The sequence below is a fragment of the Dipodomys merriami genome, unplaced genomic scaffold, assembly GCF_024711535.1.
Source record: "Dipodomys merriami isolate MVZ:Mamm:240054 unplaced genomic scaffold, mDipMer1.0.p SCAF_5, whole genome shotgun sequence".
NCBI lineage: Eukaryota > Metazoa > Chordata > Mammalia > Rodentia > Heteromyidae > Dipodomys > Dipodomys merriami.
The window spans coordinates 70,198,967-70,269,872 of record NW_027206068.1 but is presented as its reverse complement, the minus strand read 5'-3'; the positions used below and the strand labels follow the sequence as shown (position 1 = coordinate 70,269,872).

The 70,906-nt window shown below is 40.8% G+C and overlaps 4 protein-coding genes and 1 gene segment (V, D, J or C); 4 read left to right on the top strand and 1 right to left on the bottom strand.

Moving 5' to 3' along the window:
- Window positions 1–8,278: 8,278 nt before the first annotated feature.
- Window positions 8,279–13,764, bottom strand: LOC138810214 (T cell receptor beta variable 10-3-like). The segment is given in 3 exon segments: window positions 8,279–8,616; window positions 10,739–10,824; window positions 13,686–13,764. A coding segment is annotated over 1 exon segment (333 nt).
- Window positions 13,765–37,107: 23,343 nt separating this feature from the next.
- On the top strand, window positions 37,108–41,852 carry LOC138810155 (cationic trypsin-3). Its single transcript, XM_069997332.1, has 5 exons — window positions 37,108–37,168; window positions 39,332–39,494; window positions 40,196–40,449; window positions 41,013–41,149; window positions 41,605–41,852. Exons 1-5 carry the CDS (start codon window positions 37,129–37,131, stop codon window positions 41,752–41,754), a joined length of 744 nt encoding a protein of 247 aa, XP_069853433.1. The 5' UTR covers window positions 37,108–37,128; the 3' UTR covers window positions 41,755–41,852.
- A 4,821-nt stretch (window positions 41,853–46,673) lies between these two features.
- On the top strand, window positions 46,674–50,811 carry LOC138810157 (cationic trypsin-3-like). Its single transcript, XM_069997335.1, has 5 exons — window positions 46,674–46,713; window positions 48,253–48,412; window positions 49,211–49,464; window positions 50,055–50,191; window positions 50,662–50,811. The coding sequence occupies exons 1-5, from the start codon at window positions 46,674–46,676 to the stop codon at window positions 50,809–50,811; spliced, it is 741 nt and encodes a 246-aa protein (XP_069853436.1).
- A 1,298-nt stretch (window positions 50,812–52,109) lies between these two features.
- On the top strand, window positions 52,110–59,606 carry LOC138810156 (probable inactive serine protease 58). Of its 2 annotated transcripts, none has more exons than XM_069997334.1 (5): window positions 52,110–52,198; window positions 55,911–56,064; window positions 57,094–57,344; window positions 58,738–58,883; window positions 59,357–59,606. In XM_069997334.1, the coding sequence occupies exons 2-5, from the start codon at window positions 55,976–55,978 to the stop codon at window positions 59,504–59,506; spliced, it is 636 nt and encodes a 211-aa protein (XP_069853435.1). In that variant the 5' UTR covers window positions 52,110–52,198; window positions 55,911–55,975; the 3' UTR covers window positions 59,507–59,606. The 2 variants fall into 2 exon arrangements, with proteins under 2 accessions (XP_069853435.1, XP_069853434.1); XM_069997333.1 differs by lacking the exon at window positions 52,110–52,198 and adding an exon at window positions 54,586–54,895.
- Window positions 59,607–62,349: 2,743 nt separating this feature from the next.
- Window positions 62,350–68,752, top strand: Prss58 (serine protease 58). Its single transcript, XM_069997331.1, has 6 exons — window positions 62,350–62,439; window positions 62,661–62,738; window positions 64,520–64,658; window positions 64,905–65,161; window positions 68,315–68,454; window positions 68,540–68,752. The coding sequence occupies exons 2-6, from the start codon at window positions 62,699–62,701 to the stop codon at window positions 68,687–68,689; spliced, it is 726 nt and encodes a 241-aa protein (XP_069853432.1). The 5' UTR covers window positions 62,350–62,439; window positions 62,661–62,698; the 3' UTR covers window positions 68,690–68,752.
- The last annotated feature ends 2,154 nt before the right edge of the window (window positions 68,753–70,906 follow it).

The window sequence follows — 70,906 nt, the reverse complement described above, 5'->3', positions numbered from 1 at the left end:
TCAAATGTATTTTATTGTTTGAGTTTAGAATGTCAAGTATGTATCAAGAATTGCAAATGAATGTAGAATTTAAACTGAAATTTTGAATCACAATGACAGTAAGAAGCTGGGGTACCCAGGGGACAATGCCTGCATTTCCCACAGCAGGAGGTAGCTACAGTGAGTTTAAGGCTCCAAAGTCTCCAGACTTAGGAACTAAAGAGGGAAAATGATCTCAGAACCATGGGACTTCTCAGATATTAATGAGATGTAGAGATGACAATGAAATAAAATCAACATGTTTATATGGGATGTTAATATTAGTATTTATTGCTGGAAGATGTGATTGATTACAAAAAAAGCTGGGTGGGAAAGTTAAAGTTCTGGGGGGGGGGGGGAACCATAAGGATATGTATAAAGAAATCTCTTCTGCAGGAGCAATTGTTAAGTGATGGAAACCGACTAGAATAAAAGCAGTCTCTACAGAAAAAAATAACACATTACAAGCTCTACCCTGATCATCTGACATGACCTTCCCTCCCGAACAGTGCTGTATTTCATGTGGAATGATTTTGATATCTCCTAATGAGTTCTTCACGCTTTCTAAGACCTGCCACTATTCTAAACCCATGCTGCCACCTGCTGGACCAAAATGCAGATTTGATCATAGTATCCTATTTAATTTCAAACCAACAGCCAACAGCATCCTAGAGGTTTGGGTCCAATGCCCTTTCCAATATTTTCCATCATCAGACACCTGTCCACTCATGCAGAAGGTTCCAGCTTGCATTTGGCATTTGGAGAGAATTGATCGTCTTGAAAGGATGGGCTCTTCAGTGGAAACACTCCATGACTTCTTCCGCACCTTCCTTTCTACTCGGTCTATTACCATGCTTCCCTACGTAGATACTTTCTTCCCCTGTTAAAACAAGGAACTCCCTGTGTGGTGACAGACCTGTAATCTCAGTACCATGGAAGCTCAGGCAACAAGGAAGGCCATCGATGTGCAGAGAGCTTGGGTTACAATAGTGAGAATTAAACAATCGAATTTCCTTCAGACCTCAGATGATATGTCGCAAGATGTGTGGTAGAGAAAAATGAAATGGCATCTCATCTTAGTTGGGTGAGATCTTCAGGGTCCTTCATGGATTATAAATCCCTGAGTCCCTGGGTGACTTGATTAGGAAGTACAACTCTAGTTGAGAAGTCGAATTCTGTAACTCTTACTGTGTACATTAATGAAGAATTTCTCCATTTGGTGAACAGGAAGGCAGGGCCATAGATGGAACATTCATTCTGGTCCCAAGGGCTGGGGAATGGAGGCACAGGCACGAGTGAACACAAGGCCACCACCGCTTCCTGGCTAGCTGGGAGGTTTGTGTACAGGAAGGCAGTGAATCTGCAAGGCTGTGTCTTGGCTGCTGGCACAGAGATACATGGCAGAATCTTCTAGTTCTGGGAACTTGACATGAAGGTTTAAATGAGCTTTGTCTGGAGCTTCTGGTGAGAAGCGACCTGGGACTGTTTCATTGAGATTGAGTTCCTTGTTATAGTAGATAAACATGAGCTTCAACAGTTGCTTGGAGTCTTGCTTATACCAGTACATAGCATTGTGGCCCAGATTCTGTTTACAGTTTAGTGACTTTTTGTTTCCCACCTGTGTAACAAGATATTTTGGATCCTGGGAAACAGCTGTGTCCAAGGAGCCTGTGATAGAGAGAAGAAGGATTCAGGCAAATTGCAGGAGGAAGACACTGCTGTAGGCATAGTCCAAGAACGAAGTGCCATGTCACCTGTGCCCGGACTCACCTGCTCTCAGAAGACAGAGGGCCACACAGCAGAGGAGCCTGCAGCCCATGGTACTGTCAGGCAGGCTAGGCAAGGCGGTAGCTCAGGATCTTCTTCAGCAGAGAGACCAGGATGCAAGTTTCCCTGCTGCTGATAGGTGCTTTTCCTGTGATGTCATGGCCTTCAATGTCCCTCCTATTGACATCTCTGATAACTCTAGCAGCTGCCTCTCTGTCCCCTTTCCCTTCCCTAGGAGCTCTATCTTTCCCTGTTTGCTCTCCTTTCCCTGCTTCTGTCTCCGGGTAAGATGAGATTTCCCCACTGAAGCCCTTGTCTTTCCCGCCACACCAGTGCACAAGTAGTCCTCTCCAATCTTGGTTCCTGTAAAGGCTTTATGTATACTCAGTAGCCACCAGACTACTAGGTTATAGACAAGAGATGGGCCTGATCCAATGGCTGTCATTCACAGTACATGAATGTGAAGACTGGGCGGGGCTGTGAGCTCTTGAGAGGCCTGGCATGCAGCCCTGCTCCCTGCAATGTGGTCTGTCCCCGGGGCTTCATGGGACTTGTGTGTGAGGAGGCAGGGACTGAGAAGTCTTCCTCTGCTGGGGACAAAGTGAATGTGGAGGCCAGCAAAACCATGTGGATGCTCAGGAAAGTCTAAGTGGGATTATTTATGCCTCTGTTCATGAGACATAGTTCCTCTGATTTGGTGCATGGTTTGCATCCCGGTGCCTGGCCAAGAATTGATCAACCTTGGCATTGTTTGCATACAGCATGGGGGTAATTCTTTGTTGTGGGGACGTCCTGTACATTGAAGGACCCTCAGCAGAGCCCTTGGCCTCGCCCACCTCATGCTCCTACTGTGACAACCAAGCAACTTTTCCAACAAGGCCTAATCTCCCCAGTGGAGAACCACTTCCCCTTATTTTTACCAAGGAACCTGATCCTTTACCACCTCCCTGCCTCTAGTCCCAGTCTTTGGGGACTGATGTATTGTGTGCAATGGTCACATCTCTGTGTCTTCTGTTATTCCTGACCTCCAGGAGTAACACCAGGGAACTAGGATTGTTAGAAGGTACCTGATACACACACACATACACACACACACACACACATTTCACACACTTTAATACTATCACTACCCATTGTTGAGTACTTTGGTGATGTTATTATTATTCTTGTTGCTGCTGCTGTTGTTTGAAATAAGATCTTTTAAAAAAAAATTTTTTTTTTTTTGGGTCCGGTAGTGGGGCCTGAACTCTGGGCTTGGGCGCTGTCCCTCAGCTCTTCAGCTCAAGGCTAGCGCTCTACCACTTGAGCCACAGTGCCACTTCCAGCTTTTTTCTTTTTGCTTATGTGGTGCTGAGGAACCGAACCCAGGGCCTCAGGCATGCAAGGCAAGCACTCAACCACTGAGCCATCTTCCCAGCCCTTTTTAAAAAATTTAAAGTAGTTGTACAAAGGGATTCTGATTCCACAAGTCTGATTATGCATATATGGCATCTTGATCAATGTCACCCAGTACATCACAGAGAGAGTCTTGCTATGCAGCCCAGAGGAACCTGGAATCCATGATCTTCCTGGCTCAGCTTGGAATAAAGGCACACCCCCCCCCCCGACACTTCGCAGACACACTACAGGCTTCCGGCTAAACCCCTCTAAACCTACCCAGCCAGGTAGGTTCTATTACATTTTATTCAGCATACAATGAGTATTAGAGTTATAGCTGTGAAGAATGGAAAAATGGCTACCACCCTTACTGGAACTTAGAGCATATTTTATTTGTTGCAGTCACTGAATGGCAAGTTAGTTCAAAGACTAAGGGAGACAATAATGTTGCTGTCATGATGCATATACTCTTCTAGGAATAAAATATAAATGCTTGTTCTTGAGATGAGATGCTAGATTAATACTTTATATGGCATCCCATACACTGTAATCCAATTTTCAGTGCATTGTCCAGTTCTTACATTCTAGAGTATTCAGCAATGTCCCTAGCACCTACCTAATTGTCCCACCCAGCTTCCATGTGAAGCCTTGCAAAGGGGGAGAGAGAAGTACAATGGCCAGAAGGCACATAATGGTAAGTATAAAGAAATAACTCATAAAGAATGAACCATTCTTGAAGAATAGGTCTCAGACAAGTAAGATACTTGTTATGCATGTTTTAACATTATCAGTTCAACAGTCCTTGGAGAAGATGCTGAAATAAAACTTTATTATTAAGAAGCTTGCCTAAAATTAGGTGATATTGGTTTAGGGTACTGTCTTATATATTTTATAAAAGAATCAGGAGGCAATAATTTTTATTATCCATCAAGAATAGTCAAAGGAGTACAGGCACCAGTGGTTTATACCTGTAATCCTAGCTACTCAGGAGGCTGAAATCTGAGCATCACAGTTCAAAGCCAGCCCAGGCAGGAAAAGTCCATGAGACTCTTATGTCTAACCACCAGAAAACCAGAAGTGGCACTGTGGCTCAAAGTGGAAGAGCACTAGCCTTGAGTTGAAAGAGCTCAGGGACAGTGCCCAGGCCCTGAGTTCAAGCCCATGACCAACCCCCCCAAAATAGTCAAAGGAATAATAAGAAACAACTTGGTGAATTTTTACATTTGCTTTTCTGAAAGAGCTAGCTGAATTAAAGAAAGGGTAAGTGAAGAAAAAGTACTCAGTGCAAATGCTAGAATCCCTGACAACTTAATCAAGAAAGGAAATGAGCAAAGAAAAATGAAATCATTTCTGAAATAATTTTAGCTTACTGTTGAGAATTATAGCCCAGTGGAAAGGAATAAGGCAGAAGGCTAAAAAGACCTAAAATACAGGGGAAGGAGAACAAATGACATCCAAACACATATTTTAGATATTGGTCCTAATTTTCACTTTCCCTCAAGCTCCATCTTTCCTTTGGGTCCCAAAGTCTTCATGGGAAAAGTGTGTGTGTGTGTGTGTGTGTGTGTGTGTGTGTGTGTGTGTGTGTGTGTGTGTGTGTGTGTGTATGTTTTACAAGTGAACTCTTTGAAACAAAAGCTGCATTACAGCCCTGGCTTCCTGGGAATCTCACTGGAACACTGATCTATCTGGGGGGCGCTCTCTTCTAGATACTCCCTGAGAACTCGGGAGGGGGGTGGACACTGAACAGGGTATGCTGGGAAAGCAGCACAGAGGGTGAGTTGTTTAGACCAGTCACTTCACTGGGACCAAGGCCCAGAAGAATTTGATCATTAGATTCTGTCTCTCTATTCACTGGTGCTTCAGGTCAGTGGCTCAGGTCTTCAAAGGGACCAGAACTATGGCAACCATTTCACCATGTTCCTATTACTGATGATGTTGACTTGGATGAAAAATCAGTTTTTCTTCCTGACAAAAATATGGGTCAGCATACACATCATCCCATGCAATTCTATGCCTGCATAGGGACCCAAAGCTACCTGGTTTCCAAGCAGAAACGCCAATCAAAAACAGTCAGGAGTCATTTTGAGGATGTTTGGCTTTTCCAGATGTTAATGATCAGTTGATATGCTTTCCTGCTTAGCTGTGCAATTCTATCTAGTCTCTTAAAATATTTACATTTACTATCCCCCGCAGTCTATAGATCATAAATATTGAGTCAATAGTCATTTGAAAGTAACACTCATAAACTTTATTTATGTTTTTACTCATCAATTTAAAATGTATACTCTTATATGAAGCATTCTTTTTGGCTTTTGAAATAATGTAGTTCATCTTGTTTTCTTTTTAATTGGGAAGAAAATGTAGATGTTTTGTGGGGTGATGGTGAGGGAGATCAAGAAGATGGAATTCTCACTCCTGTTACATTGGGGCTTAAACTGTGAGCTCTGCCAGGCACCGGTGGCTCATGCTTGTAATCCTAGCAACTCAGGACTGAGATCTGAGGATCACAGTTCAAAGCCAGGCTGGGCAGGAAAGTCCGTGAGAATCTTATCTCCAATTAACCACCAGAAACCAGAAGTGGTGCTGTGGCTCAAGTGGTAGAGCGGTAGCCTTGAGCTGAAGAGCTGAGGCCTGGAGTTCAAGACCCACGACTGACCAAAAAAAAAAAAAATGTGTGAGCTCCTACATTTTCGGATTGGTGAACCTTTAGATAGATTGTGTTAATGGCTCTTCACACTGAAAGTTTAACACTTAACAATGAGTTGGCTATGTTTACAAGAGTTCCTTGTCACCTTCCTCAGTGAACTGAAAAAGCAACCTTTGCAGACAGGTGAAGTGTTCCTGTTAAATGTTTAGTCCACGGTAGAAGATGTATGGTGGCATGGACCGGTGTTATGAAATCTTCTAGTTTCTGCTGACTAGCAGCTACATTCCACACAAAAGGCATGTCACTTCTTTCTTAGAGGCAAAGGAAAGTTTAGATGACCTTTGAAGGTATAATAGGAGTCTTGCATCCTGGGTGTCTGTCCACAGCAGCTGCCTTCATCCCTAGGCGTTTCAGCATCATCCACTCATCTGAGCACTATAGCTTCCATGGGTTCTGTAGATAGACGTAGAAGCTTGGGAGAAAGAGAGAGAGAGACAGAGACAGCGACAGAGACAGAGAGAGAGACTGTTGCTATTTTGTTATCATTGGTATTTCTGCCATGTAATCAAACCAATTTCTGAAAACAGCTTAATGTGCTGATACTCTGGAGTGAGGAAATGGGGTTCAGGGGCCTTTATCCTGCTTAGTAGGATTCTCTCAACTATTACTATTCCTGCAAGCCCCTCCCCCCTCCAAACTCATTGCTGGGTCGCAGCAGGGTTGGGAGGGACTGGGCTGAACTGAGACGGAGGCCCAGCTCAGCAACCATAAACAGGGCCTCCACCTGGCCCTCAAGCATGCCTTTTTAATCCAGGCATGCAGACAGTGCGGCAGTGAAGGCTGTTTTCTGGACAACCACCTGCACAACAGTGCAGAGTGAGGTCTGATTTAGTCCCTGACAAGAAAGATGGCCTTGGCTCACAGACCACACTTCTTCCTGTCTTGTAAACCAGCCTGAGCTCTCCCTTAACCCTCTAGTAACCAGCAACTTCTCTCAGGGCTTCCTCAGAGTGCCTCAATCTCCGTAATGTCACAGCTCCCCCTGGTGGCCACAGTAATATGAAGATAACACGACTCGTATTTTTGAATGCAGAGAGCAGTCAGGAAATGAAACCCCAATGTGGGCTTTTGCTCTGCTTCACACTGAAGGCATTTGGGAGACAGGAAGAGCAGGCAAGGGCTCTCTCTGACCTCAAACCACCTGTTAATGTCCTCCCAAAGGAACTCAGTTGTCCTGAAATCCCTCCCTAAGAGTCATAATTTTGCTTATGTGTAGCAGTGTGATTGAACCCAGGGCCTTGTGTGCTCTAGGCAAGCACTCTCCCATTGAGCTACCTCTCTGGCCTTGTGGGCTCATAGTTGCATGTACTATTTAGAGGTGGGGAAATTGAAGAAGAGGAGGCTAGATGGAGGAAGTAGATCACTGAGGGCATGACCTTGGAGAGCCCCTGAGCTTACCCAAACAGCCCCCCTTTGCAGATACCACTTGTTGGGCAGCCTGCTGTGCCATGTGCTCTGCCTTCATGCTCTGCCTGGACCTCCAACAGCAAGTAAGGCTGGAATACTACTGGAGCCAGGGGGCTCATGGGCACCAATGTCTCTGCCATTCTGATTTTCCATCGCCTCTTTGCATTCTGCAGGCCGAGTCCCAGTGTGTGGCATAACATTTCATTGTTTGATATGCTTTCATATAAGCCATTTAATATGAATAGAATGGTAAATATTGTTCTTGATGGGTTGTGTTCTTTTATGCCTCTACTATAAAAAAAAAAACTTCCTCAAGTGAATGCTAAAAATATTCTCCTGAATTAATTCAAGCACGTTTTAAGTTTTGCCTTTCCCATTTGAGAATAAGTAGAGGTGAAATACAATTTTTTGTGGAATGAAAGGAAAGCAGAGACAGAAATAAGAGGGATAGACATATGACAGAAACAAGAGGGATAGACACAAGTGAGCGCTTGTGTACACAAGATTTCCAGGTAGAAACCAGCATGACACAGGCGAGGAACAAACTAGATGTGGGTTAAGTGTGGCCGGACCAGAGGCCTATGATGATACGGAATGTGGAATGTGGATAGAGAGACAAACAAAGGGCGGAAGATGCAGGACTTCATGATGCTGGGTTCTTATAGTATAGATCAGATCAGTGAAGGAGTTTATAAGGTGGAGAACCGAGGGGGTCCGTGAAGACTGGAGCCCAGAGTTGAAAGGCAAAGGATGGCTCTGAGATCATCAAGGGAAACACCATGAGTCATAATTAAATCTGCACTATCATGTTTACTACTAGAAAGAGGGAGCTCATCCAGAAAAGGGCATTGGGATGACCTCTGTTCAGGCTGAGGCTAGCATGAGAAAGAGCTCTGCACTGATGGTGCCTTTGCCATGAAATGTGCAGGCTGAAAGGGGCTCCGTCTCTGTGACTGAGTCAGAACTTCAAAGGGGCGAGCAGATGCCCTCTGTCTCCCCTCACGCTTTCTGTGCAGAGAGGAGGCAGCCCTGCAGCACTGTGGAGAAACGGCTGGCACACCAGTACACAGCTGTGTGGGAGGGGGTGGCTGAGTCCACAGTGAGGGAGAAGTCCTCCGTGCGTGGTCTGGACACGCTGTACCCGTCGGGGATGTCTCCTTTTTCCGTGTTGCTCTCTCCATATGAGTAATGGAGCAGCCTCAGCCCATGTCCAGGGTCTTGTCGATACCAGTACATGTATTCGTGGTTATCAGTCTGGTGACAGCTCAAATTCACCTGTCTTCCTGTCTCTGTGAGCTTGTGTCTTGGACGTTGGGTGATGGCAGCCTCCATGTGTCCTGTAACAGAGAATGACCCAAGCCTGAAGAGGCCTCTCAAGGAGAAGCCTGGGATGCCCAGGGTTGGTGGTGGATGACCTGCCCACCTGGAGCCATCCCTCACCTGCCCACAGGAGACAGAAGGCCACGTGCAAGAGCTGGGTGCCCATCTCAGAGCCGGACACCCTCCTGTGTCTCCCAGCCTTCTTTGGAGGAAAAAGAAGGTGGCTTCTCAGTGACTCCCTGAGATCACCTTCCCCCACCAATGCTCCCACAGCTCACGTGAGGCCTCCACTCTGTAACCACACATCTTGACGTAATGTGGGAGAGACTGTAACTGGGGTCTGTAACTGGGGAAGGACAGAGCCCGGAAGTAGAACAGGAGTGCACAGCGCAGAAAGGGGGTGCTTGTTTGTGCCAATCAAGTGTCTCCTCTTGGGGTGAGTGCCTCTCTCCTTCCCTATCCATTCTAGAAGTGACAATTGTGGCGGTTCACTACCTGTTGGGCTGAAGCCCAACCTAAGATTATCAGTAACAATACTCTCACAATATTTAATCAAAGAAAGGAGAACTGGAAGGGTGATTATAACAGGTTTATCAGCAGCAGCAGCAGCAGGAGTAGTACTTTATCAGTGCTCTAACAATGCTTAATTTCTGTCCCAGTGCCTGAAAGAGATTGAGGACCTTACAATCTTTTTTCCCTCTTATTGTATGCCTTCTAACCTTTCCATTACATGAAGAATAATCCGGCAGAACATTGAAATTGTTTGGGAAAGACAGAAGATAGCTGTGACTAAGGGAGCATGTTTCTGTAACCCGCTATTCAAGATGAAGGGGGTAAGAGGTACAGGAAAGGTCTAGATCAAGCTAAGACAATACAGCTCAAAGGAGATTACTAGAAAAAGCTATGCATTGGAACTAATGAGCAGAGATGGCCCCATTTTTCTAGGTGCATTTGGGTAGACAAGTTTATGTGAACATGGAGAGGAGGGATGGTGAGTTAAAAACAGTAGAAAGATAATACTGATCCTCACAGAATGAGGAGTTAAATTGAGAGATAGAGGGAAATGGTTGGTGTCTTATATGTACCTCATTGAGTTTTTAAATTAAAAATCAGTTTAAACTATAGGAAAGCTCAAGTGTCACACATTGGATCAGGTGACATAATTTGTAATTTCTAAATGGGCAACACATAGAAAGGCTGGGCAGAGGGAGGCCTGATGAAGACTAGGTTCCTGAATGAACTGAGGTTAAATTGTGCAGGGTAAGCAACCACGGCTTCTGGTGTTTGTGGCTGGTCTCTGTCTCTGGAGGTGGAGGAACAAAGAACATGACACACTAGACGTCGCTGTCAGTCTCTGGTGACTGTGAGTTCACATGGCTTCTGTCTCAGAGTATCTGATTACTCGGAGTGGCCACTGCTTTTACATTCCAGAATGGGTCCTGAGTAATCTTCCATTTGAAAACCAAACCAAATGAACATATTCTAATTCCTTCATTTCAAAATTTGGTAAGTGGTAAGTTCCCTTGTGTTTTTTTTCTTTCATTTTTCAGGCTCCAGGAAGGCTCTTCTTTATGTCTAAAACCATGTACTAATGTCACATGCCATGATAACGTTATTCTGGAGTTCATCAGGGGGCCACAGCTTTGGCTGTGGGAAGAGATGTCCCTAGGGAAGATGTTCTTGCTTTAGCCTTTTAAGGCTTGATTCGTTGAAATAAGTAGTCTATTTTTGGTCCTTACTGCCAGCAGAGATTAAAATGTATTAGCCTCTAAGCATAGATATAAATCATTCAGGCAAAAATGAGAGCTTTCTTCTATCTTAGGGCAAACCTAGGTGATCTTTTATTAGATTATTTCTAGCCCGAAGGATTCATGATTCTTTAAGAACTAGTAGAAGGAGCTTTGCTGGCATCACTATGGTCTTTCCTAAGTAGTACGAAGAAAAGCAGATAGAAGTAAAGGATGCTGCTCAGTATCTTGTATTACAACATGATGTAAGACCAGAATCCAGGAAGAAAGGAGATGAAAAGAAGACCAGCCATGGCTGGGGATGGAAAGATAGGAAGCTCACCCTGCAGACAGACATGGGATCCACTTAAACTGCCATGACAAAGATTGCTCACTTCTGCCCAAGACTCACCTGATCTTAGGAGATGATAGGATGGACGAAGTGGGAATCCAGATAAGTCCTTCGGGATAGATCGGCCATTAGAACCTGGAACTGCTCTGGGCACAGACAGTAAAGATGAGTCACAGAAACACGTGCACTCCCTGCGGTGATGTTTAGAGTCTAGGGATTAGGACAAATTTCTGCCAAATAATGACATAAATTCATGTAAAACAGTGATGGCACTAAATGCGGTGGATATTATAGGCCATGAGCACCTATCACATTGGGAGTTGTGGGTTAGAGGAATAGGATACGTAAAGTGCCAGGATAGAGAAAAGAGAATGGAATGGATGGGTTGGCTCAGAGAATCTGGCCTGAAAGAGGAAGAACATTGTAGTCCTTGAAAAACACGTTGCTCATGAGGGACAAAGTGAGATAGAGTTCCTATTGGTGAAGCCAAAATGAAGGTGCTGAGAGTCAGGGCAGAGCCAAGAAGTAGACACAGTGGAACAAAGTGGAGACCACAGTAAGCATGGGCTGGAGAAGATGGAATCATAAAGCACCAATGGAGAAAAGAATGTAGATTTGTGGTGCTAAAACCCCCCAACTTTGCTCTGAGGAGAGAGAAGTAATCACAGCCCTTCTGAGCTCAGAGCTGAGGCAGCTCAGGGTCAGAGCTACAGAGGGTCACAAAAGGGTAGGTTAACTTATTTACATTGCTTCCTGGTGCAGCCTCTCACCTGGCCAAGACCAAGCTGGGGAAGAACCCAGCACCGAGCCACACAAGACTCTGAGAGAAGTCCCATGGAACCATGTCTTCCTCTGGATGACTTGTGATCTCAGAAAGACAAGGTTATATGTGTTTTGTATTGGGCCCTGTGAATAGCAAGAAATGTGTATGGAGTGACTGCTGAAACAAGAAATCACAAGAAGTTTGGGAGCACCTGCCAGACATTCGGGCAGCATGTCTGGCTTGGAGAGTGAGTTGGAAAACCAGGGAGAATCTTTCCTCTTCTTCTGTGAGTGCTACCCTAGGCCAGCTTTAGTTCAATTCTAGTTCAGCCACAGCTAACAATCACAGGGCACTTCAATGTCTCCTTTCATACTGATCTTATTCTCTGAAGGTGGGGCCATTCTATCATTTAGGAAGTCCATGATAGAAGGAGCTAGATCTGTAGATCAGGAATTTCCAGTACTAAACCAAGACAAAGGCTTTGATTAGGGTTTTAGAGGACTCACTTCCCTTAAGAGCCTGGTGACCATGGCAGGGGCAGGGAAGAATGGGAGAATCATGAGGAAATCTTCAGTTGTTTACTGGGGAATGAAGACCCGGATGTAGTAGAGGGGGCTGGAGATGTTTGTCCCCACCCTCTCCCATCTCTCTCCCTTTTCCTATCTTCCACTGAACCTTCATCTACATGATCTTTTTGATGGACAGTTTCGTATAACAACCACTATAACTTGGCCTATGTCCATTTTTGTTTGTTTGTTTTGTTTTGTTTTTGCTTTAAGCTCAGGTTTTCAAACTCAGGGAAACCTTTTTTTAAGGCTCTTTGATCTTATATCTGTTTTCCTGCTTTAAGCTCAGGTTTTCAAATTCAAGGAACTTTTTATTTTTTAAAGGATTTTTGCTTGACATTGAACATGCCTCCTTCCTTCTCATTCTCAGTTTCTACTTTGCTTCTTACAGGAAATATACAAATTTCTCATTAGTCGTGTAAGGGAAAATTGAAAATTTACCAGAACAAATGAAGGTCTTTCTTAGGGGAAGATTTTGATTTATTTGAGATGCAAACAAGACTATAATATCAGCTGCATCAAGCTAGGGTTCACCAAAACGTACCTCAATTTAAAGATAAATTCATAGGCTATAGAATGAAAGGATCCACAAGGATTATAATTGAATATTAAGGAATTCGTGTGAAATTCTACGTTCCTCAAAGTTGTGGAGGAAGAGATTGTGTTGAGCATGAGGTCTGAGCTATCTTTTTCTTCCCAGCTGGACACAGGATAACAAGGCTGAGATTTCATGGTATTAGCCAGGATATAGAATGAGATAATGTAGTAGCCGTGCATATGGAAGATATACAGATTTTATAAACACAGAGAAGTCTATGTCCCAGTTTTCTTTCTTACAAACCATGAGGCCTTGGGAAGATAATTCATTGCCCTTGAACTTCTGTATTTATAAAGGGGAATAAAAATATCTTACTTATGTGATTGTGTCAAAACTTAAGATACAATGCATATGTAGATAATAATGCACATTAAGAGCTAAGGGTTTTATGTAACTGTTTAAGAAAGAGCTAAGAGTTCAGTGTTTTTGTAAAATTAAACAGGATTGCACAAGCTGTACGATGGTGATAGAGAAGAGCATTTGGTACACACACTTGAACTTGGCCTCCTTGGTTGGTTTGTTCACAATGCTCTGAGCCAGCAAAAGAAAAGAAGAAGCTAGGAAAGAGCTCAAAGCATCCATTGAAAGAGTAAAGCCTGAATAGATATCCACACTTCTCCCTGTCAGCCCCCAATGCAGGAAGTTTGTAAACAACATGGTGATTACAGCAAGGCTTTGCAAACTGCTGGCACAAACACACAGCCAAGTCTTCTCGTTCCAATGTTTAGCTCTGAGCTACAGTCAAGAGAGTGCTGAGCTGAGAATCTGTCAGGGAAGTTTCTTTCTTCTGCCTGCATATGTGAGTAAAACTCAAAGATTAGCTGGGGGCTCCAGCCAAGGGCCTATGGATAGAAGTACATCCCGAGATTCCCAGGAATTAGGGGCCATCTCAGCATCACTTTCTCTCTACTGTTTTTGTCAGAGTCTGGGATTTGGATGATTTCCATCTCGTAAGGGTCTGGAAGAAAGGCAGGAGGAGAATGAGCATGAGAGGGGATGGGTGGAGCCCCAGCAGAAAACAGAGGACTCTGAAGACCACAAGGTCAGAAAGGTGATGTCCTCCTTGTCTGAAGCACTCACCTGATCCCAGGACACAAAGCATCTCCCAAGGAAGGAGCCTGGAGCTTATGATGGCCCAGCTGTATTAGGCAGCCTTGAATCTCTGTGCTCAGTGTTTGTGCTCTAAAGGGTAAGTTCTTGTTCTGCCCTATTAAGGCCAATTGGAGGATTAAGTTGTGATGTCACTGTCCTCCTACCATCCTGTTGAAGGCTTCCTTCAATCTTCCCCTCCTCCTCTTCACTTACTCCTTTCTTGGCTCCATGTTGAAACTTCTGCCTAGTAGCTGAGAACATGGGGTTTGTGATGAAATAAATCTTCCTACTTGGGCTCGATCCAGATGTATTTATATCACGATGCCAACTTCAAACCAAAGTTTCTATCTCTCCTTTGCCATTCTCTTTGGCATTCTGAGACTTGTAACTTCATGCGATCAGACCGAAAGGGTACTGAAATTGCCTAAAACTTATCATGATTAAAAATGTCCCCCAAAGTAATCAGGGACTTTTTCATCTCCTACCACAGAGCTAGCGGGCTCATATTCATCACTCTCAGGGCAATCCTTCCTATCTGTGGCATTCTGCATAGTTCATGTTTACCTCTCCAGACCTAACACATCTGCAGATATGGAGCTCAATGAATTCTCTTAACTAGGTCCCCAGGATATCTCTGTGTGGAAGGAAATGTCAGTGAGTGAAACAGGGACAAGCAACTGTCCTAGTTTAGAAGACTTTACCTAGACTCTTTCTTGCTAGTTCTTAGCATCTACTTTCCCCAATTAAATGAACAGCGCATTGTGGACAGCTTTCTCCCAAAACCCCATGGCCAGTGGCCCAGGCATTCAATCCCTCTGCTCCTTATTTGAAGCAGATGTGAGTACCAGTTGCCACTCCTGCTAGTCCTGATGCTTCTTTCCTCTTGAGTTTCCCTGATGCTGCAATACCTTTGTGAAGCGGTTTTTCTTCTTTTCACCTCTTTCCTCAGTTCTTCTTGAACCCTGATGGACAGACATAGCAAGAGAAAAAGAAAATGAGCATCAGAGAATATATTCTGCCTGAAATTAACAAAAAGTTCCAGCATTCTGCTGTTAGAAATAGCAAGTATTCTAATAGTCTGCAGTTAGTGGTAACAAATTTTCTTTTTTTTTTTTTAGAGTTTTTTTTAAATTTTTTTTTATTTGTGAACATACTGTACAGAGGGGTTACAATTACATGGGCAGGATAATGCGTACATTTCTTACGAAGCATTGCAGACTCCTCCTTTTGTTTACCCTTCACGTCCCTTCCCAGCCTCCCCCCTCCCCCCCAATCCCAATCCTTCTGTTCCCCCGCATTCCCCCCCCCCCCGCACCGACGTTGTAAAGCTCGTTTTGGACATGACAACTTGTACTTCTCATTGTTGCAACAGGTCCACCTGTATCCTTAAACAACTGGTTTTTCCCCATCTCCTCCTCAAGTTATACTGACATCAAATATAGTGAAAGCAGGGGTTATACTGTGGGGGAGGGGCATACAAAGCAACAAAGAGATAATCTTATAAATGCATTAGAAACACATGCATGAAAGAAAAAAACATTAAAATACATATCTAAGGGTTCATTTTCCTGACATCACATTATCTGACCTTTTCCGCTTGACTCATGTATATACGAGATATTGCAAATAAGGGAAACCATGGGACCTATGTTTCTTTGGGCCTGGCTTACTTCACTTAATATAATTTTTTCCAAGTTTTTCCATTTCCTAACAAATGGGGCAATGTCATTCTTTCTGATGGAGGCATAGAATTCCATTGTGTATATATACCACATTTTCTTGATCCATTCATCTACTGAGGGGCATCTGGGTTGGTTCCATATCTTAGCTATGGTAAATAATGCTGCAATAAACATTGTTGTGCTGGTAGCTTTAGTGTGGTCTTGTTTGTAAACATTTGGGTAAATGCCCAAAAGTGCGATTGCTGGGTCATAGGGGAGTTCTATGTGAAGTCTTTTGAGGAACCTCCATACTGCTTTCCAAAGTGGTTGAACAAGTTTACATTCCCACCAACAATGAAGTAAAGTTCCTTTCTGTCCACATCCCCTCCAGCATCTGTTGTTGTTAGAGTTCTTGATTTTTGCCATTCTAACTGGGGTGAGGTGATATCTCAATGTTGTTTGATTTGCATTTCTTTTATGGCTAGGGATGTTGAACATTTCTTCATGTGTCTATTGGCCATCCTTCTTTCTTCTTCAGAGAAGTTTCTCTTTAAGTCTTTCGCCCACTTATTTATTGGGCAGTTGTTTCTTTGAGGATTTGTTGTTGGGGGGTTTAATTTTTTGAGTTCCAAGTATATTTTAGATATGAGACCCTTGTCCGTTGTATGGCTAGTGAAGATCTTCTCCCAATCCGTGGGCTTTCTATTGATCTTGCTAGCTATGTCATTTGCCCTGCAGAAGCTCTGCAACTTTATGCAATCCCATTTGTCCAACCTTTCTTTGATTTGTTGTGTTTCCGGGACTCTATTCAAAAAATTTCGGCCTGAGCCAAGGAGACCTAGGGTTTCTCCTATTCCATCCTGTAATGTTTTCAGAGTGTCTGCTTTGACTTCAAGGTCTTTGATCCATTTGGAGTTGATTCTGGTGCAAGGTGATATATAAGGATCTAGCTTTAGTTTTCTATATGTAGTTAACCAATTTTGCCAGCACCATTTACTGAAGAGGCTGTCTTTGTTCCATTCTATTGTTTTAGCTTCCTTATCGAAGATTAGCTGGCTATAGGTCTGTAGGTTCATTTCTGGGTTTTCAATTCTATTCCATTGGTCCTGAGGTCTGTTCTTATGCCAATACCAAGCTGTTTTGATTACTATGGCTTTATAGTAGAGTTTGAAATTTGGTATTGATATTCCTCCAGCAGTGTTCTTTCCATTGAGGAGCGTTTTTGCTATTCGGGGTCTTTTATTGTTCCATATGAATTTTTGGATTGCCTCTTCTATTTCCTTGAAGAATGAGGTTGGAATTTTGATAGGTATTGCGTTCAATTTGTAGATAGCCTTGGGAAGTATTGCCATTTTCACGATGTTAATCTTTCCAATCCAGGAGCAAGGGAGGCTTTGCCATTTTTTTAGTTCTGTGTTGATTTCCTTTTTCAAGATTTTAAAGTTTTCATCATAGAGGTCCTTCACTTCTTTAGTTAAGTTAATTCCTAGGTATTTTATTTTTTGTGGGGCTATTACAAATGGAGTTGCTTTCCTAATTTCAGCCACACTTTTCTCATTGTTGGCATACAGAAAAGCCATTGATTTTGGGGGGTTAATTTTATACCCTGCTACTTTGCCAAAATTTTGAATCAGCTTGAGTAATTTGGGAGTGGAGTCTATGGGATTCTTTAAGTACAAGATCATGTCATCTGCAAAGAGGGAGAGTTTTATTTTTTCTTTCCCTATTTGGATCCCCTTTATGTCTGCATCTTGTCTTATTGCTGTAGCTAGGCATTCTAATACTAGATTGAAGAGAAGTGGAGAGAGTGGGCATCCTTGTCTTGTTCCTGAGTTAAGAGGAAATGGCTTTAGTTTTTCACCATTGAGTATAATGCTGGCTGTAGATTTGTCATATACAGCCTTTATTGTATTGAGGAATGTTCCATGGATTCCTAATTTTTCCAAAACCTTCATCATGAAGGGGTGTTGGATCTTGTCGAATGCTTTTTCTGCATCTATTGAGATAACCATGTGGTTCTTATTCTTGCTCCTGTTGATGTGATGAATATTAATTGATTTGCGTATATTGAACCAGCTTTGCATCCCTGAAATGAATCCTGTTTGATCGTGGTGTATGATTTTTTGGATGAATTGTTGAAGTCGATTGGCCAAAATTTTGTTGAGAAGTTTTGCATCAATGTTCATCAAAGAAATGGGTCTATAGTTCTCTTTCTTTGATGAGTCCCTGCCTGGTTTTGTGATGAGAGTTATGATGGCTTCATAGAATGTGTTGGGTAGTGAACTTTCTCTTTCAATTTCATTGAAGAGTTGGAGGAGTATTGGTGTGAGCTCTGCTTTGAAGGTCTTGTAGAATTCTGCTGTAAAACCATCTGGTCCTGGACTTTTCTTAGCTGGGAGGTCTCTTATTGCTGTTTCTATTTCAGTGCTTGATATGGGCCTGTTAAGATAGTTTAACTCATCTTGGTTTAGTTTTGGCATCTCAATATTTGCTAGGAAGAGGTCCATTTCTGTCAAGTTCTCAAACTTATTAGCATAAAGTTTTGAGAAGTATTCCCTTATAATGTTCTGAATCTTGGTTGTTTCTGTGGTGATGTTTCCATTCTCATCTCTGAGTTTATTAATTTGGGTGTGTTCTCTTCTTTTTCTGATAAGATTTGCTAAGGGTCTGTCAATTTTGTTAAGTTTTTCGAAGAACCAACTCTTTGTTTTGTTGATTCTTTCTATAGTTTTTTTTGGATTCTAATTCATTTAATTCTGATTTAATTTTGATTATTTCTTCCCGTCTACTGGATTGGGGTTTATCTTGCTGCTCTTTTTCAAGGAGTTTTAGATGTGTCATTAAATTGCTAGTTTCAGATCTTTCCAATTTGTTGATGTAGGAGCTCAGAACTATAAACTTGCCTCTGAGTACTGCCTTTGCTGTGTCCCAGAGGAGCTGGTAATTTGTGTGTTCATTTTTGTTGAATAGCATGAACATTTGAATTTCCTTTCTAATCTCTTCCATGACCACTCTTGGTTCAGCAGTGTGTTGTTCAGCCTCCATGTGATACCGGACTTTCTTTGGTGGCTTTTGGTGTTGAGTTCTAATTTTATTCCCTTGTGGTCAGAGAGAATGCAAGGTATAACTTCAATGTTTCTGAGTTTAGACAAGTTTGCTTTGTGGCCTAAAATGTGGTCTATTTTAGAAAACGTTCCATGTGCTGCTGAGAAAAACGTGTATTCTGATGCTGCTGGGTGAAATGTTCGGTAGATGTCTGTTAAGTCTAGTTGATCTATGCAGTTGTTTAGATCTGCGGTTTCTCTGTTGAGTTTTTGCCGAGTTGATCTATCTAGTGGGGAGAGTGGTGTGTTAAAATCCCCAACAATTAATGTCTTTGGATCTATATTCGATTTGAGGGAAAGTAGTGTTTCTTTGATAAATTTGGGTGCTCCATTGTTTGGCCAATAGATATTTAGAATTGTAATATCCTCCTGAAGGAGAGATCCTTTAATTAGTATGTAGCGACCTTCTTTATCTCTTCTCACGAATTTTAATTTGAAGTCTATTTTATCTGATATTAGGATTGCAACTCCCGCCTGTTTATGGGGGCCGTTTGCTTGGTAGATTTTGTTCCAGCCTTTAACTTTGAAAATGTGTTTGTTTTTACGAGCAAGATGTGACTCCTGCAGGCAGCAGATAGAAGGGTCTTGTTTTTTAATCCAACTAGACAGTCTATGTCGCTTAATTGGAGAGTTCAGTCCGTTAACGTTAAGAGATAGGACTGAGAGGTATTTGGGAGTTCCTGCCATTTTATCCACCTTCTTGGGGACTGCAAAAACTGGGTTCTTCCTATGGTTCTTGGATTCTCAGTTTGGGTGCAGTTTCTTGGCCTTTGTTGCGGTCTTGTTGGTTTTCTATGTGTAGGACATCTTTAAGAATCTTTTGTAGGGCTGGTTTGGTGGAGATGTATTGTTTCAATTTTTCTTTGCTATGGAAGGTTTTTATTTGGCCTTCAGTTATGAAGGAGAGTTTAGCTGGGTACAGTATTCTTGGTTGATAGTTGTTTGTTTTTAGGGCATGGCATACATCATTCCAGGCTCTTCTTGCTTTGATTGTCTCTGCTGAGAAATCTGAGGTGATTCTAATTGGTTTCCCTTTATAGGTGATTACCCTTTTCTCCTTGACAGCTTTAAGGATCTTTTCCTTGGTCTGAGTTGATCCTGTGTGGATTATAATGTGACAGTGGGATGTCCTATTCTGGTCTGGTCTATTTGGGGTTCTAAAAGCTTTTTGTATCTGAATAGGCCTATCTTTTTGTATGTTTGGGAAGTTCTCTGCTAGGATCCTGTTAAACAAATTTCCTAGACCATTAACTTCTGTTTCTAGGTGCTCCTCTACACCCATTATCCTTAGATTAGGCCTTCTGATGGTGTCTTCCAGGTGTTGGATAGATCTATCATATTTCTTGGACTTGTCTTGGATGGTTGTATGTTCTTTCTCTATAATATCTAGGCTGTCTTCAATCCCTGAAATTCGATCTTCTGCATGGTCTAACCTGCTGTCAAGACTCTCTACTTTGTTTTTTATCTCTTTTCCTTCTAGTTGGTCAGCTTTGATGGCTTCAAGTTCTTTGTTGAAGCTCTGATTTAGGTCTTGTATGAATTTCTTTACTTCCTTAATTTGGTGTTCAGTGTTTGTTCTCAAATCACTTAGTTGATTGGTTATGGTTTCTTTGGACTCCCATTCCTTCTGTTGGGTTCCATTCAGCATTCCCTTTGTAGTCTCCCTAACCTCCTTCAGCTCTTTGTTAATGGATTCCATGAATGCCTTTAGTGATCTTTGTGTATTCTCTACCTGGTCTCTCAATTCCTGTATTACTCTTTGATTAGCTTCTTCCTGTTCATGGGATTCCTGTAGTTCTCTTTCCTCTTGTTCGTGGGATTCCTGCAGTTCTCTTTGAGTGTTCTCAGCCTGCTCACGCCATTCCTCCCTTTCTCTTTGAGTATTCTCAAGTTGTTCACGCAAATCCTGTATCAGTTTTTGAGTAGCTTCCACATGCTTATGATATTCCTGTATAAGCTTTTGGGATGCCTCCTCTCTCTCCCTTTCACGCTCATACAGAGTCCTTTGTAAGTTGTCAAACTTCTCATTTATCATGTTTGCCAGCAGTGTTTGTAGAGCTATTTGGGAACTCTCCTCTGGATTATTCATTATCTGTTCTGACCCCTGATTATCAATATTGGGACTTGAGATATCCGGATTTGCCATTTTTCTAGTGTTTTTTCAGCTTACTCTGCCCATTTGAGATCAAAATAGCACCAGTTTTGTGCTAGAATACTATCTTAAGGCAACCATCAATCAAAGTTTGCATTTGTACAGTCAATAGTCTACAGATACACTCCAGTTCAACAGATACATCTATTCAACATCAAACAACTATATGTTAATGGGCTTCAAACCACAGAGAAGAATTTGGAAAACCAGAAATTATTAGGGTTAGGGAGAGATGTGGGTAAAAAATAGGAATAGATTGGTGTGGGGAGGCACAGGGAGAGTTAACTATGTCCTAATCCCATTGCAGGAAATAGGTTGGGTAGGATGCATGTAGAGAGAGAGAGAAAAAGAAGAATGGGAAAGGGAAATGAAAAGAGACCAGAAAAAAATAGAAACGTAAAAATTAATATTATTATGGAGATTAAAAGACCATCTATTTAGAGAGGAATGTGAGTATATTAATAGAAGGGTAGGGACATAGAGGAGAAGTGAAAAACTTTAAAAAATGCTTAAAATATTATATAGGTATAGAGAGATAGTACTGCTATTAAGGAATTTAAGTCTCAGAGGTTTTGAATTGAGTAATAAATTTGTGGATTGAGTGTGTACACAATGGGGGATAGGGTCTACTAGTTAACTATGGGTTTATCTGAGGATGTGCAGGACAAGAGTCAAGTCACATACAGAAGATCAAAAGAGAAGAAAAGGTGAGAAGGATTAGAAAGGGAGAAAAAAGATCAGTAGTTCAGTAGAGCTAGACAAAAAAACAAAAAGATAGTTAAGAAAGAAAGAAAAAGAGAAAGAAGACAAGAAAAGAAAGGAAAATGCACATTCATGTGTTCCTAAAATAAAAATTATAAGAGGAAAAAAAAGTTACTGGAAAACAATTATTTTTTCAAAAAAGGCAAAAATTAAAGATTAATCAAATTTTTAGAAAAGAAAAAAATTTATATATATATAAGGTACCAAAAAAAAGAAAAGAAGAAAAAAAAAGAAAAGAAGAGGAAGAAAAAAAAAGTTCTTTGATTTTTTTTTGATTTTTTTTGGGAGGGTTGGGAAGAATCCTGTATCTCCCTTTTGTCTGTAACCAGCCTCTTGTTGGAGTCTCTGGTCAGCTTGAGGTCCTGTGGCTTGATTGGTTTCTTAAGTCAGTTTGTTCGAACAGGCAGAAAAATGCTCTGCTTTACCCAAGATTTTGAGATCCCCCTCCCAGATTAGTTTACTGGGAGGGTGATCTGCTTTGAGAATCACAAAAGAGGGGGATGCAGTGGTGAGGCTAGGTTCTGGGTAGGGTTGAGGCCTTTCAACAATCAGTAGCTTTTTCCTGGGGCGAACACAGAGCCCAGCCTGGAGCCGTTCTCAGGGTTTCTGTTTTTCAATTGATTGTGGAGGCTGCTAGAGGGAGGGGCAGCCTCTAGCTCTGGTTACCCAGTGAGGAAAGCCACTCCAATGGCTGGTGCCTGAGCTGGGTGACTTTTCCCTGGATGGAGCTGAGACTGGCAGGTCACTTCGCCGTTAAGTTCTTGTGACCTGCTAAATGACTCGTTTTATTCCAAGGCCTGGGTTGGAGCTGGCAGCTCCTCCAAGCTTTGTCGGTATCCAAGATGGAGATCACCGGTGCTGGTGGGGGAGGGTTGGCCTTCCCTCCTCTGCTCCCTGAGAAGGAGTGAGGACGTCGGGCTTCTACTCACGTCGAGTCTTGGATCCTGGGTCATCTCTGGTCTGCGAACTGCAGGATGAAGATGTCCGCTCCTTGTCGGTTCTTGCTGGTGTTGAGTAGAATCCGCTCGCCCGCTGCTTCTGGCTCCTTCATCCCGGACTGTCTGTGTGAGCGCTCAGTTATGGCCCGGGCTGCGGACTCCGCCGCGACCCTGCCGCCGCCACCGTGGCAGCTGCTGGCAGGCGCTCAGATGTGTCTTTTTGCCTTGGCTTCCCCTCTCTTGTCTAACTCTCTGTCCTGTGATGGCACACTTGGTGTGATTCTCTGGCTTAGGACTGTTCACTGGAACTCTAAAACTGCTTTCTATGCGAGAGCTTGTTCAGATTCCAGCTTCTCCTCCGCCATCTTCACGGAACTCCCCCAGTGGTAACAAATTTTCTGACAGTCTGCAATTAGCTTTGATAAGAGAGCCACAGAAACACTGAGAAATAATGTGAAAATAAATGTGACTCCAAAGAGGATATAGGAAAGAGCTATTAAATATCTCCACCTACTCTCAGCCAGGGACCTTGGCCACTTGTCTTTCCTCTGTATAAATTATGAATTAATATTATTTGCCTGCTAATATGTAAAATTCTATCCACTTCTTATTCCTACAGTTATATAGATCATAACTATTTAGTGTATAGTCATTTCAATGTAATAATTAAAATAAATGTATATTATGGTAACATGATCAAAGTTATCTTATTTTTGTTGCTGGAAAGAAGATGTTGATGTTGGGGGGAGGGTAATTAGTGGAAAAAATCCAGAAGAAGAATCCAGAATTCACATGCTTCACAATAAAATTACTCATTGTTAATATTTAATTTTGAGTTTAAAAGTATTTCCTACATGTTTTTGCTCTGCATAATTTTCCTTAGATTCTCAAAGTGGTTCACAATGCCCAAAGTTAAATTTAGATTCTAGTATAGAAAAATTAATTGGCTCTCTCCAGTAGGTTCTTTTATTCTGTTATAAGATAAACTGCAAAACTACCCTTTACAGAAAGGCTAATAGATTTCCAGTTTGGCTGGGTTTTTCCCCTTCAGGCATAGGATACAATCTATTCATTCTCACAGCTGAGTTTCTGAAGGCCCCTCTGCTGCCCAGCTACCAGAGACTACATCCAATAGACAACATCCAATAGACTACATCCAATAGACTACATCCAATAGACAACATCCAATGGACTGCATCCAATAGACTACATCCAATAGACTAGACTACATCCAATAGACTACATCCAATAGACTACATCCAATAGACTACATCCAATAGACTACATCCAATAGACTAGACTACATCCAATAGACTACATCCAATAGACTACATCCAATAGACTAGACTACATCCAATAGACTACATCCAATAGACTACATCAAATGGACTGCATCCAATAGACTACATCCAATGGAATTTTGCTGCATTCCTGGCCTGCTAAGAAAGAAGAAAGTTTAAAATGCTTTTCTAAAGGTGCAATGGGAGCACTGAGTAGAACAAAATGGAGAGTCAAGTTTCAACGCTGGATGCTGATGTGGCAACTGCTGTGTGCTCTTCTGTCACATCATCCAGACACTGTTCCTTCCATGGAACTGTAGTAGGGAGGTCCCTACTCAGGCAGACAAGCCCAACTAGTTGTCCAGAGTAACAGACCCCACCACAACAAAGTTGTTAACAAAGAAGCAACTTTATTGAGAAAGTTCCTACACTGACCAGTCAGGGCCGCAGCACAGGCTCGGGAGCTGACACTGCAACCCAGAGTGCCCCCATGCTTTGGTTTTTCAAGGCAAAATCCATGAATTCGAGCCTAGTCATGTGCAGGTGACCAATGGGATTGTAACACAAAGGATTGTACAGTCATACCAGACCACACACAGGTGGCCAATGAGATTACCATTTATCTGTAATGGCTGTTTAAACCAGCCTATCACCTTGGTTTAAAATGGCACACAAATTTAGTGGGTAAGGCAGGGTCTACCTTTTGGTGGGCAAAAGATGGAGTTTACCCCAAGCATGTGCAAAAGGCAGGGTTTACCATAAGCACGTGGTATCACCAGTTGGAGCCAGATTATACCTATCTGTTTTATGGGTCCATCTTTAACTCAACAATCAAGGGTGAGTTAGGTTGTTAAGGAGAGGGGGACCAGATGCATTTTTTTCATTCCAGGAACTAGGCCCATTAAGTCTAACATCCCTAAAAACAAAGGCAAAGTTCAAAATGGAATCATACCAGCTGGGGCCCCATATCATGGTCCACTTCAGAACTTCGCAGATAGATACAGAAATTGGAGACAGAGACCAGAAGGCTGTCTATTGTGAAGGTCTTGTTTTTGTGGCTGCTGCTATTTTGAGTGAACCATTTTCTCAAACCCAGAAAGGGAATTGCCTACATTGCTGAACAAACCAGATCCAAGAACCTAGGGAAACACACAAGCAGATGAATAAGAATAAAACCTTTCTAGTTTAATTCACTGATATTCTAGATAGAGGAATTTGAGATCTGTATCTCCTTTGGCTTGACCAGCAATTTCTTTCTTTTTAAAAACAATTTTTGTTAGTCCTAGGCCTTAAACTCAGGGTCTGGGCACTGTCCTTGAACTTTTCTGCTCAAGGCTAGTGCTCTACTTCTTTGACGCACAGCACCATGTCCAGTTGTCTGGTGGTTAATTGGAGATAAGAATCTTCTAGAGTTTCCTGCCTGGCAGGCTTTGAATTACAATCCTCAGATCTCAGCTTTCTGAGTATCTAGAATTACAGGTGTGAGCCATGGACCCCTGGCCTGTGCGGTAATTTCTCTAAGCAATTACTTTCTCTGCAAGGTCTGCAAGAACATTAGGCTTGGGGGCTCAACTATGGCAGAAATGGAAAGGACTGGGTTAAACCAAGATGGAGGCCTAGCTCAGCAACCTCTCTTGTTTCTCTCATAAACAGGTCCTTCTACCTGCCCCTGCCTGTAGGCTCCCAACTTCCCCAGCTCCAGCTCTCCTTTCTAAACCTAACTCTCCCTCTGTGCAAGCTCACGAGCAGCCAGTGTGTCAGTGCAGGCTGTTTTCTGACACAACACACCTGCGCATGTGCACAGAGTGAGGTCTGTATTTAGTCCCTGACATGACAGCCTGCTCCTTTCCTATGTTGCAAACCAACCCAAACTCTCTCTAAACCCACTTACATCCAGAGAATTCTCTGGAGCTTCCCTAGGTTCTAGAATCTCAGTAGTGTCCCTGGTCCTCCTTGTGGCCAAAGGATCCTAGTGCTCACTCAAGTCCTCCAGTAGACAAAGGCAGGAGGGCAGAGGAGCTATCAGCACAGGGGCAGCCATGGGAGCGTTGTAATTAGCCCCTGCCCTCCAACTTAGGTTCATTCTTCAGTAAGCACCTCTTTAGGGAACTTGGTGCCAACAACCTAGACATGGCAAGATGGAACCTCCAAGGTCAGGTTTAAGGTCATCAGGAAGAAAAGGCCCCTGGGAAGTGCTGTTAGAATAATGATGCCGTTGTCTCTGAGGCATTGAAGCCCCATTCACAGGTAAAGAGCTGGAGGCGCTGGTCTGATAGGGCTCCCAGTCACTAGTTCAGATGAAGCTGGTGAGGTAACGCTATAGGTGCCAGAAGCATTCTGAGGAGATTTCAAAATATGGAAATGATTAGTCCGCATAAGATGGAGACCAAAATATAACATATGGATTGAATAGCTCAGTTTCTGTCTCCTCTCTGTCTCTTTCTTTCATGGGAGTCTTATCAGATTCACATTTTCCACAGTGAATGACACATTTAAGGTTCTTTAAACCTCATTTCTTCTCAATTAGAGATGGAATATGTCATATCTTTTGGAGACATTCGAAAATACTTAGGGTGTTTTATTCCCTAAAATGGTTGGACAGATTTCAAATTGTATGCACCATGCACAGGAGATGATCATTCAAAATAGAAATGGTCCAAGGGCCACCTGAGCCTCTGTTGGTAAAAATTGAATTGGAGATTAGATGCCTTAAAAAGATCTGACCCTAATTGGAGGAAGGGCTAGGATCAGGGCTTGGATGTGGCTATGTTTTAGAAAGAGAAGTCAATAAGAAGGTACCTCCTAGAGAACTAAGGGGCCAGTGTTTAGTGATTCACAGCTGGTGAGCTATTGCCATATCTAACCAGTTGACAGCTTGTACTGTGGTCTGAAGTTTCTCTCTAAATCTTTTGGAATATTGAACAGAGTCTTTGTTGCCTCTACAGACCCAAGAGGTTCGTGTATAGGGAGGTGCTGGTTCTGGCAGGGTTGTGCCTTGGCTGACTCTTCTGGCTCCAAGGTGTTCACAAGAAGGTCCATGTGAGATCTCTCTGGATTTTCAGGTGTGGAGCAATGGGGCACAGTCTCATTTTCAGTGAGTTCTTTATCCTTGTAAGAAATCCTCATGCGTCCCGAGGGCTTCTTGGTATTCGGTCTACACCAATAGGCAGCATCGTGTCCCAGGTCCTGCTCCCATGTCAGGACTATTTTATTCTCCCTATCATTTGCACCAAGCAATTTGGCATCTGGGTAATTCCAGATTCTCTAAGCTTGTGGAAATAAAAAGCCAAATTTAGACCCAGCCCAGGAGAGGATTTTACAAGGAAGTTCCATGGAAAAAAATCTAGAGATAGAAAGGACAGGATGTCTTTGCTGTGGCAGAACTTACTGCTCCCAGGAAGTGTCCCACAGGAGGACCCTGGGCCCCCTGGGTGGTGTCCCATGGGGTGGGGAGGAGGGGCTGTGCCCCCTCTTGAGCTCCTAACTCTCTGGACCTTACCCTAGCCCTGATAGAGGAAGGTCTTGCTTGAGAAGTCACAGGCTCCTGTTAGATAGTAAGGTCATGAAGTGGACCCTGAGATGGGGCCCAAGCTGGTCTGATTCCATTTTGAGCTTTGCCTTTGTTTCAGGGATTTTAGACGCAATGGGCCTGGTTCCTGGAATGAAAAAAATGCATCTGGTCCCCCTCCCCTTAACAATCTTGTTGTTGCCTTTTGCACATGCTTACAGTAAACCTCACCTTTTGCCCATCAAAAGGTAGACCCACCTTACCCGTTGAATTTGCGTGTCATTTTAAACCAAGGTGATGGGCTGGTTTAAACAGCCATTACAAACGGTAACCTCATTGGCCGCCTGTGTGTGGTCTGGTAGAACTGTACAATCCTTGTGTGTGTTACGATCCCATTGGTCACCTGCACGTGACCAGGCTGGACCTCATGGATTTTGCCTTGAAAAACCAAAGAATAAGGGCTACTTGGGATCTCAGTATCAGCTCCCGAGTCTGTGCTGCAGCCCTGACAGGTCAGTGTAGGAACCTTCTCAATAAAGTTGCTTCTTTGTTAACAGCTCTGTTGTGGTGGGCTCGGTCACGCCAGATGACTGGGTGGGCTTGCCTGTCTGAGTAGGGGTCTTCCTACTATAGTCACACTGCCTCTTTGCCAGTCATGCCCGTTGGGCAGGCTGTACATAGTGACGTCCTAGACACAGAACGGAGCCCCAGGTTGCTATAGCAGATAGTAGCTGCCCTACAGAAATAACAGCTGCATTTCCCTTTCCTGCATGTGTTTTGCAATTCCCTTCTTCTCCTTTAATGATAACATATACCCTCCTGGCTGCTTTGCATACACCCAGGACAAGCCCACTAAGAGCTTCCTCTCCCCAACCCTCACTAATTCACAGAGGCCATCTGGCTCAGTCCATCAGATCCCTGCCCTGAAGCCAGCTGTGTGTGTCAATTCAAGATAATTCACTGCTGACTTGGCTCCTCTGTTGTTGCTGAGAGGGATGGTAGAGGAATACACCGCAGATGCGTGTGGAAGAAGAGACGCCAGGATGGAAGGTCTTGAGGGATTGAGCCATGAGACTGTGAAAGTGATAAACACGGTGGAACCCAGAGAAATCCAAGGTGAAAGAGATCTGAGTATCTTTCGAGTCGTGTTGACTGCATTTCCCAAGCAGAACAAGGAGCAAAGCCAGAGAGTTTTATTCCTTCCTTCTGCCCTCCCTGAACTTCTCTGATCTCTTCAAGTTTCAGAGATGTCACAGCTCCTCCTAGTGGTCAAAGTAGCACATTGCCCTCATCTCAGACAACTCATCACTAAGAGCTTGACCTTTCAAAGTTGGGGGAAATGTAAGCCAGAGAGGCTTTTGAAGCCCCAAAGAAAATGTTAACAATAAGTACCAACTATTGTTAGAACCCCAATGGCCACCACCACTCTAAACACACTGGTTTAGAATGTTCTTCTTAAAAGGGGGAGGTGCAGTCAAGAACCCAAATGCACATCTCACAAAATTAAGAAGCGAGATGGAAGGGGGGGTAGGGGAGGGATAGATGAGGATGTGGAAAGGGGTGACATTGGTGATGATATACTGTATTCATAAACCACTTTGCTTAATGGGAGCTCCTTTGTACAACTATTTAAAGTTAATAATAAAAAATAGGTCAATGATCAAATTCAAATTGCTATAGACTCCCCAAGAATCTGATATACTCGGTTCTCTATTCTTGGCTCTGGAACAGTGCCTGACATGTAGTACCTGTTCAATACATTTTAAAATTTATTTTTCTAATTAAGTAAAAAATAGTTTAATGACCCGTCTCCTCTTCTAGATTTGCTCTATTAAATGGTATCTTTCAATCACTTTGTTTGTCCATGTTCCTAGTACCACCTCCTTCTCCTCTGCCAGTATTTACCTAATGCATACCTTAAAGTGCACCTTCCATGCTAGAAACAGCAGCTGCTGTGGGTCCCATGCTTGTAAGCCCACCCCATGCTCCTTAAGGTTTCTTCCCTTGAGAGTGGGAGGGGGCAGTGCCTTGGATATCAGCCACTGTGTAAACATTCCAGCCACCTCCCATCCCTCTTCAGAGAGCTCCTCACCTCAGAACCACCACAGATGCTTTCTTCTCAGCACTGGAGATCTTTCCATGCTATGTTCTGGTCACCAAACATCTGTTGATGGTGGATTTGTACAAAGTTTCCAAAATAATGGAGACTCTGTGGATAGAGAAGAAATTTTTTTAATTAAAATAGCCTTTTAAAAAGAATATTACCTTTTTAAAAGAACATTAATTTCAAAATGAATATCACAGGTAGAGCTAATGCTGTGATAAAACAAGTCATTGTACTCATAAAGTGGCATGTTGATAAAAAAGTTAAAATCACTATATGATATCTGACAAATGATAAAAGTAGAGATCATTTGGGGTTGTAAGAGTTGATAAAGGTGTTTTGAAGGAGAAAACTTTATGCCAGATCTTAGCGTGATCTAACCAGACCTATGCAGAAAGTAGTTCTAAGAATTATCTCTGCTGGACTGTACAAAAACGGTCAGTGTCTCTGGGCACTGGTGGCTCACGCCTGTAATCCTAACTACTCAAGAGGCTGAGATCTGAGGATTGCAGTTTAAAGCCAGCCTGGTCTGTGAGGCTTCTAACTCCAATTAACCTAAAAACTGGAAGTAGAACTGTGGCTCAGAGTGGTAGAGGGCTAGCCTTGAGCAAAAAAAAAAAAAAAAAAAAAAAGCAAACCCTCAGGGACAGTGCCCAGGCCCTGCCTTCAAACCCCATGACCAACAACACAAAACAAAAAAGTCCAGTATCTAAATTTGATTATTATTTTCTGACATTTTCAACTTCATATAGCAACTTTTGAGATTACCCTTTGAGGTTTGTAACTGCTTGATAACATCACAAGCATGTCTCTGCTCAGTTAGACATTTTACTTTTCCTAACCCACTTCTTAGTGTATCTAAAATCCATGGTCTTCTGTTGGCTCTCACCTGTGGAGACCATTTACCTTCTTATCATTGCTCTTCTCATCCTATGTTTCCAAGGAAAAGGACTGAGAACAAATAGGAGCTCTAAGAGAACAGTTTTTTGGTTCAACATAAAGAAGAAGAATTTTTTCAGCTGGATGATTAAGAAGGTACTGTGATCTCCTGGGGTGAGATTTAAACATAAAATCATTTTTGTCCATGAGCTTAAAATAGTTTTACTTGAAGATACAGATAGAGAAACCAAATTGCTCAACACTAGGCTATACTGAAAATATAACTATATCCATAAATACATACAGAATTTTATTGAAATTTAGACATGTTCCATTGTCAATATGAAGCTGCTGAGTACATTAAACAGGGAGATAACACAATCTATGTTTAGTTTAGAATGATTACTTGATGTGGAGAGTGAGTTGAAGGAAAGTAAATCCAGAAAGAAGAGAGTGCTTACAGCAAGGTCTCAGTACTTCAGAAGGAATGATGGTTTCCTGAATTAAGGCATAAATGAATGATTTGAAAGATGAGCCAAGATTCCTTAATGATGTGTCTGACAAAATGTTTAAGACTTGATATTTGAGAATATAGGTGCTGAGTAACATGAAGGGAGAAGTTAAGGAAGTCTCCATGTTTCAAATCTTGCTAGTTTAGTCTTTTTAAGTCTGGCTAATTTTATACAAGCATTGATAGGAAATCTGGAAGAGGAAATCCTAATAAACTGAACTCCAGATAAACTGGAGATAAACGACCTTCCAGGGATTCCCATGTAACTTATAGACCCAGTCAGGGTACAATTGAGAATGGAGGGTAGCACCATATCGGGACATCATTCATACACCAGAAAAATCCCTAGCAAATCAAGACCTGGAGTCAACCTACATTTAACATCAGTACTCCAGGCCGTTGCTGTGCCTGCCCTTCTCATCTTCCACTTTCTAGCTTCTTGCCTTTATACTAGGGTAAGAACCCAACGAGACGTGCAGATGACAGTTTTGGATTCTTTCTGCATTACTTCAGGCACATTGTACTATAGATCTACAATTATTTCCTGCATGAATGGGTATTCTTCCTTAAGACAATGGGTTTTAGAGTGGATTTCACATGAAAAAATAAAGATCTAGAATCACTGAACATTTCCATGAGCTCACTTGAAGGGTCATGGTAGATATTTTAAAATCTACTTCATAGCCAAAGCTTCAGAACAAAGCACAAAACCTGATTCTGTTGTTGTTGTTTATCTTTATTCTCCTCTCTAGTGGTTTAATCTGTGACTGATGCAATGATGAATACTAGAATGTCGGCTGCCACACCTATAACAAACACGTCCTTTTCTACCAGGTGTCCCTGGCAGTGGATATTGTCAACAGCTCACTATTGCAGATCATAAGCGTGGTCACACAAGCTCACAGGGTAGAATTCAGTATGACCTGTGGGATTCCTTTCTGACTCTGAGACTGTCTGACTCCCCCCACAAGGAGAGAAGGTCAAGGCATTGAGATAGAGGGACCATGGCTTTTCCTTGAACCTCTGCTCATCTCTTCAGCAATTATCTCCCTTTCTCTTCTCAAGCTAACTTTTTCTTTCATGATCTGAGTCCCAATCCTATGTCTTTTACTTACACCGAGTCTTTGAAGCTAGTTTCAGGTTGTTTCTCTGGGTGCATAGCTGGATCTCTTCTGTTGTACTCATATTTTTTTTCTCCCTTGGCACATTTCTGGAAACCTACAGTGTAACTGCTGACTGTTGACAGGAAACTTTTCTTAAAAAATGAGAGCATTTTTCCACTTTTGAAGAAAAATATCATGGAAATATCAAGTTCCATTCCAAAAACAAGGTCAATTGGGTTCCAGGTTTTATTCTCATTCTTCAACTTGATGAGCTCACTGGAAAGAAAATAAGATTCATTTGACAGAATTTTCTCTTGGTGAATCTACATTCTCTGATAAATTTTCTCAAATCCTTCCTCTAATGACTGTCACTCCAAAGGAACAGAGTAGGAAACTGTAGAGTTCCAAGGTCCCAGTGAACAGAGGACAATTTGCTTACAGCCTTGTCCTTCATAGGAGCTATGCATTCTTCTTGAAATAAAAGTCAAGTTTTTAGATGAGTATGGCGTCTCAAGCCTGTGATCCTAGCTATTTGGGAAATGGAAGTCAAGAGATCAGAGTTCAAAGCCAGCCCAGGGAATAAACATACTCAAGACCCCATCTCAACCAAAGGCTTGATGTGGTAGCTCGTACTTATGCTAGTTACAGGAGAAGCACAATGGCTCGGCCCAGGGGCATATGCCTCATATAAATGATCACATAATAGTATCATAGCTCAGGCCAGCCATGGCATAAAGCAAGACCTATCTTGAAAACAACCAATGTAAAAAGAGGCTGGATTTCTGGCTCAGCTGGTAGAGCACCTATCTAGCAATATAAGATCCCGAGTTCCAACCCTAATACTTACAAAAAAATTAAATTCTCTTCTGCTTCCAAAATGGCAATTTTTATAATTATAATAGAACAATGTTTAAGGAAACACATTCCATAAAATAAAGGCAGGTGTACTGAAGGGAGATGGAAAAATGGAATGCAAGGCATTTATCAAAACATAAGAAATTTTCCTGAGTTCCTATGTGCTCAGCATTATGTTAAGAAAACAAATATATTAGGCAGAAAATTGTCACTAAAAGGAGTGTGAGGTGTGTTTTATATGTTCTTTGCCTATTTCGTCGTTACAGTGCTCAGCTTTGCCTAAGTCTCCATCTCCTTGTCTGTGTTTCTTCTTATGGGCTTCCACCTTGCAAATCTCTCTACCTCATGGTAGCGTGTATACTTCTCTGATAGATCTTGATTTCTCTCTCTCTCTCTCTCTCTCTCTCTTTCTCTCACACACACACACACACACACACACACACGCACACACACACATGTATTTCTGCTTCTGTGATAAAATTTAACTCATATTTAATTAAGAGTGCTTCTTATGAATAGGAAATTTGAAGGAACAGAGTAATTTGAAGTAAATTCTAACACATAAGTAATCAGGCATCTTAAAATTATAATATGTGAATAAAAGATATCGCTTTATTTTTCCCATTATTCTTCTGTAACTATTAATTTCCCTATGGGCTATTAAAGTCCAGAGACCAAAAGAAACACTAGTGAGAGAATGAAATCTAGAAAGGTGTCCAGAAAACCAGATTGTTCTAGGGTTTCCCCCCCAATATTTTGTTGTTTCATCATACTTTGAGGCACATTCCATTTCCATTTTAAAAATATTTATTTTTATTGTAAAGGTAATATATAGGGGGTTACAGTTACATAAGTAGGGCAGGGAGTACATTTCTTTTTGAACAGTTGGCCATTCTTACCTTATTTTCTCCAGATTTTCCCTCCTGCCGTCCCCACTCCCCAAGCTGTATAGTTCGTTTTCAACATAGTGTCTAGTGAATATCACTGCTGCATGTGTTCACCGGTTGTTCCTCCATTTCTGTGTTCCCCTACCCTCCCTCAAACAGATGAACTTACATACAAGACAAAAGGTACAAAGAAACATACTAAAAGCAGTATCTTAGCCATGAATCATGAGATGTGTCAGTTCCTGAAACTAGCTACAAGCAAAAGCAGGAAATCCAGGCTTTAATAATGTCCTTTCCAGTCCTGATATAGCTGAGTCGGTGGGTAGGTTCTGCTGCCTGCCTTGGTCAGTCATCAGAAGAGGTAGGTCTGAGGAACAAAGGCTCTCAAGTCAACTCACCGAAATGCTTTATAAGTTGTGGTCTAGTTCCTGAATGTCAGACTGCATTGCAAACCCTGCATTCTATTTCTTTCAAACTCCTTCTGCACTGGCCTTGTCAATGTTTCCTTTCATTCACTTTCTTTCATTCTCCTAAACATTATTCAGTGCAAAGAGTAAGATATTTCTCCTAAGATTATTCATTTTATTTCAGGTCACTGGAATCAAGATACCACTCAAATTTAAGTCTTGATATAGGACATTAAAATGACTCGATAAACTAGGACCTGAGGGAAATAACTGCTATGCAACTTGTTTTATATTTATGGTTTTTTGTCAATGTGAAGAATCAAACCTCAAAACTCACATATGAGAACTGTACCAGTGAGCCATATCCCCAGTCTATTTTAATAAGGTTTAATTAAAATGCAGCCCATACTCTGTTATTTGCCTATTGTCTACAACTGCATTTATGTGCATCAACAGAGTAGTTATGATGAAGACTATATTGCACATGCTTCTGAAACATTCACAATCTGGTCCTTTGTGGATACCATTCACTTGCCAACAATTTAATGGAGAGAATCACATATGGCAAGAGTAGAAATTCCCAAACTAAGAGTACAGAAGAATCCAATGTATATCTTACAAAGTTAAGAAAAGTGAGCAATGGATGAGAATGTTGAAAGGAATGAACTGATCAGGATGCATTATACTCATAAACCACTTTGTTAAATAGCAACTCCTTCTTTATACAACTACTTGAAGAGAATATAATAAAAATAAGAGAAATCTCCAATCCAGTGCCATCCTTGAACAATGTACTCAAGAAAATGTAGATCTGTGCCAGGGCTCATTTCTCCTAAGAAGAGCCTTTCTAGCACTAGCAGCGATTTTCTTATTAGAGAGAGATCAGTAAGTTCAGTGTAGGATAGACTCTCAGGTCAACATTAAGCTTGTTTCAGAAGCACTTACTATGTACTTCATTCTCTTTGGACGTGGCTGCCTTGATTGCTTATACCACATGTTAAATGTTTTGCTACATCTTTATTTTCGCAAAGAAGTTTTATTTAGAATTTTTCCAGTCTACTGGAGTGATGCAACGTCAGTGTGGCCTCGGGGACTAGTAATACACTGACCAGGAAAGTGGCTGGAAAACTAAGGAAAAACACAGTCCATAGAGGAAAAGGATATGAACTTGCTTTCAGAAGATCGTAACTCTTGTTCCTGCCAATACAAATGTTAACATATTTGCTGAAGCCCAATCAGACTTCAATTAAGACACAAGATCAAATAGTCTCCCAAGGCTACTAAGCCACGTGCATGGGAAAGAACGATAGCAAATACAGACTAATTAAATATATAAACACATGTCGTGGGCTACCATGCGTCCAAAATTAGGATGAGAATAGAATACCAAACAATTCTTCTAAAATGAAGGCATATGAGAATTTCCCAGAGCTAAGCTGAGGAATGGGACCCCCCTCACACAGAGCAACAAGGTCAGAGGTGGACATGCAGGAAAATGCATTAATATGACTAAGGACAGATATTGACATATATGGATATTGACATCTTCCTATGTATTCACAGCATCATATAATTTAAATCAACCCCTCTATTACGTTCTTATCCCTCCTCTCCCTTCTTCCTCTTCCATCTCTTGCCATATCCTTTCATTTTCATGACTTTAATTTTTTTAACTTCTTTATTGTAAAGATGCTGTACAGAGGGGTTATAGTTACATGAGTAATGAGTACATTTCTTGTCTAGCATTGTTACCCAATCCTTTGTTTTTCTCCTATTATTTCTTCCCTCTCACCATCCCCTCCCCTAAAGTTGTAAAGTTTATTTCTGACATAGGGTGTTACAAGTATTGTTGTTGCAATGGGTCATCCTGTATCCTTGTTTCAGCATTTTGTTATTTCCCTTCCCTTCCCCAAATCAGATAAATGTATATACAAGACTCAAGGCACCAGAATCAAAGTCAGTGATTGCCAGGGATAAACCAATGGAAAAAGAAAAATGAATTTTTTATCTCCTCAACAAATGAGAGAAATGTGTTACTTGATTCTACAAGGCTGTCTTCTTTCATTCAACAAATGGATCTACAATTCCATTTGTTTTCCAGAAAATGACACAATTTTGTTCATCTGTATTATTAAGTAAAGTTCCATTTTTGAAGCTACATGATAAGCTGAGATCAGGAAAATCACAGTTCCAGACCAAAAATTAAATAAATCATGAAAGTCCATCTCAACAGAAAACCCTGGTTGTGGTGGTATATACCAGTCATTCATCTGATTATGGACCAGGCTAACCCAGATCCTTATCTATAGACATGGAAATATATTCCAAGATCAAAAAACAAAAAACAATTAAATCATATGTATGCATACATGTTATATACATATATGTAAATATACACATACAAATGTATATGCATATTTATAGTATATATCTACATATGTGTAAATATATGATTATATGCCTATGCATGTAAAACATTTATTTTTCATAGACATATACTTAGGATAAAATTTTGTTTACAAATAAGGCATAGTAAGAAATGAATAATAATAATAATAAAGAACAAACACGAAAATATACCTAATGAGAGTTACTCAAAAGTTGGGAGTTGTTTATTATTAGAAAGTTTCATTTTTTATTTTTGGTTCATTGTTGACTTGAGGCAACAATGAATATTTCTCTTAAGAAACTATGGAAGGCAAAACACAGATAAGGGAAACTTCAATATATGTACCCCTGACATATAATAAGCTTTAGAAAAACGCAAGTTATTGTCTTGTTTTACATTCACCTTTTCATTTATCATTTTCCACTATTATAATTTTACTTTCCTCAGGAAATAAGTCATTTCTATTGATAATAGCAACATGGAAGATCAGTACTTCCCTAAAGTGAAGTATTTAATTGTGAATAGGACAATATCTTAATCTCCGAAGATTCCAGGTTTAAGAAGATCCTCAGGAATGAATTCACCATTGAGGTGATCCAGTGCCTCCACAGTTTGTCTGGGAATCTGGGAACCTGTACCTTCAATCCAACACAATTTCCTACTATGGGTAATAGCAATCACCAGATGTCTTTGTTCCTTCTATTCCCATAACTGTCTAAAAAACTGCTGATACTGAACTTTGATTCTGACTTATCTTCTATCCATCATAGTTTCCAGTGATATCACCATTCTGGCACCTATAGCCATGGGTGTCAGTGATAAATCTGGTGAATAAATAGCTGTGGAAGGAAGCCTTCATTCTATTGCACAGTCTAGATCCACTGAGCAACCATGAAGACCTTCATCTTCCTTGCTTTCCTGGGGTTTGCTGGTGAGTGTCTCTAATAAATGAATATCAAGTCTATAAGTAAGTTTGTGCATTGTGCTCTGGATAAAACAATGATGGTTGAATACAGGCTTTGTACATAAGTAGCTTAAAATGTTCAAATAGGTTTGAGGAATGGATAAAGTGGTAGAGTACCTGCTTAGCAAACACAAGGTCCTGAGTTCAAACCCCAGGACCATCAACCAAAGAAGTTTCCATGACAGTGCATAATGAGTTTGTATACAGAAAGCTAAATCTCCTTTGTCAAAGGACAATTGTGATGCTGAGGAGCAACTCAGAGTAGAGGGCATAAGGAAGAAAGAGTTTCCCTGAACTTCCAGATAAAGTTTATAAGTTAGGAGAGAAATAGAAGAGTCTATTTTTTAAAAATACAGAAAAAGAGAGAAGAAGAAACATTGCTCTTGACCTTTCTAGAATTTGGAGTTAATAATTGAAGGTGATCTATATACTTTAAAGAAGTTAAGAACATCAACCTCTGAATCTCCTGAACTCTAAGGGCTGGTTACTTAGCCAAGGAAATGTAAAATACAAAACAGGAATCTATTTATTATACATAATTATGTACAATATGTAATTACATCGTATATATAATAAATTATATATATATATATATATATATATATAAAATGTTTTGCAATAGGGTTTTCTTACATTGCTAAGGGTGACCTGAACCTTGCCATTTAGCATAAACTCATGATCCTCCTGTTTCAGCTTCCAACGTGCTGGAATTATAGGTGTGCCTCACTACTCCAGTTGCATTATGATCTCTTTACTAATAAAATCTTCATGGTATACACTAACACAACATTCCATTCTTAAAACTATTTTTTCAAATGGCTATTTCTATTTGAGGCTGCCAAGTTTTAGATGACTAAAACTTAATCTGAATGTTTCACAAATCTAGCCAATATAAATTTGATATCTCTTGTCTATCTGTCTACAAGCCTGGAAATATCTTTGTTAAAATTATGTTGCAATATTGAAAAAATGAGTCTCATAAAATATAATATCAGACTTCATAAAAAATATTGATATCAGTAGGTACTACTTGCTGAATACATTAATAAATATTGGAAATATTATTGGTACATGGCAAACAGAAGATGAATATTTTAATATTCTGTAAAATGATTTAATAACAATTTCAGGCTAGAATCAAAGAAAGAACTAGAGGAAAACAAGTAAAGACCTCTAACTTCCTTCCGAGCTAGAATATTCTCAGGAGGAGGCTGAGAAGGTTTTCTGTTTCTTAAGATCTGGTTATGCCATATCACTGTTTCATTCACAGACACAGGACAGTGCAGTCACAGCAAAGTTCTCTCCATACGTTCATGACCACAGAATGGTGTCCCATGTAAAATAAATTCTTTAGATCCTCAGGTTGTAGCAGCCACATAATAATTGTGAAAAGAATCTCTGACCTTTTTGCTTTTTGGTTTAGGGAAATGTGTGTGTGTGTGTGTGTGTGTGTGTGTGTGTGTGTGTGTGTGTGTGTGTGTGTGTGTGTGTGTGTGTGTGTGTGTGTGTGTGTTACCTTTGTAAGAATACAATATGTTATTCAAATTCAAATTATCAAATGAAATTGTTAGATATTATGAACAGTGATATAAAAAGGATAGATTTTTGAAAGTATAAAATAATGAAATTTAGAAAAAAAAAACCTTAAAACTACCATTTCCTAATTACGTGAAACAACAGAATGTTGTTAGCACTTTTCTCATGATTCTGCGAAACCTTCATGAATAGAAATTGAATGATGGATCCATTTTAAGAGAATGTGATAGTCTGAATGTGAAATACCCTCAACAGGATCATGTGTTCTAGCTTAGGTCTGCAGCCAGTGGTGCTATTTTGGAAGGTTCTGGAAACTTTAGGAGGCAGAGCCTCCTAAACTAGAGGGAGTAGCTCACTGGCAGAAGAAGGTTCTTTGGTGTATCTCATCTCTGGCTTCTTCCTGTCCCTCTCTGCTTCCTGACTGCCATGTGTTGAACAGCTCAGCGCTGTCATACTCTCCATGCTTGATGTACCAGAACCTCTGAAACTGCGCACCCAATTACATCCTTCCTCCCTTGGTTGTTTCTGTCAGGTATTTTGCCACAGTGGCACCAAAGGAACTCATACAGAGAGTCTCAATCTTTTCTCTGACAGTGGCCCTCCCTGTTGATGATGATGACGACAAGATTGTCGGGGGCTATACCTGTGCAAAGAATTCCGTCCCATACCAGGTGTCTCTGAATATTGGCTACCACACCTGTGGAGGCTCCCTCATCAACAACCAGTGGGTGGTGTCTGCAGCCCACTGCTACAAATCGTAAGTTACCAGTTTTCACATTCCCAGAGTCTAAGAGCTATCTCCTCACCAAAGAAAGATCAGGACAAACTATAGAGTTATGTAATGGGCAAAGCCTTCAGCATCTAAGAGCCTGATTAATATTCCTTTAAGAAGTGTATGTTGTTCTGAGATTCATTTAAATGGAGCTCACTAACATCTCCATAAGTAATGATACAAAGGACATGAAGGACAAAGCTTTGCTAATCAAGTGTCCCTGGAAATAGCATGAGAACATGGATCATAATACAACTCCAATAGTCAGAGCTGAACCACAGGGAAAGGAGATAGGGAGACAATGAAACATATTTGATTTCCACTAAAATGTGAATTAAGCAAACATTTTCTGCTGTTTCTGGCATCTGCCTCATTTTCCTGTGAAACTCAGGGATCTCAGCCAGAGGAGATATGTTCAGCCTCCACCCATCCCCTCTTTACTCACAATTCTTTTGTAGGGGTCCTTTGGTTCCCATTTCTAGCTCTTGGAATTCTAACACTATGTTCATTAGGAATACTTACTTAACAAGTTCTCTAGTGAGCACCACAGGCGGTAGTGTACAATGCTACCTTGAACTGCACCATAAGTGTTTATGGTCACCATTGGGAGCTTGCGGGGGGCGAGGGGGGAGAGAGAAAGGAGATCAAATCGAATATATGAGAAACTGTTAATTTTTAAATTCCAGCAAGATCCAGGTACGACTGGGAGAACATAACATCGATGTCGTTGAGGGAGATGAACAATTCATCAACGCAGCCAAAATCATCAAGCACCCCAAATACAAGTCATCTAGCTATGATAATGACATCATGCTGATTAAACTGAGCTCAACTGCCACTCTCAACTCTCGAGTAGGCACTGTCTCTCTGCCAAGATCCTGTCCATCTGCTGGTACTCAGTGCCTCGTGTCTGGCTGGGGCAACACCCTGAGCAGCGGCAGTAAGTATGACCTGAAAACTAACTATAGAGTGTAAGAGTACTGGAGATGAGAGTTAGTCAAAATCAGGTAGTCTAAATCATCCCACAGGGCAAGGTTTGTTCAAGAATTATTTTGGTCCTCAGTAATCTTAGACTTACACTAATTAAACTGAGAAAGTTCACTTTGCTGAGGCCAGGCAAGAGACAAGAAATAGGAAGAAATAGGAAGGGTAGATGGGATACAGCTGAAATGCAATTAGTGATATGCTGAGAACTAGAAACAGCAGATGTAACAGCACAGAGTTTATGGCATTCAGAGCTTCCTAATGCACATAAAGTCTCTGATTTGGGATTTATGGGTGCTGATGCTAATGTCAAAGAAAGAACAATAGAGCAGAAGTACTTGGAAAACCTTCCTGAACAACAACAACCAAAAAACAACAGCAACCACAAAATGTCTTCAAAATCAGAGGTCATTAGCACAGTGGATGGAAAGACATTTTATTAAAGAAAGGAGGTAGAGTGTGAAAGAAGTTTCCAGAACACTGTGGCTAACCTTCCATTTTCATTCTTGTGCACACCAGCCAACTATCCCTCACTTCTGCAGTGTCTGAAAGCACCTGTCCTATCTGACTCCTCCTGCAAAAGTGCCTACCCAGGCCAGATCAGCAGCAACATGTTCTGTCTGGGCTTCCTCGAAGGTGGGAAGGATTCCTGCCAGGTGAGTGTCTTTGCCCTTCTCCATCCTGTTTCTGCTTTGAAACAGAAAAGACTATAAAATAGTCTCTGGGACTGTAAGTTGAGGCTTGCTATAAATTATAAATTGTCTCTATGATAATGCTGTTGGAATTAAGGGAGAAACAATGGAAGATGGCCTGCAAACATTACCCCTAAGTGCCCATCTCAGGAATAATATTATTTAATGGAACCTTTGGGAAAGAGACAGAGGTATTGGGATATCTTTAACTATAGCAGGGCTTTACCTCTTCTTGGTCAAGTCAGCCTATGAAGGAAGAGGAGGAAAAACAGGGACAGAGTCAGGAGTTGGAAGGATGGAATCCAGGCATATAGATGGTTCTTCACAATTGGTCCTAAGTTAATGGAGGAACACTTTGGTTTCAGTTCTAGTATCTAGACATAAACCAGTGCTCTCACTATCTTTTCCATCTTGTTCAGGGTGACTCTGGTGGCCCCGTGGTCTGCAATGGACAGCTCCAGGGTGTTGTCTCCTGGGGCTATGGCTGTGCTCTGAAGGGAAAACCCGGGGTCTACACCAAGGTGTGCAACTACGTGAACTGGATTCAGCAGACCATCGCTGCCAACTGAGCACCTCCCTCTCCCCGTGGTCTGTCCCCTGCAGTCAATTAAACTGCTCTATTCATGAAGTCAACATCTAAATAAAAGCATTTTGTTCGGTTCCATAACTGCCCAGGTCTGGTGATTGCTTGGGATTGGTTGATGAAACTTACTCATAATTGAGAAAGTGAGCTCAAGAATTGAACTTTTTATGGAGACAGTTTGAAAGGCTTAATATTCCACTCAAATATAATTAGATCATATAATAGATACATTTTTATAAGACTGCCAACATACATACTTGATTAAAGTTCTGGGGGTTCTGCTTTGGGTTTTTATTTTGGTTTCATTCTTGTTGAGATAGGGAATGCTATGTAGTCCAGGCTGGTCTGGACTTTCAATCTTCCTGCCTCTCCCTCCTATTTGCTGTGATTAGAGACAGGTACCAGCATACTCAGCCTGGTCATAGTTTGGGTGTTGAGGATTTGATCTCAAGACCCTCCCTGGGAATGGACCTGTCTCAAAATACAAAATGAAGGGAATGGGGATGTAACTTAACTGGTAGAAGGCTTGCCTGATGTATTTGAAGCTTATGGTTCAACCCAAGTACCACTAAAGAAATGGTGATTAACATTTTAACAATCCAATGGGATTTCTCTGCAGCCAAAGGATAGAAAGTGTCAGACAGGCAAAAAGATTAGGGGTGATAATGACAATTTCTAAGGAGCTTCTCTTACAATAAAGCTATGAGATCAGGACTATTACATACAGACAAGGTTTTCACTTCTGGGTTTTAAGTGTGGTAAGAAATGATTTAGAGCTAGAGTCTGAGTTGACTACCAACTTTTGAGTTGCACCTTTTACAGTTATACATAAGGAATATCCACATTTAGCTGCTTATGCAAGTGTTCACCTTTTAAATAGTATACATGCTTGGTAGTAGTTTTATTAAACTTTTGTGTGTATGTATGTATGCCAGAACTGAGGCTTGAACTCAGGGCCTGGGGGCTGTCCCTTAGCTTTCTTGGCTCAAGGCTGGCAAATCTATCACTTGAGCCACAGCTCCATGATCTTGCCCTTGAAATCTGCTGCTAAGTGAGAATGTGGACAGAGAATGAAGTCATTTTATGGAGACATTTAGAAAGACCCCTTAGAATGTCATTAAATAGTATTTGGTAACTTCTTAGCATCAGATATTTTTTTTAATGTTACAATGCACAGTCGGTGAATTATTTTATGGCAGATCATATCTTCATAACTCAGCATACATTCTGACACTAAATGGGAGACAGTGAGAATCAATTTCTGAAAAGTCATTCATAGTTCATAAGTGAGCTATGACAAACTTGTGATGGAATGTGTGTCCTCATGGTATTCTTCACTTCATCTGAAACTCTTCTGAGGCTCAATAATGAAACACCCCATGTCAATAACAGGTTTCTAGAATTTTTCAAGGTCTTGCCTTGCTACGCTTCTTAGTGTTAGGAAACTGAGTGATGAGTGTTAGGAAAGATCAAGCGGAGGAGACAAGAGAAGGAAGGCAGAGGCCTCAACAGACCAGAACAGGCTTCAATCATGGCCGCAGAGGGCCAGGGAGCGGGGAGCAGGGACGGCTTGGGCTTTTATATATTAAGGGTTCCTTTCGAATGTCTTGTAGCTGTAGCAGACTGTTTCATGTCCTTCCAGCCGCGTCAGTCGGTACATTTTCAGGTAAGGTTGGGGTGAGCTGAGTTAGGAGAAGCAAGCCGGTTCCCGTTGGAGACGTCGCCACATACCCTCTGCATTCGTTCTGTTCCAGCTCTTCTGTGTGGCAACACCTCTAACACAAATGAGTTTAGCATTCTCCACTGACATTCTTTGTGCGCCCTGTGTGACCACCTTCAAACCACGCTTACTATCAGCACCACTGCTCATCAAGAAAAGGTGTATTTCAGACCTGACAAGGGAACTGAGGTACATGCAAGACTGGAATTCAGAGCAGCTCCCAGTGATGGAAGGCAACAGGTCATTTGTGCTTGCTGCCGTCCTGTAGCAACACGTCAGTGTTGTCTCTTGATATATCTGTCTGTTGTTTAAAGAATAACTAGTCATTTGGCCATGCTTGGGTATGAACTCCAGGCCTAATGTTTACTAGGCAGAACCAAGATTCATCAGCATTATCAGAATACCAATTTTCACTAAAGAAAATTCAAGGAGAAAGATCAATTGTCTGTAAAATTATTTCCATCAGAAAAATATCCTTAAGAAAATGTCTGAGTATAGCCAATTATGCAGATCAACTATGTTAGCATGCATGGGAATGATGGCTTCTTAGAATTTCATGCTTTTTAGAATGCATCTCCATAAGGCACTTTATAAATTGGCCCTAAGAAGCATTATTATTAATTATTATTACTATTACTAGTAGTATTGGATTATTTGAATTTCTTTAGAAATTCCAAAGTTATTCTTATATAAAACAGACAACTAAACAACTTATCAAGCATTCCGATTGTTTTAAACATTTAGATAGATACAATAACACAAAATAAAATCAAGGTGATTAATTTTTTAAAATAAGTTCTGCTTTGCCTTTTAATCTACACATTTTTCTTGATACCACTCTTTTTGGTCCCAAAATTTCTGATAAATTGTGTCTTCATTTTCATTTCATTCTAGGAATTTATTTTTCATTCCTCTGCCCCATTATTTATTTCTCCAGTGACAAACTGACAATTCCAAAGGAAATTATTCAGTATTTAGTTTTGTTCTGTTGTGGTCTGATAAAAAAAAAAAACAGGTTGTCATTTCAACTTTCTTCTACATGTTAAGACTTGCTTTATGTGCTAAAAATGTGATCTATCCTGGAGAAATTTCCAGGGGTTGCTTAGAAGAATGTATTCCATGGCTAGTGGATGAAATATTCTATTAATGTCTAGTGAGTCCATTTTATCTATAGAGCCATTAACTTTGAAGTTCCTTGTTGAATTGCGTTCTATACATTTTGTCACAGAGCCCTGAGGAGTTTCAGACAGACAGTCAATTAACCGCTCTTCATGGCTTGGCATAGGCTTTTAGACCTACATCCCTATCCTTTTTGGTTCAGGGATAGGACATAGTGCCACTGGCAGCTATTGTGCTTGAGTACATTCCCAGCTCCAATATCCTGAATCCTGGCAATTGTGGATGTTATCCTTTCTGGCTGTCATCTGAGAAGATTTAATCTGGGGATCAATAGATGCTGAGATAGCTCAAATGGCTGCCACAGTTGTGCTTGCTATTGAGCCTTGTGTTTTCCCTGTTTTTGCTTCCTCTCCTCTGTCTGGTCCCAGTACTGATAACATAGAAGGTAGTCTGTACTAATTGGCTAGAAGGACTCCTACAACCCAAAGAAAGCTTCTGAAGCCTTTGCCATACATCAGGAGCTGGCTAAATAATAAAGTAGGTTCTCAGAATTATTTTGCTTTGATAAGAGTCAGGGTCTACATGAGTATACTTCCTAAGGTAGTTTATAATCTTAATCTTAAAGAGGTCTAGGTTCTCATTTTGTGCCCAAGTTGCTCTTTGACAGTGTCAAAGCCAGTCTACTGGTTGCCACATTCTCTCATATACTCCAGGAGATACTATATTATTATTAAAACATCCTACTTAACCATGATTTTATCCGCAGTCCCAGGGGAATCAGTATTATTTACTGCGTACGTCCATTATGCAAAAGCCCCGAGGGAGGTAGGCCAAGCAGCAAAATGCCTCACTCAAACTTCCAATATTTGTAATAAACATGCAGTTAGTTGATGCACAGATAATCACTTCCACAGCAAGCACAATGTTAGTTCAGTTGCATTGCCAATGGTCAAGAATGTCATATTACCTTGGTAAGAGCTCAGACTCTGAAGCCACATTTCCTATGTTGGAAGCTTGATTATTCCATGTGATTTTTGTACAGTTTCATGGTTTACTTCTCATACTTTTGGTGCCTTTAATTTATAAATTAGCCATATTAACAATTTAACAACAACAAATAACAATAGAATACCAAATATTGCAATGTGGCACAATAATTGGGTTTGCTATTTGCCATTTTGTTGTTTGTTTGTTCATTTTATTTGTGTAAGAGTCTTGACATTGCCTTGAACTTCCTAAGTAGACCAGGCTGGGCTTAAAGTGGAAATTTTCTTGCTTTAGCATCCTACGAATAAGAATTACAAACAAGTACCACTATACCTGGCATTAGTTATTTTAAACTTACAGATTAGCTGTTTCTAGAATTTTCCACTACCTAACTTTATTTCACAAAGAACTGTGGGTAACTGAACACATGGAGAGTGGAACCAAATGTAAGTATAATAAAGACCTATGACATATGATAAGGTCTAGCTAACAGTGAGTTATTATCATTGTTTATCACTTATATAAATATTATCATTATTATCACTTCCCCTCCCAATCTAATTTCAAATTAGAAAAATATTTTTATCAGGATAATTAGTTGTTCCAATTAATAATAAAGTTAATTTACATAACCAAAACTGATCTAAGACAAAGTGTTTATAATAGTGAGACAGTTGATGTGTATAAAACACAAGGGTTTTAGAATCAGGACAATCCTTAGAATAAAAGTTCATTCTGAGACAATCAAGAAGGTAAGATTTTTGTCTGGGAATATGGAAACATTCAGCTCTGTCCTGTGACCTCATTTTAGCTTATTTTCCTTTCATTAAGAGCAATGTCTACCAGGTGGGTTTGTTACTTCCATTCCCATAACCTTCAGGAAAGGTGGGAAGACATGGATATTTAAATTCTATTCTGAAGAGTTTTCCATCTGTCACAGATCTGAAATCTAAATTTAGATTTCTGAGGTTCTGATGAAATCACCTGTCTGGCATGGGTTTCAGTGACAAAGCTGAAGTATAAATAGATGTGGAGGAAAACCTTCAAACTATTACCCAGTTTGGGTTCTCTGCGAAATCATGAAGACCTTCATTTTTCTTATTTTCCTGGGAGCTGCTGGTGAGTCTCTCTAAGGAATGTGTCAGTAGATGTCTGAATTGGATGTAAGAGTTGGCTTTGCACTTGAAGAAAATAGCAATGGTTATTGATTATAGGCCCACAGGCAAGAAGCTTAAAACCTCAAAGCGGAGTAAGTTTGATTTGTATGAGGAAGTTCATGATCACCAGAAATGATTCAGGGTAGAGGGTATAACGTAACAGAACTTGTCCTGAACTTTCAGGGTTATTCTGTAAGTTAGGAAAGGAAGGGAAAGTATAGTCTACATCTAAGAATGCTTGCTTTTGACCTCTATAAAAACGTGGAGTTAATAATAAAAAAGTACTCTGTAGGTTTTGATTATCAAAGCCTTTGTCTCTTGAGTAGTCACAGGCTTTTTATTTAGGCTAGAGGTTCCAAAAAATTAGAAGCGTTTCATTCCTGAATTCTATGGGAAATTGACTTGAGGTCTTCCTACTAAATAGGCAGGTACTCTACTACTTGCTTTCAGATCTGTTGTTTGCATTTTGTTTTAGAGATGGGATGTTGCCAACTTTACCTGGACTGGCTCTACGCTTTCAATCCTCCTACCCCTACTTCCTAGTAGCTTGGATTGATTACAGTCCTGTCTCACCACACTAGGTTTGGGTTGTGTTTTAAGACAACTTTGCCAGTGAAATCTCTCTGGTATGAAGGTACATGTGACTCTATTGTGAGTAAAAGAGAAATGACAAATATTTTTAAGACTTCTAAAGTTTTGCTACTAAAATTTAATATTTTTCCTACGCTGAACAAATACAAAGTCAACTGATCAGTATACATGATGAAGACCTTTTTTTCCTAACATTATTTAAAGCTGCTGGAAAAGTTGGACTCCTATACTATAGTTGAAGCCTTTCAGAGTTGTAAGAAAGGTTGTCAGGTATGTGGGCCATACCTCAAACAGGGAATTCATTGATACATAGTGGCAAGGTAACTGGGATGAACAAGGGGAATTTGGAGGAGAGAAGTCTTAAAATGACTAGTCAAATAATTTAATGAAACATTAGTGCCAAAGACGGAAAATCAAGAAATAAAGATTCAAAGCTACCAGTTCGTATGGCCCAGAATATAAGCCTCCATTTTGTGTTGATTGCGAATCAACACACCATCAGCTAGCACCAACACACATCACCAAGATTAGTGTAAAACTTCTACATATTTGCCTGGCTCTCAAACAGAGTTCGAGGAGTGGTAGTGAAATATATTTATTCTCTAAATAATTTCTGATCTTTTAAAGTTTGTGTGTGTGAGTTTGTGTTGTATGTAAAATGATATATAAATAGTAAATATAAACAGTGCATTTTATAAATGTATCTTTATTTATAGTGAAATAGGAAGGGAATACATTCAAGGAATGGTATGATAAATGATTATTTTTAATTGTTTTTAAAACCAACATTTTCCTGATTATGTGAAAGAAATAAATATTATCATGTCTTTTGCCCTGCAAAAACATCATAGTATATGAAGAGTCCATGATGGATCTGTTTAAAGGAGAGCTCCCAACTTTTCTCTGACAGTTGCTCTCCATACTGAGGAAGATGACAGGATAGTAGGGGGCTACACCTGTGCGAAGAATTCCCTCCCCTACCAGGTGTCCCTGAATTCTGAAGGCCACATATGTGGGGGTTCTCTCATCAGTGACCAGTGGGTCTTGTCTGCAGCCCACTGCTATGAACAGTGAGTAACTGATATTCCTATTTCTATGCTCTAAGACAAATTTGTCCTCTGGGGAGCATTTGGAGAAAATGTTGAGTTATGGATGATGGATGAAGCATTCAGATTCTTAAGAGCTAAAACTAGTGCTAAAGACATAAAGCACAAAATTGGATGATGAAAGATCCCTGGGTATAATTAAGAAGCTAAGCCAAGGTTAATAGTCATATCTCATCCAAGACAATGGAATATGGAGATGGTAAAATGCATGATGTATGAAATACATGAAATATAAACATTATTGGTCCTGATATAGATACCTGATACATATGTGTGCATATATGTATGATTGTATATATACACATCTGTATATATGCATATACAGATGTGTATATACAGATGTATACACATATATATGCATGTATATATACACATACATGTATATATGTGCCTGTGTGTATACACACACACACTGTTTTGATTCTTGAGTCATCTACCTAAGACTGAGTGACCTCAGCCAAAAAAGAATCAAGTACTGATGGATCACCAGTTCCCTATTTATCTATCCACAGTTGTTTTGTAGAACAGTTATTTTCCCATTCCTAGCTTTGGAACTGTAAAGGGTGGGATATGAATCTTCACTAAAAATGACCCTTACCAGAGTAATTCTCTAACCTGCATTGTACCTGACAATGCATACTACTACCCAGAAATGCATAATTACCTGTGTGACTGAATGACTGAGTATTTTGTTCACATTGATGATTGGGGATTGAAGAAGGGAAACAGATCCATTAGACAACTTTTAATCTTTAAATTCAGCCAACTCCAGGTACATTTGGGAGAACACAACATTCATGCCATTGAGGGTGATGAACAATTCATTGATGCAGCCAAGATCATCCCACACCCTGAGTACAAGGAAGACACCATCGACAATGACATCATGCTGATTAAACTGAAGTCACCCGCCACCATCAATTCTCGCGTGTCCACTGTCTCTCTGCCAAGATCCTGTGCATCTGCTGGTACTCAGTGCCTTGTGTCTGGCTGGGGCAACACCCTGAGCAATGGCTGTAAGTGTCAGAAAGTAGCAAGTGGGAGAATGCTGGGAGTGAAAGCGATGCCTAGGGTCAGCTGTTAACTGAAACAACCAAGGTTCCTTTGCTGAGGCCATGTAGGAGACACAGCAAAAATTAACTGCCATAAAATATAAGGCATTTAACTGAAGTATATTATAAGTGGACAGAAAACTAGGAATAGAGAAAATAAATAAAAGGGAAGCTAAGAGTTTCACTGATCTCTGAGACAGGTGATAGATGATAGTAGGTTGGTAGACAGACAGACAGACAGCTAGCTAGCTGAATAGATAGACAGATACATACATACATACATACATACATACATACATACATACATACATACATACATACATACATATATTAGATAACTACTTGGTTGAGAATAAAATATATTGGGGCATTATAACTGGGAAAACTGAAATCAGTGATCAACTAGCACAAAGTTGAGTAGTACTATTTGAAGAACTCTTTGGTCAAAGAAGATTCTACCAAATTAAAAATCACTGGCAATTGGAAAGAAAAAATAGATGTCTAGTGAAGGAGGGGAAATCATGCTCTTTCATTTTGACACTTGTGTTCAATAGTCAACTTGCCTTCACTCCTGCAATGTCTGGATGCTCCTGTCCTGTCTGACGCCATTTGCCACATGGCCTACCCAGGCCAGATCACCAACAACATGTTCTGTCTGGGATTCCTGGAAGGAGGAAAGGACTCTTGCCAGGTGAGTTTCATCAATCATCATCAAATCTCCTTATCCACGCTGGTTCTCATTTTTGAAATACCCAAGGTTGTCCATCTTTCCCTGGACCTCAGTCTGAGTGGCAGGGCAATGTTTTGAGATAGATAATAAGTTTTCCATATGATGATTAGAGCTAAGGGTAAAGAGCCACGAATGGTGATAAGGTGGGAATTCCTGTGGAATGGATCCCCCAGGAAGGTGGAGAGCCAGTAGGATCACATTAAATCTCAAAATTATCATGTATTGTTGGCTCATAACAGAATGAGGAAAGACAAAAAGAAGAAATGATAGACCTAGAAGAAGGAGATGGAAGGTTGGATTTGAAGATAGAAGAAGTGTTTCGAGGAGCATCTGTAGCCTGTAGAGATGACCAAAAGATGTAGGGAACCACCTTAAATCTCATTTCCCTTCTGAACATAATGAGCTCTGGTTGTCTTTTCCTTCCTGTGTAGTATGACTCTGGTGGCCCTGTGGTGTGCAATGGAGAGCTCCAGGGTATCGTCTCCTGGGGCCACGGCTGTGCCCTCAAAGGAAAACCTGGGGTTTACGCCAAGGTGTGCAACTACCTGGACTGGATTCAGCAGACCATCACTGCCAACTGAACCCCTCTCTTTCTTCACAATCCCTCTCCTGCAGTCAACCACACCTTCATTCTGCATCTTAATAAAAATACCAGTCTTTCATGAATTTGTCTAAGTTCATTCCTTGCTTGGTTTTGACCACGTACCCATGCAAGCTTGCAGCTAAATTAGAGAGTTACCAGGCAGGCACCCTATTTTACAGAGACAATTGAAAAGCAGATTTCATCATTCACTCAACTTACCCAGTAAAGATTTGCTATCTACAATACGCTACCACCATCTCTATGAAATTTTTTTAATGACCAAAAGGTGAATGAGATCACCACTGCCAAAATAATTTGTCATAAGATTTTGCTTCAATCCATTTTGGTCATGCCTTCTTTAGTATATCAGGAAGATATTTGTATTTTTTTATTGTCAAGGTGATGTACACAGGGGTTACAGTTACATTCATAAGGTAATAAGTACATTTCTTATCAAACCTGTTACCCTTTCCCTCATTTTTCTCCCACTTCCTCTCCCCCCAACTGCCTCCCAAGTTGTACAGATTTCCAACTTGTCTTGTGAATATTGCTTTTGCATTGGTTCCCCTTGTCTTTTGTCACACCATTCTGTTGATGTTTGTATTTATTACACAATTTTTAACCTTTTATAATTAGGTTAGACATCTGAAGAGAAACTTTGAGTTTCTAACACTGCTTTATCTTTATCCTTAGGATGAATCTAGAATTCTTTCACTTTCCATTCAAGGCCTGTAAGTGTTTGGGCCTACTTAAGGTTTTTTGATTTAATCCCTCAGTTTTCCCTGCACTGTCCATTCATGGTATGAACTACTTTCATATAGAAGATTTCTCTGTTTAAATAAGTACTTTCAGATCCCCATTATTTCAAGATTGTTCCCCAAAGCAAAGGATTTTCAGATTCCCCTGAAATAGTTTTTCTTCTTTCTCATCATTGCCTCCAATCCACATTTTTATTACTCCCTGAGGTAGAAGAAAAGTTCCTAAGCTTCATGAGAGAAATGAGTAGAAATCAGATGGGAAATCAGAACAGGTCTGAGAAATGATGAGAGGAAGGCAAATCATTTATTCTTGATCCCACCCACTAGGCCCTTTTCCATATGTTTTGTTATTTCAATCTCTAATTTTCCTTAAAGACTATACTTTATAATGTATAAATTTCTAAGAGCAGGCAAATGCTTTATTCTCCCATTCATATATGTCAATGTATTTAAGCTGATACTTAGGGGGAGTAAGGGGGAGGGTGGAATCATTTTGAGATTGCTGAGGTCACAACGGAGTGACTTCACAGAAGGTTGACCTCAGTAGTCGTGAAAGAGGAGTAGGGGTAATTCTGACTCCTTATCTCCTGCATAGATGAGCCCTCTCGATCCTCTACAAAGCAAATGGTCATTCTCTAGTCTTACTATTATGGTGATTATTAGATTTTGGTAGAAAAGAAAAAGAGAAATTTAAAAAGACAGGTGTTGCCTTTTTGTTGTCATTGATAAGGTTTTGTAGGGAAATGGTAAAAATGAGACCAGAGATTGATAATATGGATTGGTTGATGTAAAACAGAAACAAAAAATGTTCCCTTTTCCTCTGGTGGAATAACAGTGGAGAGGTTTTTTTCTCTCTCTCTCTCTTGGGGCTTCTCAGGATCAGCAACAGTAGCTGGGAAAGACATGGGGAAAAATTCAGGATAAGTCCTAGCAATGTGTCAGGAATCAGAGTGTGCAAGGGGTTCACATCACTCAAAAGTAACTTTTGGTGGTGGGAGGGGGGATACTTTTTTATTTAGTCATGCAAAGGGGCTTTAATTCAACATATCAGTTCCTAAGTTTTTTAATCAGAATTACTCTATGTTCTGTTTATGAAAGTTTTAGGGTATGAATCAGTTCCTCTTAAAATCTCCAAATCTTAACAGTCTAAAACCAGTTCTAGCATTGTTAGTAATTAATTGAGAAATAAGACAGCTGATATAATGTATCCTGACAAGAACAACAAATCCCAGTCTACTGGATAAGTCTTTTGGAAAAGGCAGAGATGTGTTATGAGTGGAGGACTTCAACTGTATGCTTGAGAGATTTGTGTGTTTGTGCACATGTGCACCAATACTAGGACTTGAATTTATGACTAAGTACTGTTTCTAAGCTTTTTTTGCTCAAGACTAGCAATATACCACTTGAGCCATAGCTCCACTTCTTTTTAGTGGTGAATTAAATGTAAGTCTTATGGACTTTCCTACATGAGCTGGCTTTGAACCATAATCCTCAGATCTCAGCCTTTTGAGTAACTAGGATCATAACTATAAGCCACCAGCACCCATATAGGCCTATTACAAAGGACAAATTAGTTTATACATACAACACAAGGAAAAAATTACTAACTACTAGTTTAAAGCTTTGGATAGAGATGAACTTGACAACATCCAGATAGTAGGTTTCACATTAATAAATTTCATCAGAACCAAGCTGGCTAAGGCACTGGTGACCTAGGTCTATAATCCAGGCTATTCAGAAAGCTTAGATCTGAGACTTAAGTTTTGCAGCCAGCCTGGGCAGACAATTCTGAGCCTTATCTTAAATTAATCAACAAAAAATAGAAAGAAACCAGGGGTGTGACTCCAGTGACAGAGAATTAGACTTGAGCAAAATAGTACCAATCCCTTGAGTTTAGCCCCAGTATTAGTACACTCAGATACACAAGTAATTTGTACAGCTAAAGGAATCTAACTTTTACAGTCTTTTATGACTCAACAGTGTGTGTTTGTGTGTTTGTATGTATTGCTGGGGATTGAATCCAGTAAGAAAAGGAAAAGTAATAAAGGTGATGAATATGACCAAAGCCCATTACATTTAAGTGTGAAAATAACACAAACATGCTAATTAATTTTAAAATACTTTTTTTTTGCTGGTACTGGGGCATGAACTCAGGGCCTCGTACAGAGATTTTTTTCCTTGTTCTACACATTTTTTTATATATGTATTTTATTGTAAAGATACTATACAGAGAGGTAACAGTTACATGAGTAAGGTAATGAGTACATTTCCTATCAAGCATTGTTACCCCCTCCTTTTTTTCCCCCTACCATCCCTTCCCTCCACCAGAGATGTTTTTTTATATAAAGCTGAATATCACTTGAACCATATTGCCAGTTCTAGATTTTTTTTTGTTTCATTGGAGATTATAGAGTCTCAAGGATTTGTCTGCTTAGGCTGACTCCAAACCAAGATTTTCAGATCTCAGTCTCCTGACTAGATGGCATTGTAACTATACCTAGTACTTAAGGTTTTTTTTAAAAAAAATTCACTTGTCACTGGTCCACAAGGGAACAACGTCTTACTAGAGTCATGAAAACGAGTGTCTGGCTTGTCTGAACAAATCTTAAGGGAAGAATATTCTTTGTGGTAATTCATTTCTCAGAACACAAAGGATGGGGCCATTTCTTAGCCATCCCTGTTTTCTGGGATTTCAGGGCTCAGGTAAAGCTCAAACTTGTCACAGAGAATATGAAGACTAAAAAAGAATCTGAAGACTTTGTTCAGAGTCCTGAGTGTGCTGCTAACTCCCATGAGAACCACAAACTCATCACCAAAATGACAGGGGAAGGCAAAGAGATGATTTCACTGCATGTATTTTGTACCTGAATGTTCTATGAGCTTCTGGAGATGGCACAGGAACACTGAAAAAGAGGACATGGCCAGGGAAGACAGGGAGAAAGGGTTAAAGTGACAAAAGCTGAGGAGACAACAAAGAAAGCTTATGTCACAGAGGAGGATAGAGGTCAGCAGATGCATGTAACATTCGGGGAGGTTTTAGCACCAAGAGAGGAAGCATCAGGGCCTTCCCTGGCCTGGTCTTTGGCACCCAGATCCAAATTGTTTCCTAGCAATGCCTTATACAACTCGCTCTCAATCAGGACTAGTTTGGAGATTTTTGTGAACTCTCAACCCAAAATAGAGCCCCTCCTCTCTGCCCCGGCCTCATAGCTACTCTTGCAGAGAATTTTGGACACCCACGCTGGAGCCATTTATCATCTGCTCTGACAAGATCCCAGTCTATTATGAAGAATTTCCTGGTCATCACTTTCTTGGGGGCTGTTGGTGAGTTTGGGGAATGGCTTCTGCCTAGGTTGAAAGCTAGGAAAATGTGTGATGGATTGGAAAGAGAAATAGCCAGCTACAATTCAGGGGATAGGAAGTGGCAACTTTAAAGAAACATTAACATTGTCAGGTAACAATGGCTCCTACCTGTAATTCTACTCAGGAGGCTGAAATCTGAGGAACATGGTGTAAAGCCAGCCTGGAAGGATGGTCCATGAGGCTCTTACCTTCAAGTGACTACCAGAAAAAATGCTGGAAGTGGAACTGTGTCTCAGTTGTACAGTGCTAGTCTTGAGCAAAAGAAGTTCAGAGACAGCACCCAGGCCCTGAGTTCAAGTCCCAAGACCAGCTGACACAAAAAATATACTAGCTGCTGAATGAAGCCCAAGAAGGCCTCTGGATGTGCAGTTTATCCTGTCAGAGTTTGCGGTGTCCCCCTTCTGATGTCTGTGAGCCCGTGTGTTCATTGACATCTACCTCCCCTGGAAAGCCACAGCAAGCTCCCAAGCACTTAAATTTCTCCTGAAAATCCACAGTATCCTTCCCCTAGCAAGAAGGCTAACAGAGAGCCTGAGCTCTGGAAAGGGCTTGTGAGCGCATCAGGAGTCCTGGTGGACTCAGGATTTCACTGTGGTCTCATTATGAAATTCAGATAGCATTTACATTTTTTACTTTTAATTCTTGGGAGAAGTTATGTGCTTAAAGTGCTATCATAGTTCCTTCATTTTTGTAACATGTAACACTGGCAATTAGTTTCTGATCCACATAAGAGGAACCTGAGTTAGTGTCACAAAATTTTAATGTAACTCTATCTCAAACCAAAGCATGTGTCAGTTACTTTAGTATATACAGCTTAAGTCGCATGCATTATTTCCTCTGATTTGTAAAAGTGTTAAAAGAAAGGTATTTCAGTGCTATCATCTTTGGGAAGTGTTAGTTAAAAACTCTCATGGTTTTAAGTCTTCTAACTTCTTTGGGTTTTCTTTCCACCTGTGACCTCCCTTCAATTACGTAGGAGTTGCTCTGGAACAAAATATTAATAAAACTCGGAAATTACCAAGTGACTTCAACATTCCTTACATGGTCTATCTTGAATCGACCCCAGAGCCCTGCGTGGGGTCTCTCATTCACTCCGAGTGGGTTCTGACCGCAGCTCACTGCCCCTTACCGTAAGTATCCATCTACAAAGACCACGTCATACAAACTCACCCTAAGTATCCATTACAAAGACCATTGTGAACAAAGAGAATACTGTGAGTGAACAGGGTGGAAGTAAGTTTTCCCTCGTGGAGCTAACGTTCTGCTCGAGGGAGTAAGCTGCCCTTGCCTCCTCCACCAAAAACATAGCTGTAAATAAAACATAAAACAGAAGGTGTAAAATAAGGTGTAAAATAGTCTGAAAATATATCAGGCCTCCCTGAAGATAAGAGATACTCAAATATTCAGATATTCCAGGCCCCACAATGCTTGGCTTACACACTAAGAGTAATACACAGGACCTAAAGACAGTTTACATCTCCTGTAATTAGAGTTTAAAATCAGATATTATTGATATCATCCATAGGATCATACTGAAGGGCTTTTAGTAGGAAGTAGCTCTTTGATATGTTGCGGGACAGAATGGGTGATGGAGTTAGAGTCTAAATCTGCCTAGGAAATATAAGGGAAAATAGTGACTGGGATTCCAGACACTCTTTTTTAAGATCATGAGTAGGATATTATTATTGTTATTACTATTATTATAATTAAGTAGTTGTGCCAATAGCTATATTATGGAATATAGCCAGGTTATAAGTACAATGCTTTTAAGTCTACTAGTCTCCAATCAATGTAGGCCAGAGAGGACCACAGAAAAGCCCAGAAATAATTAAAGATAATGGATCCTAGATACACATGTCTGAGAGCTGCCTTATACCATATTTCTACTAACTGTGAGTTGACACAATCCAAATATGCATAATAGATTCCACTGAATGTGTTCTAGGGGTCTGATGCCACATTAGGTTTTACATATGTGTGTCTAGTGTAACAATCCTGTATACTATTCTAATTTCATAGACTGAGTGTAGATCAGGTTTCAGTTTTTAGGTTAAGAAATTAAGCAAGTAGAGAACATTATTCCTAACATTTCTAGCAGTATAACCTTCTACGACCCTGTTCTTCCCCACATCCCTACCTTTATTTATTTTTTCCCAAAGTTCCAAAATTCGACTGGGAGTATATCAACCCAACATCAAAAATACAAAAGAGCAGCTGCTGAATTACTCATTGATCATACCCCACCCGAAATTTGATGCTCAATACCTGAAAAATAACCTCATGCTGATAAAACTCTCCAAGGCGGCTGTGGTAAACTCCTACGTAGGAACTATAGCCATAGCTCTGGAACCCATAGCACTTAACGACACCTGCTTTATACCAACCTGGACCTGGAACGAATATAAAAACTGTGAGTGTTTGGCCTTGTGGTGGTTTATTCTTGATGGGAAGAGCTGCAGTGAGGTCTAAGACTTTACACCCTCAGGATTGGAGGTGCAAGATAAGACTCAAAGAGATGCACCCTGCCAGTGGCTCATACCAGTAATCCTAGCTACTCAGGAGGCTGAGATCTGAGGATTGCAGTTCAAAGCCAGCTTGGGCAGGAAAGTCTGTGAGAATCTTATCTCCAATTAAACACCAGAAAACCGGAAGTAGCACTGTGGCTCAGGTGGTAGAGTGCTTGCCTTGAGCTGAAGAGTTCAGGGACAGCACCCAGGCCCAGGGTTCAAGCCCCACAACCAACCAACAAAACAAACAAACAAAAAAGGGATGCAGGGCAGAAAATCTGACATCAACAGAGAGGAGGCACAGAGAACCATCTGTGTCAAAGGGGCCATCTGCCCCATTACCAGAGCTGGTTCTCTGCTAACCATTCAGAGTTCCCCTCGTTAGGTGAGTCCAAGGGACCTTGATTATTAGGACATACTGTAGATGTTTCTCTGAACTGACATGTCTTATGGGAAAGATAGTCACTGACCATGGGGTAGGCACTTACCCTTTTGTGACAAATGGGATGAGCTGAGAGATCTGATGTCTACAGGAGCCTGTCTTCTCACAGGCACTTTGCAAAGGAAATAGTTTTTTTTTTTAATGATGCACTTGTTGGTCCCTATTGGCTGTTAGTTCATACAGGCTCTTAATAATCAGCATGCGCTGTATGTATTGTTGAAACCTGCTTAAGCAGTTTTAAACCTTGCTACTGAAGGCTACAGAATGCTTCCTGTGTTCTGTAGAAATGAGACATGAGTGTTTAAAATCAGTACATTTTGGTAAAACAGAAATAGAAAATGAGAAATGTTGCAGTCTGAATACCTTGCAATTTTATATATCTCAATTAAAAAGCCAAGTATCTCGGAATCTACGTAAGCAAATATGTTTTCTAAACAAATTGCTCCTCGTATAAGCTTTTGTTCTTGACTTTGTCTTTTTCCAACTAATTGCATCACACTTTACAAAAATACTTTATTACACATTGTTTGAAAGCAAGATAAAGCTATGGAAAGGTGGTTATTATATCAGTTCTACATGCCAGAAAAATAGTGACAGCTCACTGTAGGATCTCCAGTACAAGATGAAGATGAATTTACTGTCTCTTTCTCCTTAAATCCACTTATTCTGTCCATGCAGTTATTTCAGTTTGATACCTGTTGCAAAGTATCAAGAGCCTAAGAAACATGGAGTGCTCAGTCCTGCTCTGTGTTAAGTTCTCTCAGGGATGAACTTACTTACAAAACGTGGCTGATTGCACTAGCAGTTGCGATAAAGTAAGTGACTCTTGCGTTGATCTGTCTGCTCTTTCTCAGTCAGTGAACCTGATATCCTGACATGGACAAACCAATATTCTCTTCCACGTGAAGACTGTTGGAACATAGTCGAAGAAGAACAAGGACAAGCAGTGAATATCATGTGCACAGCAGGACAGCCTCTAAACGTCATGTCTACAATTAAGGTACTTACCCCTCCTCCACAGCCAAAGACCTTCCACAAAGCAAGTGGCAGAGAAAGGGTCTTTCTCCCTTCCAACTTGGATCCAGGTTTGTAATTCATTCCCCCTCCTCATTTTTATTTATTTATCTCACTTTTTCCTTTTTTGTTGGTCATGATACTTGAACTCAGGGCATTGTCTGAGCTTCTTTGCTCAAGACTAGCACTCTACAGCTCCATTTCCAGCCATTTTGGAGAGAGGTCTGGAATGTACCATCTGTCCTTTATCCCACTTCTACTCAGGCTGCCTCCAGTTTGAGCAGAGAAGGCAGACTCCAAAATGAAGGGAAGGAGAGGGTTGCCAGCTTGCAAGCAAAACGAGTGTACATTCCTAGAGAATTTTCCTCCACTGTTGTACCACTTCATGGGATCTAGCCTTTCTCCATGAAATGCACATTGATTTCCTGTTCCCTCCCACCCCCCCCCTCTCTCCGACAGGAAGTCACAGCCGCCCCGGCCATCTGTTTGGGAAGATTGCATGGAATTTTGTCCTGGGCCAAACCTGGTGTCACTCTGGGAAATCGAGGATTCTTCACAGAAGTTCATCCTTATGCAAGATGGATCCTGAACATTATGGCAACCTACTGAGGTGTCCCATGATTTCTACACTGGATCCAAAGCGTCCTCTTTCTTATTCTTGAACACAATAGAAAGAGAAAGTATCCAATTAAAAAGAGGACACCATAAACTTGTGTTTTGACTCTGACTTTCTTTGTCCCATAATCTTGATGAATAATGAGAGATTTCATGAAGCCCTTAAAATTCTTTCATTCAAACAAAAGTTATTTGCACTTCTACTTAGTAAAGCAGTGTGTTTTCCAGAGACACACTCAGGATTATGAAACAGTCTTTGCCCTATCGGATAGACAATCATGATTCCTTGTGCAAATTACTATCATGGAGATAAGTGTTCTAGGTGGTGGAGGTAGGGAAGGAATAACCAGATAGACAGATACATTAAGAGAGGACAGTTGAAATAGTTGAAAAATAACTTATCAAAAGCCACAAAAGCATATAAAAGTATTGCATGTGTAGAAAAATACGTAAAACAAAATGTAACACTTGACAGTAGAAAAAATTACGGGAGGAGCAAGAATGTGGTAAAAGGTTCAGTGTCTTAAACCAGTACATGTTTACTATCTCAGAGTCTCAGTAGGTCTGGAGTCTAGTCACTAAGTAGTTGTGTTGCCTTCTCCAAATCTAAAAACACTGAAGGGGAAGACTTTGGTCCTATGCTTAATCAGGTTGTGGGAAGAATTCATTTCTTCATGCTCATCGACACAGGTCCCCCCAGTTTTTGCTGTCGGCTGAAAGCCACCTTTGGAGGAATTGTTACAAACTGATTTTCCACCACGTGGCTTCTTTGCCCCACTGAGCTGTTTCAACATAGTTTCTGCTTTACACCAGCAGGAAGCATTCATGCTTTCATTCTAGCTAGGCATATAAAGCAAATACTGCGTTTTACATATTAACATAATCATATGGTGACAGTCCCTCACTTCAACCATGTTCTATTAGAAGCCAGGTTTCAGAGCAGAGAACTATGCAAGGTGCACACAGCAGGGCTCAGGGTCTGTGCCTGACAATGTTCAATAGGTTTTTGGTCAAATGATGCAATTCCCGGATCTTTATCTTCTCCACGGTATTGTACAAGTCTTCTACCACACATGCAAGGCTTATGTTTTTTAAGAAAGCTTTCATTGTTCCATTCCTACTTATCTCTCTACCTTCCTTTCAATACACCTGATTGACTGTCATTCTACAAACTTATTTTAAGTATGTCTATCTTCACTCAAGTTTTTCCTCTCCCTTCTTCTCCAACCTAAGGCCCATGTAAAATACAGTATTTGAATATTCTTTTCTCAACACAAGGTCAAGGTCAAAGGACCCTTGACCTCTAGTCACTAAAGGTACATGCCTCAAAAAGATTCTCCAACATTTTATTATGAAAAATGTCAAACAGCTGAAAGACATTTTTTTTTAAAACCGGAAGCACATGCTTGCTCAGCTGGCACTCTTACCACTTGAATCATGCCTCTACCCTGGCCTTTTGCTGCTTTTTTTGGAAATGGAGTCTCATGTACTTTTTCTGTGCTGGTTGGTGAATCCAGATCTCTGCCTCCTGGGTAGCTAGGGTTATAGACATGAGCCATGGTACCCAGCCAAAGAGCTGAATGACTTATCCTAAAGACTAGTACACCCATCATCAAGAGTCTACCAAAGTAATTATCTTTATTGACATTTATTTTTATTGACTATTAACTAGAGCCCTTCATTTATATTATAACTCCTTATATTGGGCAGATCTATAGGTTTTGACAAGTGTATAGTAATAAGAAGAAATCACATAGTTTTCCAGGATCATATAGAAAAATCTCACTACTCTAAAACTCTCCCAGGTTTTATCTACTTCTTTTTCTCTCCCTGTCTTTTTCTCAGTCTCTCTCCCTCACTCAGTCTCTCTTCCTCAGTCTTTCTCCTCCTCACTTTCGCCCTTGGTATATTTCTCCCCCTCAATGTCTCTGTCCCTCTCCCTTCCTCAACCTCTCCCTCTGCCTCTCTCCCAGCTTCCCTGTAACTTCTCTCTTTTCTTTTCTGCCATCCTCTCTCTCTGTCTCTCTGTCTGTCTCTCTCTCTGTCTCTCTGTCTCTGTCTCTCTCATCTCGTATCTCTTTTCTCTTCTCTCTCCTCTACCAGGTTACCACCGATCCCTGTAGTTTTGTCTTTTCCTAATGTTACCAATTGTGATAATATAGAATATACTCTTTTTTACTCATTGCAAACTGGCACAGTTCACCAAACAATCCACATTTAAAGCCAGGAATGTAGGCATCTATAAGCCTACCTATTAAGGAGGCAAAGGTATGCAGAATATGAGTTTGATGCCGGCCCTGTCAAACCTAGTAAAACTCTATCAAAACCAAAACTAAAAGGCCCAGAGCTACATTTCAAGTCTAGAGCACTTGTCTGGTCTGTGGAAGGCCCTGGATCCAATACTCACTACCATTTTAAAAAAATCAAATTTATCTCCACGTCTTTTCATGACTTAATGGCTCAGTTAGTAAAATGTCTGTTTAACATCTCGCTGTGTGGTTATACCACATTCATCCATCCATTCACCAGCTGCACAACAGCTCGATTTCTTCCCAGGCTTGACCCCTCTGCATAAAGCATTCAGGCTTCCTTGTGGACATACTTTCTAACACACTGCGGTTAACAGAAAAGTGTATCCTTGATGGATCACGTGGTCAGACTGCAGTTAGCTCTTAAAGAAACTGCAGAAATGGCCGCACCGGTATCAGTCCCTCGTGTCCCATATCTCTGCCAACACCTTTCATTTCCATCACAGCCAGAGGCCTGGGCATAGCCACTGAGATAACCCCCAGAGTAACATAAACAGGCTCAGCATCATAGAGACAGGAGGGATCAGTACCTTGCATCCAGCTCACAGCGCTACTTGCCTGTCCAGACCAGAGGAGGTGGCTCTGGGGACATTGCGAACTTCTTCCTTGAAAGGGAAGGTAAAACTCTGGGTTCCAAAACCATCTCCAAATGTGTGAGACAAAGTCACTGACCACTAGATCTTTGTGAACAGACACCACCACCTATCCTGATGTCTGGAAACCTTTGCAGGAACTGAATCCTGCTACTAAAATAATTTAGATATCCCTTTTCAACCCTGGGGATCTCTTCTCGCTTTCTTATTTAGTCCCCTTCTCTTCTCTCTTTGCTTGCTTTTCAGAGACCCTGAGCTAATCCTGGAAAGAGGCCTTCAGCATCATGAAGTTTATCATCTTCTGGGCTCTCTTAAACCTGCCTTGTGAGTATCTCTTTATGTTTATCTACACGTTTCTCTCTTTATATTTCAAGAGGATATCCACAGAAGCAGATCAAGGCAAAAGTCACTGGGGTTTGGAACTCAGGGTCTTGTGCTTGCTAAGCAAATACTCTATCACTTGAGCTATACCCTTAGCCCTTTGTGTCTTAGCTTATTTTCCAAATAGGGTCTTGTGCTTTCTGCCCAGACCTCCCCTTTGACCATGACACTACCAAGTATCTGGGATTGTAAATATGTACCATCAACCCTACCTGATTAAATACTGACTAAATAGTGCATGGTATTCTACCTCATATGTGGACATAAATCCACGGACAACTGGTACTGCCCTTTCTTCTTCATTCTACTTTTTAACCCATCACCCTAATGACCATCTACTTATGTATTATATTTATTATTATTGAATGACCCTGCTAGTATGAATTGTGAAAGCAGAAATGTCTAGGCTACTTATCTTGTTCCTAAAATAGAACTTGGCACATAATTAGCTACTTTTTGGCTACATGATTAGCTAATTTTTAGATGAATTAATTATTTCCTTTCCCTCCCTGGACTTTGTGAAAACTTGGCCAATTCTTACAAAGAAATGCATGACTGCTGGGAAAAGGGATGAGCCCTGTAAAACACTCTAATCTTGACCAAAGTAAAGGTTTTTAAATCAGCTAATTCAACAAAATTAGCTGAACAACACTGAAAAACAACCGAATTCAACATCCACTGAATTACAGAAAGTATTTCAGAATACTTACATTTCAGTTGATGACAACAGGGTAAACACCCTTTCTTTGTTTCTATCATTCACCAGTTTCTTCATTGTCTTAGAATAAAGTAAGTCATTTGACTAGCTTACAGATAAAGGGAGTAAAGAAAGGTGAAGGGCATTTGAAGCCTCTTAAATGATGATGCAGTCTTTATATTCAATGTGCACTGTGAAAATGCAATCAGGTAAACTGAGGTGATGGGTGGGGTACGGAGACTTGCGGGGGGGGGGCAGAGAATGATGAAAAGGGACCCAACTGATTTGTACTCACAAACTGACATGTTGAATTGAAGCCCTTGGTGCAAGTACTTGGAGATTTTTTTTTTAATTTAATTAAATTAAAAAAATAAGAAGCTACGCCGGGTGCTGGTGGCTCACGCCTGTAATCCTAGCTACTCAGGAGGCTGAGATCTGAGGATCGCGGTTCAAAGCCAGCCCGGGCAGGAGAGACCGTGAGACTCCTATCTCAAATAAACCACCAGAAAACCGGAAGTGGCACTGTAGCTCAAGTGGTAGAGCACTCGCCTTGAGCTGAAGAGCTGAAGGACAGCGCCCAGGCCCAGAGTTCAAGCCCCACGACCGACAAAAAAAAAGAAGAAGCCAGATGCCAGTGGCTCATGCTTGTAATCCTAGCTACGCAGGAGGCTGAAATCTGAGGATCCTGATTGAGAGCCCGCTCCGGCAGGAAAGTCCCTGAGACTCTTATCTCCAATTAATCACCAGAAAACTGGAAGTGGCACCGTGGCTCCAGTGGTAGAGCATGCCTTGAGCTCAGGGACAGAGCCCAGGCCCAGAGTTCAAGCCCCATGACTGATTAGATAGATAGATAGATAGATAGATAGATAGATAGATAGATAGATAGATAGATAGATAGATACACAGACACATGTATCTATATATATATATATATACATATTTTAAAAATATATTAAATGCTTGTCTTTTAGTTTCCCAATGATTCCCAGAAAATCCCACCATGTCTTGTCCCTGCCTCTCTTTCCAGGTGTGTTTGTTTATAATTCTGACCACATTGCTGGCCCTACTCCACCTTACTTGGTTTTCCTGAAATCTGATTACTTGCCCTGCACCGGAGTCTTGATTCACCCGCTATGGGTGATCACATCTGCACACTGCAATTTACCGTGAGTTACAAGTCCCTGAAATCATTCTACTCTTTTGGGTTCTCAAGTTGGATGGAGAACCTCAGTCCTTCATAGGTCTGTCCTCCAATCAAATGAGATAAAGATGACCTTCAAGGGACAGTGGGTAGCAGGACCCAACAAAAGAAGGGGGGGATTTTTTGGAAGGGCTATTTAAATAAAGCTCATACAATGGATGGGGAAGCCAGGTACGGTTACGTATTCTCATGAGCAGGAATTTTGTCTCAGGAAGCTCCAGGTGATATTGGGAGTGACAAATCCATCAGATCCCACCGAAAACCACGTGCAGCTGATGGGCTACGAGAAGATGATCCATCATCCACTCTTCTCAATATCTTCTATTGAGCATGACCTCATGTTAATCAAGCTGAAAAGGAAAGTTGCACTCAATAACTATGTGAAACCACTCGATTTTCCCCAAGAAATGGTCTCCCAAGACACCACGTGCATAGTTTCTACCTGGGCTTATAACTTATGTGATGTCGGTAAGTTCAAAGTCTCCATAAACTCTTGTTGGATTCGATGAAGTGCTTTCAGAGAGAGAGCTTTTTCTCTGAGCTGAAATTTCACCCTTTGAAGCTTTCTTTTGTTCCCCTTTGCAGGTCCTTTCCCTTTCCTCTACCTCAACCATGGTATCCTTCTGGCCTTTCCTCCACTTTATCTTTCTAACATTCCTTTCAAATCTGATGTAAGCAGTTTCAATCAGAAGACATTTATACATCTAGTTCCAATTGGCTGAGTGACATTTTATTTGACCTTGGGGTTTCAATGTCTGTAACTCTAAAATGAAGGCCAATAATCAATCCAGTGTTTTACAACCATTTCAGGCAAGGAAGCCATTTAAAGTCTTGAGATGCCATGAAATAAATCTTTAATGTACACATATAAGATAAATACACATCTTGTGCTAAAGCAGATAGGACTTACTTATGCAACATTCTAAAAGACATAAAGCTTGAAGAAAATAAAATTCAGAATTTTTATTACCTTTTTGACTGATAGCATTCTAAACATGGCTCATCTCTTCACAAAAGGCTCCTGTTCCTTTGCTCAATGGAAAGCTTCTATAGATCACTGGAAATTACTGAACTAAATAGTTCACCTAAGCTACCTTCTATTTTTCATACTTCAGATTTTGTGAATGGACTATGAGCAAGTTAAAACTGTTTTCTGGCTTTCTTCCTGCTCTTTCTGCTGTCTTGACCTCAGAGTTTTATGCTAACAGAGTATATGTAGTTATTAATTTGGATACCAGTGAGTCTTGAAGCAAAAGAGTTGATTATCTTTATTATAAGAAAAATAGAAACAAGAATATGGCTCCTTACTGGAGATGTTAGGGAGTAGTGCTAAGGGAAAAGAGGTAGGAGAATGAAGAGAGGAATAGGGAGGAGGCAGTCATAATATTCAATGCACTTATCATGGAACTAGGGAAATTGATGGGAAGAATAGGGTTGGGAGGGATGGGGAGAATAAGGAAAGGGACGATAATTACTCATAATGCATTGTACTTATAAACTTATATGTACTTATAAGCTGATATCCATTGTACTTATAAACTGATAGGTAATTACAAACTGATATGGTAACCCTTTTATACAACTACTTTAAAATAATAAAAATGTAATTAAAAAGAATATGGCTTCATAGGAAGAGCCATTAATGCAGCTTTACTTATGAGTAATTTTTATCTTAGTTTATTTAGTACACATTATAGACACCATTCTATGAAAAGACAGGTCTCTCAGATTACAGTTATCTTTCTGATGCTACCTTTTTTCTTTATTTCTTTTGTGCTTGTACTAGGGTTTGAATTCAGAGCTTTTTGCTCTTTCTTGGCTGTTTTCCATTCAAGGTTGGCACTCTACCATTTGAGCTACACTTCCACTTCCAGCTTTTGCTGGTTAATTAGAGATGAGTCTCACAACTTTACTGAACAGGCAGGCTTTGAACCATGATCCTCTTAGCGCCTCTCTGAGTAGCTAATATTATAGTTAGGAGCCACCAGCACCTGACTCCTTCTCTACATTCTGATTGTAGAATTCAAGGCAGCTATACACGCATAATATTGCCATTATTCAAAACTATTAAAAACTGTTCTTTAGTAAGGCCTTCATTTTCAAACCCTAGTATATATTTTCTTGAATATATCAAGGAGGGGGAGGAATGGCAAGAGGAAGATGGAAAGATGTTCTGTTGCACAGTAGGGTGGCTGTAGATAATATTATATTTCAAAATAGCTTGATGAGAAGATTTTGAATATTCTTTACACCAAAAAGTTGTAAATATTTAAGGTATTGGATGTGTTCATTATTACCTGAACCACAATCATTACATAATAAATTCATAAGCCCAAGAATCATGTTGTGACAGGTAAATACATAGTTATTATACATCAAATCAAATAAAACAGAAATAGATATTCTTTACCTTTTTGTTTGTTTTTGGTACCATCCTGGGGCATGAACTTAGGGCCTGAGCGCTGTCCCTGAGCATTTAATGCTCAAGGCTAGCACTCTACCACTTGAGCCACAGCTCCACTTCTGGCTTCTTTTTTGGTAGTTTATTGGAGTTAAGAATCTCTCAGACTTTCCTGCCTGGGCTGGCTTTGAGCCACAATCCTGCAATCTTAGCCTCCTGATCAGCTAGGATTACAGGCATAAGCCACTGGCACCCAGCTAAATTCTTTGCATTTTGAGAGTCAATATATCTGATACATCTGAATTCATCATCTGATTCTTTATGTCCAACAATATATGACTGAAATAAAAAGGAGTCATTTATTTTGATCTGGCTTGTGGGGTAGGTAAGTAAACACTTCCTTAAGATGTGTTCCCAAAAGAAATATTGAGACAGATCAAAGCAAAGAATCAGTGGGAGGTTTTTTTCGCAAGAATTAGTATATTATTTTCAAAGGAAGATATTGAAGTAAGGGAGATGGGAACACACACGTCATTAAGAAAAACAAAAATCTCAAAATACAGTACTTTTCCACAAGAAAGAAGCCATGTGGGAACACCCACCCCATATGTAGATTTTTTTTCATTAGACTAGACCAACATTTTCTGGGCGTGTACAGTTGAGAGGCTTTCAGAATCATTGATGTAAAGGAGACAACTTGAATTAAGAATCAGGACATAAGGTTTTGAATCCTTTAACTACTTAACTCTTGTTTGGGTAATTCTACAGTAAAACAACACAAGCAAACAAGAATCTTTTCGAGCAGACTTTTGTTTGTTTTCATTTGGTATTTCACTTGACCAATGAGAAGCTGAGGCTAGATATCTCTAAATATTTTAAGCCCTAAAGCTTCCATAGTGAAAGACACTCCTTAAATCTCTAAAATTTTAAAGCACCCTGTTTCCTTTCATTACATAAACATCTCCTATTTCCATATACCTCCTACGAATTTAATCCCTTTCACAAAGAAGCAGACAGCAGCATCATAAGAAATTATTTGTCTGATAATGTCCTGCATGCAGATGGTTCTAACCTATGGGCTTTTGATGTCTCGGTGTTCAGTCTCCTTTATTTTCTAATGATAGAAGGGGAAACATTGAAATAAAAAAGAAGGGAAGCAGGAAGGGAAGGTTCGCTGTTGTTGGGAATGGCTCAGGATGTACCATTTCTGTTCCCTGTAGTTAAGGACCCTGACTCGCTCCAAAATGTGAACATCTCTGTCATCTCTCAGGCTGAGTGCCACAATGCCTACAAAACCCAGCAGATTACAGACAAGATGATCTGCGTGGGCATTGTGCCAGGGAGGAGGCTGCCTTGCAAGGTAACATACCCTCCGTGGCTTTATCTTCTTGTTCCTTGCATCGTTTTTGCCAGAACAATAGCCTAGTTTTCTCTTTTCCTGGTAGGAAGTATCCTCTGCCCCAGCCGTCTGCAATGGCGTCCTTCATGGGATCCTGGCTTACACAGACGGATGCATCTTGAGAGCTGATGTCGGCATCTATACCAGCATCTTTCACTACGTGTCCTGGATTGAAAGCACAATCCAAAACAACTGAGCTGCCACCGCAGGAATTCTGGGCCATGGAAAATCCTCAGCATTAAACTAAATAGGCTCCTTAGACTGTGCGTGCCTAACTTACTTCTGAGCATCCTGTAACTAATTGAGATGATACAACCATCCATCCTCCCCCATAAGTAAAGACAGAAAGCACAGCAAACCGTAGGCAGTTGGAGTCTACCTCGGGGGTCATTATGTAATTAAAACTGACAATTGGCTTATTGGAGAAAGGGCCACTCCATAACTGCTTGGTGTACCAGTCTCTCCCTACTGCTTATACTGAATTCAACAATGTGTTGTTTGTCTTCCAGTGATTTAAATACATAACTTCCAAATAGGTCACCTGACAAGGAGTGATGAGTGAGTAGCAAAACTGGTGGAAAGAAGTATTTGGCTTTTTTTGTTTGGTTGGTTGGGTTTTTTTGATCCGGTCATGGGGCCTGAGCTCTGGGCCTGGGCACTGTCCCTCAGCTCTTCAGCTCAAGGCTAGCACTCTACCACTTGAGCCACAGTGCCACTTCCGGCTTTTGTTCTTTTTGATTATGTGGTGCTGAGGAATCGAACCCAGGGCCTCAGGCATGCAAGGCAAGCACTCTACCACTAAGCCACCTTCCAAGCCCCAGTGGAAAGAAGTATTTAAGAATAAGGGCTGTAAGACACATTGCACTTAATTTCTCCTTGTCAATACAACTCATCATTGAGCCTAGATATGTTCTAGTCATTCATTTTGCAGGATTCTGGGCAGCTACTTGAAACCTGAGAGGTTAATGCAAAATTTAACTGGGTCTATGACATGATAGACAAAGAGAGTCATTATGTATACATAATATCAGATTGTACATCTTACAATATACACATGTATATATGAAATAGGTATAACTGTATTTACATATATACGTGTATATATATATATATATATGTAGTCTTCCACTTTCAATAATTACAAATGGAACTCTCTAGAACACTGTCTTTGTTTTTTTACTTTTCAGTCCTCAAACAAGTGCCCAGAGAAAATTGCCTATGAAAATCTCTCAGACCTCTACTGGTTGAAGGCTACAGAAGGGAGGCAAAAAGAGGGGAGCAAAAAAAAGAAAAGAAAGGAAGGAAGGAAGGAAGGAAGGAAGAAGAAGAAGAAGGAGGAGGAGGAGGAGGAGGAGGAGGAGGAGGAGGAGGAGGAGGAGGAGGGAAGGAAGGAAGGAAGGGAGAAAGAAGGAAAGAAAGGGAAAGAGGAAGGAAGGAATGAAGAAAGAAAGAAAGAAAAGAAAGAAAGAAAGAAAAGAAAGAAAGAAAGGAAAGAAAGAAAGAAGAAAGGGGAAGGAAGGTAGGAAGGAAGGAAGGAAGGAAGGAAGGAAGGAAGGAAGGAAGGAAGGAAGGAAAAAGCTAGTTGGACAACTGGCAAACATGTATCACAGAAACAAATGCTGGACAAAATCAAACCCATATTCCAGAGACAGAGGTGCTTTCCTTGTCTCTCTTACTTTCCCAGAGATTAAGTGATTGATGGAGACTCTCGGAGGATTGTCTCTCACTATAAAATATACACCCAAATTGGCTCTGGCCTGTCCAGTTTTCAGCTCCTGCAGTGTGTCAGTCCTGGAGAGTTGATTTACTCACGTTATTTGGCCTCTGCTTTTTCACTGATTTGTGTTTAGGTTCACGGCAGGCAGCCGCAAGGCTTGATTTCCAGACTCCATATAAACAGGAAGACTAGGAAGAAGTTTGTGCAACACCTGCCATGACCTGGCCTGTCCCAGTGACGCCTCTCACCCCCCCGCCCCCCGGCCTCTCACCTGGGTGGCAAGGTCTCTCAGCCCAGGCTTCTGTGCTCTGGTTGGAGCACACCCATTCCTCCTACCTGGAAAACTCATCTCCAGCCCCCAGCAGTTTCTGTCTGCCCTCAGTTTCCCTTTTGCTCTTGACACGAGAGCATAGATCTGAAGCCACATGTGTACACTCTAAGGACATTTTGTAGTCATTTTGGTTTGCTGCTGTGTGAGTGTGCTTGTGTGAGTAAGAGAAGCAAGGAGGGGAATGATTGATGCCAAGACCCAGGGAACAGGGAGGAAGGGAAAGCGGAGCGACGTGAGGTCAGAGCAGCCACACCATGAGTCTCTGGTGACCCCGTTCTGCTGTCAGAAAGTCAAGGAGGTCTTTGTGAAGACTTCTGCTCCCTCTGTGGAACAGATCAGCTCCGGGGCAGGAATCCCTGTGTCTA

Coding starts and splice junctions, on each gene's coding strand:
- LOC138810155 (XM_069997332.1), top strand. CDS start 37,129: ATGAAGACCTTCATCTTCCTTGCTTTCCTGGGGTTTGCTG. Junction 39,495..40,195: donor GCAGCCCACTGCTACAAATC/GTAAGTTACCAG, acceptor TTTAAATTCCAG/CAAGATCCAGGTACGACTGG. Junction 40,450..41,012: donor CAACACCCTGAGCAGCGGCA/GTAAGTATGACC, acceptor TGTGCACACCAG/CCAACTATCCCTCACTTCTG.
- LOC138810157 (XM_069997335.1), top strand. CDS start 46,674: ATGAAGACCTTCATTTTTCTTATTTTCCTGGGAGCTGCTG. Junction 48,413..49,210: donor GCAGCCCACTGCTATGAACA/GTGAGTAACTGA, acceptor CTTTAAATTCAG/CCAACTCCAGGTACATTTGG. Junction 49,465..50,054: donor CAACACCCTGAGCAATGGCT/GTAAGTGTCAGA, acceptor TGTGTTCAATAG/TCAACTTGCCTTCACTCCTG.
- LOC138810156 (XM_069997333.1), top strand. CDS start 54,856: ATGAAGAATTTCCTGGTCATCACTTTCTTGGGGGCTGTTG. Junction 56,065..57,093: donor GCAGCTCACTGCCCCTTACC/GTAAGTATCCAT, acceptor TTTTTCCCAAAG/TTCCAAAATTCGACTGGGAG. Junction 57,345..58,737: donor CTGGAACGAATATAAAAACT/GTGAGTGTTTGG, acceptor GCTCTTTCTCAG/TCAGTGAACCTGATATCCTG.
- Prss58 (XM_069997331.1), top strand. CDS start 62,699: ATGAAGTTTATCATCTTCTGGGCTCTCTTAAACCTGCCTT. Junction 62,739..64,519: donor GGCTCTCTTAAACCTGCCTT/GTGAGTATCTCT, acceptor CTCTCTTTCCAG/GTGTGTTTGTTTATAATTCT. Junction 65,162..68,314: donor TTATAACTTATGTGATGTCG/GTAAGTTCAAAG, acceptor TGTTCCCTGTAG/TTAAGGACCCTGACTCGCTC.